General features: G+C 41.0%; 2 protein-coding genes across 8 annotated transcripts; one reads left to right on the top strand and one right to left on the bottom strand.

Moving 5' to 3' along the window:
• Nucleotides 1-31,725: 31,725 nt before the first annotated feature.
• On the top strand, nucleotides 31,726-45,381 carry rnf146 (ring finger protein 146). Of its 5 annotated transcripts, none has more exons than XM_078542139.1 (4): nucleotides 31,726-31,910; nucleotides 38,382-38,479; nucleotides 40,543-40,646; nucleotides 43,603-45,381. In XM_078542139.1, the coding sequence occupies exon 4, from the start codon at nucleotides 43,604-43,606 to the stop codon at nucleotides 44,690-44,692; it is 1,089 nt and encodes a 362-aa protein (XP_078398265.1). In that variant the 5' UTR covers nucleotides 31,726-31,910; nucleotides 38,382-38,479; nucleotides 40,543-40,646; nucleotide 43,603; the 3' UTR covers nucleotides 44,693-45,381. The 5 variants fall into 5 exon arrangements, with proteins under 5 accessions (XP_078398265.1, XP_078398266.1, XP_078398270.1 ...); XM_078542141.1 differs by lacking the exon at nucleotides 31,726-31,910 and adding an exon at nucleotides 32,142-32,401; XM_078542140.1 differs by lacking the exon at nucleotides 40,543-40,646 and having other exon boundaries at nucleotides 31,773-31,910.
• A 3,738-nt stretch (nucleotides 45,382-49,119) lies between these two features.
• On the bottom strand, nucleotides 49,120-70,886 carry echdc1 (enoyl CoA hydratase domain containing 1). Of its 3 annotated transcripts, none has more exons than XM_078542137.1 (6): nucleotides 70,754-70,886; nucleotides 64,264-64,503; nucleotides 62,062-62,204; nucleotides 59,970-60,022; nucleotides 58,414-58,494; nucleotides 49,120-49,967 (listed from the first exon to the last, which is right to left on the bottom strand). In XM_078542137.1, exons 2-6 carry the CDS (start codon nucleotides 64,484-64,486, stop codon nucleotides 49,562-49,564), a joined length of 906 nt encoding a protein of 301 aa, XP_078398263.1. In that variant the 5' UTR covers nucleotides 64,487-64,503; nucleotides 70,754-70,886; the 3' UTR covers nucleotides 49,120-49,561. The 3 variants fall into 3 exon arrangements, with proteins under 3 accessions (XP_078398263.1, XP_078398264.1, XP_078398262.1); XM_078542138.1 differs by lacking the exon at nucleotides 70,754-70,886 and adding an exon at nucleotides 70,585-70,683; XM_078542136.1 differs by lacking the exons at nucleotides 58,414-58,494; nucleotides 70,754-70,886 and adding an exon at nucleotides 70,585-70,665.
• Nucleotides 70,887-72,089: the final 1,203 nt, after the last annotated feature.

The raw sequence follows: 72,089 nt of genomic DNA, 5'->3' as shown, positions 1-72,089 counted from the left end.
GGAAACTCTCCACTGGTTGGAGTCATACCTAGCACAAAGGAAGATGGTTGTGGTTGTCAGAAGTCAGTCATCTCAGCTCCAGGACATCACTGCCTGGGTGAGTGCAGCTCCAACAACACTCAAGAAGCTTGACACCATCCAGGACAAAGCAGCCCACTTGATTGGCACCCCATCCACAAATATTCACTGCCTCCGCCACCGACACACAGTGGCAGCACTGTGTGCTATCTAGAAGATACACTGCAGCAACTCACGAAGACTCCTTAGACAGCATCTTCCAAACCCATGACCACTACCATCTAGAAGGACAAGGGCAGCAGATACATGGGAACATGACAACCTGGAAGTTCCCTCCAAGCCACTCACAATCCTGACTTGGAATGATATTGGCTTCACTGTCGCTGAGTCAAAAGCCTGGAACACCATCCCTAACAGCACTGTGGGTGTACTTACACCACATGGACTGCAGTGGTTCAAGAAGGCAGCTCACCACCACCTTCTCAAGGGCAATTAGGGATGGGCAATAAATGCTGGCCCAGCCAGCGAAGCCACGTCCCATGAACAAAAAGAAAGTTATGACTGTGTTAGTCATGTTATATTAATATCTATTTCAATGAATCAAACATTTTATTTGAACTAAACATCTCCCGGTCTTTACTTTGTTGCATTCTTAATTCCACTTGGACAGTAGCCTTCAGCTGACTGGTAATGACCAGATTTTCTAAGGAGGAAAAGATGTGAATGTAATGGTTGAATTGTTGACCGTTGGAATGAATTGTGCTTGTGGGGGAGAACAGGATTTCTGATGGCAATGTCAGATATCCTCACACACTCAAACTAGCTGAAACATGTTTGTATGAGATCGTTGCGGGCTTCTCTGGAAGCCAGGTGTGTGACTGCAGGCACCATGGCCACATCGGTCTCCTCCTTGATCTTGGAGGATGCTGATCAGCCTGAACATTTCTCCTCCTGCAGTTCCACTCCTCTCTGCAGTGAGATGTTGTGCAGGGCACAGCAGATCATAACCATGCTGGAGGCCCTTGATGGGGCATAATGGAGGGCACCTGAATCACATCTTCAGCAACCTAATGGTTTGCCCTGTTACCATCCCTGTGGTCATATGGTTCCTGTTGTATCTCTCCTCTGCATCAGTTCTAATGTTCCTTATAGGAGCCATCAGTCAGGTCCTCAGGGGTTAACCTTCGTCTCCAAGGAGCCACCTGTTCCCTTTGTGTAGAGGGGCATAAACCTGCAGAAGGTATTACTGCCGCAAAATGAATGAATCTTTCCAGCTTCCAGGATATCTTGCAAAGACATGCATGGTAACTTTCCAGTAGCCATAAACCAGCTGAACGTTGATGGAGTGGATTCCCTAGTGATTGGTATAAACTCCAGGCTGATCTTACAGAGACTTGATTACAATGCTTATGCCGTCAATGACTCCCTGTGTCTGTAGGAATCCAGCCATTGCAGCGAAACCGACTGCTCTCTGTGTCTGGTCTCATCAGCGTCAAAGTGAACATAAGTAGTGACCTTGGCAAACATGGCATTGGTCAACTGGGAGATGCACCTGTGCATAGCAGATTATGCGATCCTAGAGATGTCACCAGCAAGCCCGGGAAGAAAATGGAGGTGAAGAAATTCAGGGCTGTGGTAACCTTGACGGTCACTGGTAATACCTGTCCACCTGGCTGTCTTGGAAGGACATCTTGTTCCAGGAGGCTGCAGATGCTAGCAATGACCTGCCAAGAAAACCTGAGCCTCCTTTGGTACTTTTGCTCTTATCATGTTGGGAAAGCTGGTATTGCCTCCTTCGAGCTGAAGCTTTGTGTCCATTCCTTTTGTCCTCTGGAGCATTTGGCTGCAGATACAGCAGCTACTGCTGCTGTTGCTGCTGCAGGTGTTAGTGTGACTGCTCCTCTTACTCCTTATCTAAGGTCCATGTTTTAGCTGTCACTTGATATAGTGACAGCAGGGAAGTTCAGATCAAGCTGAGTAAAGTCCAAGGTTGATGAAATGAATTCCAAAAAGTTGGAAATCACCTTTAATGCAGTGAAATCAGGCTTTCAGAACAAGTGCTGGGAGCACAAGCCTTTCAGATTGGCTGGCCACCAACTTGTAGTTTCACTGTTTAAATGTTTTCCAGTCTGTTTCATTAAATAATGAGTTCTCGGTGTTTCTCACTCTTCACTTTGGTGACCCTGGTGAATTCCACACAGCTCAGGGAATCCGTCTGCTGGTATAATAAAGACAGAATGCTGGGTTACATTATCAATTAATTGCTTATTTCCATATTGAAATTACTTACCTGGCAGCTCTGCGGAGAGTTCCTCGCTGCAAATCTGTCCTGGTTAAACCCAGAAGCGGACAGGATTTGGTTGGATTTCTAACCTGGTTCCACCTTTCAGGGCTTTAAACCCCTTCCACACCTGTACACCCACCCCCTCCTCCCCACCTCCCGCACCCCCCAAATCCCATAGCAGGTAAAATTCTCCAAGCTGTGTCCATTATTATTTTCACTGAGAAAAGAAGTTGCAAAATTCCAGGGAGGAAGTTACAATGCAAACCAATTTTGCAAAGAAGATTCACCAGACTGATTCCTGGATGAGGGGATTGTCCTATGAAGAGAGGTTAAGTAGGCCAAGTCAAGTATCCAAAAATCTATCGGCCTCTGTTTTGAATATGCTCAATGACTGAGCATCCAAACTCTGGGGTAGAGAATTTTACAATCCTTTGAGTGAAGAATTTTTTTCCTCATCTCAGTTCTAAATGGTCAATCCCTTATTCTGAGACTGTGACCCAGTGTTCTAGATTCCTCAGCCAGGGAAACATTCTCTCAGGTATAGAGTTTAGAAGAATGAGCGGTCACCTCACTGAAACAGAAAATTCTTAAGAGGTTCCACAGGGTAGATGCAGCAAAAATTTCATGATTGGACCAAGGTTCTAATGAAGTCTGGAGCCAAGTGGTCCTTGAAGAACCCAAGCTGAGCAGCAGTGAGCAGATTATTGGTGAGTAATTGCCACTTGATAGCACTGTCAGTGACACCTACCATCACTTTATTGATGATTGAGAGTAAACTGATGGGGCGGCAACTGGCTGAACTGAATTTGTCCTACTGCTTGAGGACAGTCCATACTTGGGCAATTTTTCACATTGTTATCTAGATGCCACTGTGGTAGCTGCACTGGAACAGTTTGGCTAGTGGCAGCACTAATTTTGGAGCACAAATCTTCAGCAATACAGCTGGGCTATTGTAGGGGGGTCTAAGGCCTTTGCTGTGTCCAATGCACTCAGCAGTTTCACGTGATATCAAGTTTTCTGAAGACTGGCTTCTATGATGCTGGAGACCTCAGGAGGAGGCTGAGATGGATCACCCACTCGACACTTCAGACTGAGGATGTTTGCAAAGCTTCAGCCTTGTCTTTGCTGCTCATGTGCTGCACTTCACCATCACTGAAGATGGGGATGTTTGTGGAACCTCGTTCTCACATCAGTTATTGTCCACTGCCATTCACTACTTGTTAATGCAGGACTGCACAGCTTTGGTTAGATCCGTTGTTTGTGGATTTACTTGGATCTGTTAAAGCATTTTGCTTCCAATGCTTAGCATGCAAATGGACCTGTTTGTAGCTTCACCAGGTTGGTATGTCATTAGATATGCCTGGTGCTGCTCCTGGAATACTCTCCTACGCTTTTCATTGAAACAGATTTGGTCCCTGACTTGATGTTAATGGTCGTTTGAGGGATATGCCAGGTCACAAGGTTACAGATTGTGATAAAATACAATTCTGCTTCTGATGTTGACCAACAGCACCTCATAGATGTTGAGTTTGAGTTGCTAGATCTGTTCTGAATCTATCCTATTTAATGCAGTGTAGTGTCACACAAAACAATGGAGAATATCCTCAGTGGAAAGACAGGATTTAATCTCCACAAGAATTGTGCAGTGCTCACGCCTACCAATACTGTCAAAGACAGATAATTCTGCGACAGGTAGATTGGTGAGGTTGAATAGGTGAGTAGCTTTTGCTCTTGTGTTGGTTTTCTCACCAGGCCAAGTCTGGCAGCAATGTCCTTCAGGTCAGTAGTGCTCGTACCGAGCTACTCTTCGTGATGGACATTGAAGATCCCCCACCTAGAGTACATCCTCTGCCAGTACTGATTCACCAGCTGAGGAAGGGTGGTAAGGTGGTAATCAGCAGGAGGTTTCTTTGCCCATGTTTGACTTGATACCGTGAGACTGCTTGGGTTCAGGCTCAATGTCGAGGACTTACAGGACCATTCCCTCCTGATTGTATACTACTGTGCTGCCACATCTAGGGGATCTGTCCTTTAGGTGGGACAGGACTTGCCCAGGGATGGTGATGGAGGAGTCTGGGACGTTGGTTGAAACCGACAATTATGTAAGCATGACTATGTTAGGCTGCTGATGACTAGCCTATGGGACAACACTTCCAATTTTGGCATAAATCCCTAGATGTTAGTGAGGAAGACTCTGTACCTAAATGACTGTGTGTACCTTTGTCGATGCCTAGGTTGGTGCTTGGTGGCCTGATTTTATTCTTATTAGACACTTTCATAGTGATTTTTATATAACTGAGTGGCTTGCTAGGCCATTTCATAGGGCAATTTAGAGTCAGCCACATTGCGCTCAGTCTGGAGTCACATGTAGTGGTCAGACCAGGTAAGCATGGCAGATTTCTTTCCCTAAAGTACATTAGTGAACCAGAAGGGTTTTTTTAACAGTTCAGTAGTTTCATGGTAACCATTACTGATAGTAGCGTTTTTATTCCAGATTTAATCAATTAAATTTAAATGTCCCAGTTGCCTTACGGAATTTAAGACCACAAGACATAGGAGCAGACATAGGCCATTTGGTCTATGGAGTCTGCTCCGCCATTCAATGAGATCATGGCTGATCTGATAATCCTCAATTCCACTTTCCTGCCTTTTCCCCATAACCCTTGATTCCCTTACTGATTGAAAATCTATCTATCTCCACCATTAATATACTTAACGACCCTGCTTCTACAGCCCTGTGCGGTAAAGAATTCCACAGACTCACCACCCTCTGAGACAAGAAATTCCTCCTCATCTCTGTTTTAAATCGGCGCCCCCTTACTCTGAGATTATGCCCTCTGGTCCTAGACTCTCCCACAAGGGGAATCAACCTCTCAGCATCTACCCTGTAAAGCCCCTTAAGAATCTTCTATGCTTCAATAAGGTTGCTTCTCATTCTTCTAAATTCCAATGAGTACATGCCCAACCTACTCAACCTCTCCCCATAAGAAAATCCCTCCATACCGGGATCAACCTAGTGAACCTTCTCTGGACTGCCTGCAATGCCAGTATATCTTTCCTTAGATAAGGGGACCAAAACTGTTCACAGTATTCTAGGCGTGGTCTAACGAGTGTCTTTTATAGTTTTAGCAAGACTTCCCTATTTTTATACTCCATGCCCTTTGAAATAAAGGCTAACATTCCATTTGCCTTCCCTATTACCTGTTGAATGCGTATGTTAGCTTTTTGGGATTCATGCACAAGGACTTCCAAATCCCTCTGTGCTGCAGCCTTTCTCCATTTAAATAATATTCAGCTCCTCTACTCTTCCTGCCAAAGTGCATAACCTCACATTTTCCCACATTATATTCCATCTGCCAAGTTTTTGCCCACTCGCTTATCCTGTCCAAATCCCTCTGTAGACTCCTTGTGTCATCCTCACCACTTGCCTTCCCACCTACTTTTGTGTCAACCGCAAACTTGGTGAAAGTACATTCACTTCCCTTGTCCAAGTCATTACCATACATTGTAAATAATTAAGGCCCCAGAACTGATCCCTGTGGCACTCCACTAGTTACAGGTTGCCATCCCGAAAATGCCCCCCTTATCCCAACTCTCTGTCTTCTATTAGTTAGCCAATCTTCTCTCCATGCTAATATACAACCCCCAACACCATGGGCCTGGGCTCTTATCTTGTTAAGTGGCCTTTTGTGTGGTACCTTACTGAAGGCCTTTTGGAAATCCAAATATATTACTTCTACTGGTTCCCCTTTATCTGTCCTGCTTGCTACCTCTTCAAGTAATTCTAATAAATTTGTTAGACATGATTTCCCCTTCATGAAGCCATGCTGACTCTGCTTTATTAGATTATGTATTTCTAAATGCTCTGCTATTACATCCTTTACAATAGACTCTAACATTTTCCCGATGACAGGTGTTAAGCTAACTGGCCTATAGTTACCTGTTTTTTGTTTCCCTCCCTTTTTGAATAAGGGTGATACATTGGCCATTCTCCAATCCTCTGGGACTTTTCCAGAATCTAAGGGTTCTTGGAAGATTCCTACCAGTGCATCCACTATCTCTGTAGCTACTTCCTTTAATATCCTAGGATGTAACCCATCAGGTCCAGGACACTTAATGGCCTTTAGCCCCACTAGTTTCTCCAGTACTTTTTCTCTAATGATAACCTTTGTATTTATTTCCTCCCCACCCCCTTTTTTCCCCTTGATTATTTAGTATTTTTGGAATGCTATTAGTATCTTCTACTGTGAAGAATGAAGCAAAGTATTTATTCAACTCCTTTGCCATTTCCTGGTTCCTCATTATTATTTCCCTAGCCTCATTCTCTAAAGGGCCTATGTTCACTTTGGCCTCTCTCTTCCTTTTTATATATTTAAAGAAGCTCTAACTGTCCGTTTTTATATTACTAGTTTACCCTCAAAGTTTATTTTCTCCCTCTTTATTTTTTTGGTCATCCTTTGTTGGTTTTTAAAACTTTCCCAATCCTCTGGTTTACCAGTAATCTTTGCCACATTGTATATTTTTTCTTTCAATTTGATACTGCCCTTAACTTCCTTGGTTAACCATGGTAGGTTTATCCCCCTTCCTTGAATCCTTCTTCCTCACTGGGATATATCTTTGTTGTGAGCCATGAACTATTTTCTTAAATGTCTGTCATTGTTCATCAACTGTCTTCTCTGATAAACTGCTTTCCCAGTCCACTCCAGCCAACTCTGCCCTCATTCCATTGTAGTTACCCTTATTTAAGTTTAACACAGTTGTTTCCGACCCAAGTTTCTCACTCTGAAACTGAATGCTAAATTCTGCCATATTATGGTCACTGTTTCCTAGAGGATCCTTTACTCTGAGATCATTTATTAAACCTGCCTCATTACACATTACCAGACCCAAAACAGCCTGATCTCTGGTTGGGTTCACAACATATTGTTCTAAGAAACTGTCCCAAGTATACTCTATTAACTATTGCTCATGTCTACCTCTGCCAATTTGATTTTCCCAATCTACATGAAGATTAAAGTCATTCGTGATTAATGTACTGCCGTTTTTACATGCCCTAATTATCTCCTGATTTATTCTCTGTCCTACAGTATAGCTTCTGTCAGGGGGTCTATGGGCTACTCCCATCAGTGTCTCCTTCCCCTTGTTATTTCTTACCTCCACCCATATGGATTCTACATCTTCTGATCCAAGGTCGAACACATATCTATGGATCATTAGTCCAGGTCTCTAGAGTACAACTCCAGTAAAATAATGACCTGCAGTCAGCATTGTAATCTTCTAAATAAACAATAAAAATCTAGTACAAAAGTTAAAAAAATGAAAATGCTGCAAATATTCAACTGATCAAGCAGCATCTGTGGACAGAAAAACAGAGTTAATGTTTCAGTAAATCACCTTTCGTTAATACTAGGAAAAGTTAGAGAGTTAACAGTTTATGAGTAAATACCGAGCCAGGGAAAAGGGTGACAGGTTTGGGAAGTGGGAGCTGAGGTACGGCAGAAGTAATTAAATGACAGCAAGGAATGATGATGGTAATGTTGATGGTAATGGGACAATAAAACAAATACTGGATCCTGAGGAAGTGTAAATGGTAACAGCAGAATCATTACCAGGACTCGCTGTCTTTCCTGTTGTCTGTTTGCCAACCGTCCCACTTGCAGTCCTTCTCACTCCCTCACTCACTTCCTCCCATTCCCTGTCCCTTTCCCGAGCTCTCGCTCACAGCAAGGGTTTGGGAATGGGAAGCTGCAAGAGCATGAAGATCGGGGCAGGAAGCAGTGAGCGGGAGGGTCAGCGAGCGAGAGAGGTAGTAAGTGGGACAGAGGCAGTGACTGAGAAGTTCAGGGAGGGAACTGGTAAGTGGAGAGAGCAGGAGTATTGAGGAAGGAAGCAGTGAGCGGGAGGGTCAGCGAGCGAGAGAGGTAGCAAGTGGGACAGAGGCAGTGACTGAGAAGTTCAGGGAGGGAACTGGTAAGTGGAGAGAGCAGGAGTATTGAGGAAGGAAGCAATGAACGGGAGGGTCGGGAGGGAAACAGCGAACTGGAGAGGCAGTGAGTGGAAAGGTTGGTGAGCAATAGGTAAGTACATAGAGTTAGTCAGACATAAGAATGCCAAATTTCAACGGGAGCAGCAATTTATAATGCATGAGAAAAAGGGTCTGATTGGCTGGCAAGTTGACTCTTTCCATGGCAATGCCTCAACCAGAGTCAACTTGCCAACCAATCAGCACCCTTTTATCATGCAGTATAAATTGTTGCTCCCTTTGAAATATGGCATTTTACATCTGTCCTGAGGAGTGCAGTACAAAAAGTTTTGATAGCATATCTTTTTTGCAGCAATAATTAGTAAGCTATGAAGAGATAATGTTATTAAACACATACACAGTATGCCATGTGTAGTTACTATGTATCTTTCTTTCATAATTGTTATGGACAGAGTTTGTGTTTTATTGCTGTCCGTGATCAAGATGTTTAAATGTGCGAGGTTAGTGTTTCCTTACCCTGAGTGGTTTGTACCAATTTAAAAAATCCCAGCAGCAAGCTCTTTGTGAATTTAAAAATAAAGATTATTTATTATCACACACTTGCCCCGGAGGTTCAACGCAACATCTCACATGCACTATCAATCACATAAAAATCAGATACAGATGAAGAAAAAAATACAATTACAAGTATTAGTTATTTTAGTCTCTTTCATTGCAGGTCTGTAGTTTCTTAGATGAATTAATACTTTGGCTGGAGCAAAGGTCTTGCGAAGCAGAGAATTTTCAGTAAACTGCAAAGCTTCATGTAGTTGAATTGCCAGGAGGTTGGCTCTCAGGTGATCTTGAAGTTGGGACAAGTTGGGGGAGAATCCTTCTCCCACGTTCAAGGTGAAGGAGGAGATGAAGGGGTTAAAAGACTAGAACAATGAACAGAGAAGTAGCTTTGATAAACCACAAGTAGTCCTGAGTTACTAAGTTGGACAAGTGTCAAGGCCCATGTGTATGTGCCTTGGTCATGATTGGACAGTATAATCATGAATACGTGTTTTGAATATGATTGGATGATATAATCATGTGTACATGCCTTGAATGTAATAGGATAACCTAATCATGTGTAAATGAATACAGTTGGATAACGATGTTAGAGTAAGAAATGTATCAACTAATGATTGGTGTAGTCAACTGAATTATAATCTGTAAAAGGTACAAAAATAATGAAATGCAACCAATCGGAGAGTTTGTGCGCCATTCGGAAAATGGATGCAGCTCCCCTGCATATGCTTGAATAAACCAGTATAAAGAAGTTTGAGTCTCGTTTGGCCTCTGTGGGGTCAGAGGGTGTTTGAACTCCTTTTCAGTGGCGTAGTCAGCAGGATCCGCCTGGACCTCTGCGAAGGCGGAACAGTGATCTGGTGAGTATATTTCATTTGAAAATATTCTCCGATTGTTTGCGTCAGGCTAGAATGGAGGTCTAATAGGGCAGACCCGAACTCTAGACCAGAGACTCAGGCAGGCTGGGATGATTGAGTACTGGGGGACGATTGGATCCCGAGTGCACGAATAAGGCTGGGACGCCTGAGTCCCGGGGTATGACTGGATCCCGGTTAGGACATTAGGGCCCGCAATGGCAACGGCCAAGAAAACGGAACTCGAGTTCGTTGCGGAATGGGAAGATGAGGGAACTATGTCTCTTCATATCACCTGGAAATATAGAAAGTTGATTAGTAAAATGAAAAAACAAGGTTGGCAGCTGAGCAATTCGCCACAACACTGTATGGAGTGGTGGAAAGCTCAGACAAGTGATAGAACTGATAAGGCTATAGTACTTATCCTGAGTTTGTACTTACAACAAACCGAGCTAATACAGAAACATCTTGGCTGAGTAGCGCCAGTCGCAGCGACAGATCGGTTCCTCCCAGGGGCCAATAACGACGATTGTGATCTAGATGACAAGGCGATTAATTATCAGAAGCAATGAGAGGGCTGGAACAGGGGGGTAAGCCACCCCCGTACAATGAGCGCACGGTGCCCCCTGCCCCAACACAGATGGCCCCATATCAAACGGTAGACAAACCGAACAACAGGGGGGCAGGCACCACCAGGGACACGATAGTGGTGCCATTTACGACCACTGAGAGACAGATATTATTAAAAAGAATTGCCCACTCCTAAGAAAAATAGTGGAAATACGGATTTCTGGCAGAAGCTAGAAGAATTAAGAGAGGCTTATGCACTTACCCCGGTAGATTGCCACGCTCTGGTAAAAGCAAAGGTAGATAGGGGAACACGGGACAAAGTTACACCACTGGTGAGGGATGGGCCCTACCTAACGGAGTTAAGGCATGATGGTACCCCGCAGCCCGATGAGGATAAGGCCCAAATATTGAAAAAAGGGGTCATCGAGGCACTGGGAGAAGTGAGACCAAATTGGGGAATCATTATGGGAATACGCCAGAAGAAGGGAGAGTCTACCTCCGAATTTGGAGAGCAAAAGTGAGCAGCTTACAAAGACCATAGCGGGGCACAGAATCCCACTAAAGATGATCTTGTGCTCTTAAATATGGTAAAAGAAGGATTAGGCGAAGATCGTCAGAGTTCTTGCCACAGGATTAGTTATGGCTCGTACTAACAACGAACTAATGATAAGGGCGGAGGAATTGGAGAGTCAGGAGGTTGCGGGAAGAGGGAAGTAGAAGTGATGTCAGTGGCGGCTGTAAGCCCTACCTCCGGTTGTTATAAATGTAAGCAGACAGGACACTTTGCCCGAGACTGCCCCCAGGGGAATAACAAAGGGAAAAGGCAGTGCGAGAATTGTAAGAAGGCGGGACACTACAAAAAGGATTGCTGGCAGAAAGGAGGCAGCAGAGAGGCATGTGGGCCCAAACAACCAGGGAACACTAATAATGAATCAGGGTGAGCCAAGTTTGTTACAAAGCAAGATCTGTTGGACGTGCTGAAACTCTTACAACCAAAATAGGTAGCATCGGCCCCCGGCAATGGGAGAGGCGGAGACCCGAGAATGTTTATTGACGCAGTGTTAGGGGGCCAGCATTGCAGAATGTTAATAGACACAGGGGCTTCTATATTTCTCAAAAAATTAGGAAATTCCTACAACCGATCAGAGTATTTTAATACAGGGGTTAGGTGGAGGAAGAATGGAGTCAAGGTGAAGTGAGTGTGTACAGTTAGAAATGGAAGGTATGGAACTACCAGTCACATTTTTGGTATGCCCAAACAGTGAGGGGACAATCCTGGGGATAGAAACATTGTGACTGTTGGGCGCAATCATAAACCCACAAGAAAATACCCTAATCTGGGGAAAGGGGAAGTACCCGAATTTAGAGCACCATGGGACTAGTCCCCACTGGATAGGGTCCATAGAAGTTATCAGCGTGGATTGGGCTACGAAGGGAGAATACAGAGCAATTTGTGGCCTATTCCCAGATATACAGGCAAAGCACAAGGGGGAATGCAGCTATATGCCGATAGGGCCAGTTAAAACAATAGGGCCGATATACCCGCCCAAAAGGCAATACCCAATCACAAGGGCAGTGATTGACATAATTAAGGATTTGAAGGAGCAAGGGATAGTAATAGAAATAGTCTCGACCACGAACTCCCCAATTTGGCCAGTCAGGAAACCGGATGGATCGTACCGGCTTACAATAGATCACATCACCCTTAATTCAGTGACGCCCCAGATACACCCTATCGTAGCTAGTCCAGCCACAATCCATAATGGGTTAAGCCATTAAGACCACGAGCTGTTCACGGTGTTGGACATCTCAAATGGGTTTTGGGCAATACTCCTACCATAAGAGTCCCAACCAAAGTTTGCCTTTACGGTAGGGGGGGACACAATATACTTGGACACGGATCCCACAGGGATTCCATAATAGTCCGGGTATATTCCACCATTACATGGCCAAAGCCATTGAGGGAATTGACGCGTACGGGAGGGGTACTATTGCAGTATGTGGATGATCTCCTTCTGGCGTCTACGGACATTCGGAGCCACACTCTCGAACTGTTGCAGTTGTTTGAGGCTATAAAGACTAAAGGTGAACCAGCTAAAGCCCAGGTTGGACAGTAAACCATAACATACCTAGGGTATATGATAGCCTGGGGTGCAAAAGCGCTCCCGCCGGAGCAGAAGCAGGCGATCCTCACTCTACCTCACCCAGGGACAATACGAGAAGTGAGGCAGATATTGGGGCTGTTCAACTATTGTAGGAATTTTGTGAACAATTATACGGCTATAGTGAGGCCCATACAAGACCTAACTAAAGGAGGGCGACCATCCACGGTGTGTTTAAACACCAAAGACAGGACCCCAGAGTGCAAAAGAGCGTTCACCAAAATTAAACAGTTGCTCGCCACGGCACCAGCATTGGGGATCCCAGATCTGACACGCCCTTTCCACCTTTACTATAATAACAACTCAGGTTATTACACTGCAGTGGTGATACAGCAACATGGAGACCACAAATGCCCCGTGGTTTACTACTCCAATAAACTGTCTCCAGTAGCAGGAGGACTGGCTAGATGTATTCTAGCACTAGATTGTGCCGCTTGAGCAGTAAAGGTCAGTGAACCCATAACGATGTTAGGGGAAATAGTACTGCACACAGCACATACTTTGGTCCAAATATTAAACAGGGAGACTTAAAGCCATGTCAGACGCCCAGAGGGCCCAATGGGAAAGCTTGTTGCTCCCCAACAATGGTTGGATAACCGTAGTAAGAAATGATGGAAATAACCCAGCAGGATTTATGAATATTGAGGGAAAGGAACATGTATGTGACGTTCCAGGAGGTGATGAGCAAGTAGACAGAGTGAGGGGGGAACTGCTAAGGGAAGCAGACATGATTATGTGGACGGATCCCAAAGTGTAGTGAATGGGAGCCCACGAACAGGGCGGGCTGTGGTGGAAGATGGAGGAAGGGTGAGAGCACAAGGATGCCTGCCGGGAGCCAAGTCAGCACAGGTAGCAGAGCTCAGGGCTCTAATAGAAGCTTTGAGACTGGCAAAGGGAAAGAGAGTGAACATATATACTGACAACCAATATGCGTTCGGCGTGGTCCATGACTATGCCGGACCATGGATAGAAGAGGATTTGTTACCTCCAGCAGGCAGGCAATCCAACATGAGGAACTAGTTAGAGAACTAATAGATGTGGTACAAGGACCTCAGGAAATAGCAGTGATAAAATTAAAGGCCCACCGGAAGATAGACACTCCGGAGCAAAAAGGGAATAGCCAGGCGGACAAAGCAGCAAGGGACATGACAAATAACACAGAGGAAGAAATGGTAGCTGCCATCAAGGGCTCAGCTGAGGGGGTGCTCAAGATAAATATTAGAGACCTCCACGACACAGCAGAAGGAGAATGGGAAGAATGCAGGAAAGGACCAAGACAGAATCTGGCGAAATGAAGGAAGGGTCAGAGCCCCCCAGAATATCAGACGGACGTTGTTAGAAATTTATCATGGAAACCAACATACCAGACGAAATAACATGATAGGTTTAGTAGGCCAATGTTGGTGGTGGAAGGGAATGGGTAGAGAAGTTGCGAAATATTGTTAACAGTGTATAGTGTGCACACAACACAACCTAGGCAAGGCTGTGCAGATCAGACTTCAACACCAGCGTGCCCCAAGGGGCCCCGAGAACAGATTCAGATTGACTTTACAGGACCACTCCCAACATCAAGGGGAAGAGATACTGTTAAGTAGTTATCAACCAGTTTACCAGATGGGTGGAGGCATTCCCCACCAGGGACTGCTCGGCAACAGCTGTGGCAAGAATACTAGCAGAGGACATAATACCCAGATGGGGAGTGCCTACCCAGATGGATTCAGATCAGGGAACTCATTTCACAGGAAGAGTCATTAAAGAAATGTGTAAACTCATGGGGATTAAACAGAAATTCCACATTCCTTACCACCCGTAGAGTTCGGGGTTGGTGGAGAGAATGAACCCAACTTTAAAAACGTCAATAGCGAATGCAATCCAAGAAATGGGGAACAGTCGGGCAACAGTATTGCCCAATATCCAGATGCGCCTCAGGGCTACCCCAAGTAGAACCACCGGGTTCACCCCATTTGAGTTAATGACAGGGAGAGCAATGTAGCTACCCAAGGGAAGCATAGTATGAGGAGACATAGGACCGCTAAAGGGAAAGGTGCGAAACTATGTGAGGGAAATGAGTAAACAGTTGCATGAGTTAAGAAAGGAAGACAGAGACCGCCAGATGATTAAGGACATGGAAACAGACAAATCTGAAGAACGACAACAGGCCCCCCCAAGTGGGGACTAAGGTGGTGGTCAAGGTGAGACCGGAGTGAATGGGGTGTTCCAGGTGGCATGGACCATACGAGGTAATTATGACAGGTGATCCGTGCGCACTTGTAGATATGAAAACGGGGAGCAAGTGGAAACACTATACACAGTTAGAGGTGTATGAGGGAAATAATAGTAGCCAGGCAACAGGAGCCGATGTTAATGTCTCCACAGGTCTACGATCCTGGTCGTGTCAGTACTGGCATGGGAGGCACCGACAGTCAACATTGACAACAACATCCGCCTCCACCCCGGACAATATGTGCAGCTGCCAAAAGTGGGTACAGGAGAATGGATAAAGAAACTGAACATTTGAATGTCGGATAGGATGGCCTCCACTCGTCACCAAACACAGACTATAACTGCACAAGGTATAAATACCACCACAAATGTGACACTCGATAAGCCAGGGACCCGAGTCAGGTTTATGAATCCCGGATGTAGTTGGACGAAGGTCTTCTACGTCAATGGGACAACTCAAAGGGTTAAAGGAATCGGCTGGAGATACTATGGTAATTTAAAACCTGAAGAACATTGGCAGACAGCAGGAGGATTAAACCTCACGACTCTGGAAGACTCAGAGGGTAACTTAGACACTAGGGGTATATATGATAGAGCTACTGGATTGGGTATCTGGTACTATCTATGCAACGTTAACACCACAGATAGTTCTGGTGTGTCCACACACACCGACATACTGGGACCGAGTGTCAACTTGATCGCCAGCTGGACAGACTTGCCCCCATTTGTATGGGAGCCAGCCTGGATGGCCGGTATTGCAAGGAATCATGTAAATATGTTATTGAAAGACATGGATGTAGGGGCGTTCGATGTTATAATTTGAGTACTTGTGGATATCAAAGACCAACCCAATGTCCCGACACAGTAAGTCCCCCTCCAGATGGGATAGTTAGCATAGGGAAGTCGAAGCCACTATTACATGATGTGACCATGGTCTCTCTAGAAGTGACACATAATGTCTCGGGACTACTGCCCATATTACAAATTCCCAGTCACGATCATCAGAATTCTATAAGGTGGGCTAGGAGCCAATTAAAGAGAGTAACCAAGGATTACAAATTTTGCATCGTCCCGGGAATCAGGGCGGGCACAGACGAGATTGAAAAGAAGCTTACCGGGGGGGGCATAGGGGGGCTATTCTGCTATACAACCTGGCTTCCTTCTCCTCCCTCTTCCCCTTTTGCCGGTATGTGGGCTGGGAGACCAGAGCACATCTTTGTATTGTTACTGCAGGTGCCTGGATGTGCCAATTCTGCTCTTAATCCGGGCCAAATTTATGAGCTAAATAATTATGCCTCCTGGGTGGCCACTGAGATTGCCAGAGGGTTACGTTTTAATGGTCGCGGTACAGAGTATGCCCTGATGGCTATAGATATACAAGGCAAACGCCTGTTGCGCACTCTCAATGAGACCGCCGACGGAATCATTGGCACAGCCAAATCACAAGCAATCAGGAGGGCATGTGATATATTGGCACGAGATCTGACTGATGGTGTAAAAGCAGACATCGGGGACATCAAGTTCGGAACAATCCCAGAACACATGTTCGAATCGGTACACTGATTGAACCTCATAAATTTACATAGGGAGCAACAGGGATTAGTGATCACGCAACCCCAAGGTGGGGGAGCCAAAGGGGTCATAAAATTCCTTATGGCCATTCCCCAAGAACACCACCCAAGTGAGACCTTCCTGAACAGTCACAGATTTGAGTCCTTGGGGGTGGATAAAAGGGGATGGGTATACAGAGCAGGGTCCCACGGGTACCTCTCTTAAGTGGATGACTCAATTTTGATGAGCACTAGAGATTGTTGCACGGAGTCAAGAAACTATATTGTGTGCTCCTGTAGAACCTTGGAACCATTCATAAATTGTACCAAGGTCGCATTCACCATGTTGCTAATACAGTACGCCTTTAAAGTCATTCAGGTATCCTCAACCCAATGGTGCTTTATGACAAGCGAAACTGAGTTCCTTTATTGGGACCTAATATGTACTATTAACACAAGCTTCTGTCTGCAGATGACTGATTCTTTCACCATAGGAGGCTTCCACCTGCCAGGCAGAACCACAGGATACCTATTTAGCACATGGACAGATGACATGGTATTCACGGATAAGACCCCTGGTAAAGTAGCACATCTAGCTATGCAAGAGGCTGCGCGGATAGCACAGCGATATGTAGAGAACTCCTGGGAACAAACCGATCAGGAATGTGTCCAAGTGAACTTAGCTACGCAATCGACTAAAAGATTAACTCAATCGGTTATGTCCCACGCTGCAGGAGGAGGGCTAACAGATTGGTGGGGAACAACCAGAGTGGGAATGATAGTAGCCACAGGAATCATGCTCTTGTGGACTGCCGGACTTTGCTGTTACCAACGGAGAATATGGAATAAATCTTTCCAGGCACCTGCAGTAACAATGCAAGGATATGCTCCAGTCTCCCAACCCACATACCATCAAAAAGGGAAGAGGGAGAAGAAGGAAGTCAGGTTGTATAGCCGAGTAGTTTAGGATTCCTCCGGCAGTCCAGACGACTGGCCATCCGAAGGACAGGAAGAGGAATCCTCAACTTGGGCTTTGCCAAGGGCCAAAAGGGGAGTCTGAAGGGGGAGAGGAACGGGTTAAAAGACTAGAACAATGGACAGAGAAGTAGCTTTGATAAACCACAAGTAGTCCTGAGTTACTGAGTCGGACAAAGATCAAGGCCCATGTGTACGTGCCTTGGTCATGATTGGACGGTATAATCATGAATACGTGTTTTGAATATGATCGGATGATATAATCATGTGTATGTGCCTTGAATGTAATAGGATAACCTAATCACGTGTAAATGAATACAATTGGATAACGATGTTAGATTAAGAAATGTACCAACTAATGATTGGTATAGTCAAATGAATTATGATCTGTAAAAGGTACAAAAGTAATGAAATGTAATCGAGTTTGTATGCCATTCTGAGAATGGATGCAGCTCCCCTGCATATTCTTGAATAAACCGGTATAAAGAAACTTGAGTCTCGTTTGGTCTCTGCGGAATCAGAGGGTATTTGAGCTCCCTTTCAAAGGTTTAGTTGTTTTATCTTGGCTGAATGGATGTCTTGTAGCTGGTTCAATGGCTTTTCAGATGGTGCTTTAGATGGTATCTGTCATGGTGTTTCTGATCAGAAAAGCTTCTGCTGTTATTTTTAAAAATAAGTAACAAACATGGATGTGTTAACCATGTGACCTATGACAAGTCCAAAGTCCTCCTTCTAAAAAAAGGTGGTGGATTAGGTTGATACACATCCTGTGTTGTAGCCTTTCATACTTTGAGAGTTTTGAGACAGCCAGGGCTTTTGTAATTGAATGACCCATTCCATTTAAATTACCCTCTTGAAAGCCTTTCAGGAGACATTGAGTTTGTGTATCTCTATGGCCCAAGGTGAAGTAGATAAGTGATAGTCTTGTCCTGTTGACAGTTCATTCTCAACAAAAAGGCTTGTTAATTTCACAAGTGGCTGTGATTGTCCATAATTTAATTAGGTATTTTCTTTTTTCAGGTCTGTCTAGAGCTGATATTACCATACTCAGTAGATGTAATATATTTGGATTTCCAAAAGGCGCTCGATAAGGTACCACATGTAAGGCTACCCCTTGTATTGGGGGTAGTTTATTAGCATGGATAGAGGATTGGCTAACTAATAGAAGACAGAGAGTTGGGATAAGGGGGGCATTTTCAGGTTGGTAACCTGTAACAAGTGGAGTGCCACAGGGATCAGTGCTGGGGCCTCAATTATTTACAATATATATTAATGATTTGGATGAGGGAAGTGAATGTACTATCGCCAAATTTGCAGATGATACAAAAATAGGTGGGAAGGCAAGTGGGAAAGATGACACAAGAGTCTACAGGGGGATATAGACAGGTTAAGTGAGTGGGCAAAAAAGTGGCAGATGGAATATAATGGGGGAAAATGTGAGGTTATGTACAGGAAGACTAGAGGAGCTGAATATTTTTTTTTATTCATTCATGGGATGTGGGTGGCACTGGCTAGGCCAGCATTTATTACCCATCCCTCTGATCGAGAAGCTGGGTCGTTAAGTATATTAATGGCGGAGACAGACAGATTTTTAATCAGTAAGGAAATCAAGGGTTATGGGGAAAGGGCAGGAAAGTGGAGTTGAGGATTATCAGATCAGCCATGACCTCATTGAATGGCAGAGCAGACTCGATGAGCCGAAGAGCCTACTTCTGTTCCTATGTCTTATGATATGTTGCCAACCTTCTTGAAAGCTATTGTGTCCATTTTAAAATACAGCTTTAAAAATTGTAATTTCTTCATGACTGTACTGGGCATGGCATCATTTTTTTGTGTGTTTTACATATCAAGATATCTTTTTGAAGAAATAAATCATAATAAATCTTACAAGTATTTTCTAAATTCTATTTATGGCCCAATTAAGTTTTTTCAATGTCCCAACTGGCCCTCACTATTTTTCTAGTCAACACCACTGGTCTAATCAAAAAACAAGGTGCTGGGCCTCGAATTTACATTGAGCTTCATTAGAACAGTGTAGGAGATTTTGGACAGGGAGAATAAAAATCTATTTTTCTTTCTATATTTTTACCTTGTAATAATGCTTTCTAATAACAGAAGCTTATAAAGAATTTGTAATATATTATGCTCATATTTTTAGATTTTCTAAAAATTGTAGAGTTTACACTTATCTTAAAGCCTATTTGCACTAATATTTTAGTTTCCTGTTCAATTATTGTTCAAAATTGATGATGCCTTACAAAGGACTTTTAATATTTTAATTCTTCCCCATAGAGGGAAGATATAAACCTACCAACTAAGAGTTCTTTTAGTTGGACAATACTGTATTGTACAGGGTGAAATAGAACATGATCATGAAGACAGTTCTCCCAGGATGAGGCTAGCCCATTGCACTTCTGGTGTGCTGACGCGTGCGATGTCCCCAAATGCGGGATTCTCGACTGCAAAATTTGGACCAGGTTGGCTTGTTACAGGACTGGGCATGTGGGCGTATCCTGTTGGTACACACTGTTTACATTCACGTGTGAAAAATGACCACAAATGAGTAAAGTATCAGAGTCGCCATATCCCTGGATTCCTTCCCCTGCAGGAGACTCCAGTTCAAAAAGAAACCAAAACGGAAACAATTTTCTGTTTGCAGATACTGAGCACTGTGATTCACTAATAATATTGGAGATAACACAGCATCTTTATTGTAAACTCAGAATCACATGCATCACTCTGTGGTTTGAAAGTATTAATTCTATGTTGCTTCAATATTTTCCTGGATAATACTTACACTATCAACCATTATTGTTGATTGGACAGAAAATAGCAAAACCCCAAATGTTCTCCATAATTGTTTTTTCTAGTTAAAATTCAAAGTCTCAGCACAAAGCACATCAAATAGTTGCTGCTATGTAATCATGCGGGCTTTGCCAGTAGTTAAATATATTTCCATCAACTCTTGAAAATAATACATTGTCAACAGTTTTGTCCTTTGCAAGTTTCATTTTTATTGCCATTTTTACACATATTGCTTTAAGTGCCATTATGAACATATCTAGCATTTAGAAAAATGTAATTTAAACAATATAATACTAGAGCTGTTCAGTACTGCCATTATTTTGCAAACCTACGATTAAGTTATCACGTTAATAATAGGACACTGTCAACTATCTGACCCTAAGTGAACTAATTTCATGGAAACTGAAAATAATATATTCCCAGAAAACTAGTGATTATATAGTTACTGTATTCCTGGCTTATCAGATCTTTGCTGACAACTTTCATATGAACTGTGGGGCAATTTATTTTGAAGGATATATTAAGTTGTATTATAAAAAGTATGAATTCTGTGTTGCTTTTGTGTTTTTTGGTTGAAGCAGAAGGAATGTTACAAATTACTCTTAACTACCGAGTAATAAAATTTAATCACATACAAGAATATAGTACATATGAAACCTACAATCTTAGCCTAAGATGAAATAACAGGGACAATATAGTGCTTTCATTATATTGTGATAAAGGAGGAATGTTCTCGTTGTTTAAAAAATGCTGTTGATTCAAATAACAGGAAGATTAGTGTCATCTGTTCCAGTTTGATCATTTGCAGCTTGTATTTATTTTTAAAAGGTCCAGATGTTAAAATAATTTGAAACAATGGAACCAAAAACTAACATAAGATTGTTATTCAAAGAATATTAGAATTACATAGAATTTATTCTTGTTTATTTCTTTGTCTCTCACTCTTTTCCCCAACAATTGTCTTCATTCCCCTTTTCTGAAAGTGTTGACTCTTTGGTGAGATAGATTCCACAGGTACTTAGGGTGACCCTTGGCTGAGAGACTCAGCAAGCCATTTAACTATAGGGGATTGAAAGGATTCACTCGATCAAGTGTAAAAATCCTGGGCTGAAATGCAGTCTTTAAAAAGTACATGGGTCTTAAATTCCAATCAGATCCTTGACAGAACAGGAATAGGTCACCCAGGGGGCACCCAAAAACAAGTCAGAATTCAGCTCCTATGGTATTCTGCTCAGTGTTTTAAGTTAAGATTCGCGAATGGATCTTCTCCCCGCCTTCTGACATCAAGCTGGAATGTCTGGAGGAGTTCCTAGGCTTCATCAGGAATCCTGCCCCTTTGAGCTCTTCCTGTCCCTCACTGGAACTCGTGCCTGAGTTGGTATATGAATGCTGCTGTGGCCACTAAACAGATGCCAAGCTAAACTTTCCCCAGAGAAAGATAATCAAACCTGGATAGGACATATTTTTTCCCAATCTGATCAGGCCTCTTCTTCACCATCAGACCGGCATGGTGCCAGTCTGATATTCCACCAGCTATTCAAAATGGCCACCATTGATGTCTCCCTGCAAGCGTGAGGAGACCGCTCTGAGCAAGGTAGAGACCTTGTTGCTGAGATGTGGGATGCTATCTGTAGCCTAGGGCTAGGGTGAGTGGAAGGTTCTTACATCGCAGCATGAAAACAAACAGCTCCATAGTTTCTGCCTTCAGTCTCAGCTCAATGGTAGTATTCTCAGCTCTGGGTCTGGGTTCTGGTTTAATCCAGGCTGACACTACAGTGTAGCACTGAGGGAGGTGCTGCACTGTCAGAGGTGCCGTCTTCTCGATGTGACGTTCACTTATGCCCTCTCAAGTATATATAAAAGATCCTATGGGACTTTTTATCCTTTATTTATTTTTCAACCAACCTCAGAAAAATAGATACGGTTGTCATCTGTCTCACTGCTGTTTGTGACAGTTTACCTTGTGCAAATTGCTGTGTTTTCCAGCATTCCAACAGTGAGAACAATGCAAAAGCACTTGATTAAGCACTTTGGAATATCCTGAGGTTGTGAGAGGTATAAATGCAAGTCCTTGCCTTTGCTTTCACTACTTTTCAGCCACTGCAGATGTTGATCATGCTGTGTGTGAAAAAACGTTGTTGATATCTATCCTACATGGTTCAGAATATCGGCTGATTTGTCTCTGTAACCATCACTGTAGGTCAAAAAATAAACTTGGAGAACAGGCATATAATTGACAAATGCATTTCAACACAGATACTTGAGGGATTACATTTTGATAAGAAAAATAAGGAGATCACATTATTTGAAAAATGGGATAAAAAAAAGTGAAGAAATCTAGAGATACAAATATACAAATCACTAAAAGTAGCTACGCAAATTAATAAGACCATGAAAAATATAAACCAAACACTAGGGTTTATTCCCAGAAGGATCAAATTGAAAAGTAGAGAGGATATGCTGAAATTATATCAAACCATGGATAAATCGCTCTTGCAGCACTGTGTGCAATTCTTTTTCTTTATTCATCCATGGTATGCAGGCTATGCTGGCAAGGCAAACATACATTGTCCATTCCTAGTTGCCCTCAAGAAGATGCTGGTGAGCCTCTTGCATCTCTACAGTCTAGGTGGTGCTGGTATTCCCAAAGTGCTATAATGTAGGGAGTTCCAGAATTCTAATTCAGCAACCTGTCAGTCAAGCGACATATAGTGGGAGTGCAAGATTAAGTTTGAGAGATCAAACATCACAGCTGGACACATGGGGAAAGAAACAAAACTAGCATTGACTTTCATTAAAATTATGTTTACATGAAAGTCGTCATACTTGCAGACACTGGTTCAAGTATTCTGCTTCTCTGCTCCCTACGCTGATTTTCCATCCTTTCATTTTGATAGGCTGAACAACGCAAGCAGGGGTGCGGAAGTGAAAAAGCTTCCAAAATTCAGAAGCGACTTTGGTGAGACATCATTGGGAGCTGTGGGTTATGTGCATAGACAAATGCCTGCAGATGAGATTTATATGACAAAGAAAAATTGTACACAAAACTATTAATGTAGTTGCCAGACGTGGTGGCAAAAAAAGGTCGCTCAACAGACTGGCATGTTTCTTGCAGCTAGCAACATGTATCTTCCATACCCTCTTCAATCTACTGTTGTGAATGAAGCTGAACACAGTGGATTTGTCAACCAACAGCTCCATTTGATCTTTAATAGAACAAAGGTCATCAATGAAGCAGATGAAGATGGTAATGCTGAAGATGCTTCAGGGGAATTCCTAAAGCAATGTCCTGGGATTGCATTAATAAACTTCTGACGACAACATTGATTTTCATGTCTTCAGCTACCGGGGGATTTTCCATTTGGCTGCTATTGGATGTCCAAGAAACTTTGCTACAATCCTGCAATTGTGTCATGATTACACGACTGCAACTGTCGAGTGGGAGATCTGAAACAGGCACCTTCAAAATCCGATTGAGGTAAAGCAAGGCTGTATGATAGTCCCCATATTATTTGTAATTTACCTGACAGTGGCTATTCACCTCATCAATGATCAACTGCTCTCTGGTGTCAGTATTAAATACCACCTAGATAGAAAACTCCAACCTCAGTGCCAAAACTAAACTGACCATGATAGGGTGCGGATGACTGCAGTACCGCTGCTCACTCTGCACCAAATTTGCAAGCCACACACAATCTCTTCAATTCTGCATACAAAAGCCATAAGCCATAAGACATAGGAACAGAAATTAGGCCATTCAGCCCATCGAGTCTGCTCCGCCATTCAATCATAGCTGATAAGTTTCTCAACCCCATTCTCCCGCCTTCAAAGATTTGGCCTGTCCTTGAATGTTACCAAAACAAACTCATATCAATACAGACCTGGTCAGCCAAATTTTCCATGTCCCATATATGTTTAAGGAGAAACTCTGGAATATGTTGAGCACTTCCCGTACCTTGGCAGTCACCTCTCTCAAAACTCCACCATTGACGAGGAGATGCAACACCAAATCAGCTGCACCAATTCAGCCTTTTACAAACTATGGCAGCAAGTGTTTGACAACAAAGACTTCCGCAAGTCAACAGACGTTTTAACGTTCAGAGCTGTTGTTGCCACCACATGCCTATACTGCCATACAGTCGACACATAAGAGCGCTAAAGAAATTCCATCAGCAATGCCTCCGCTGCATCCTCCAGATTCAGAATGGGAGGATCATCGAACAAATGCTAGTGTCCTTCCTGAAGCCAGCTCCACAGGCATTCAGGCAAAACTCCTGCAAAATCAACTTTGATAGACTAGCTACTGTGACCACATGGCTGAAAATTGTCTTCCCCCGCTAAGTCCTGTTCTCTCAATTTTCAAATGGCTAACGTTCAGGGGAGGACAAAGAAAATGCTGAAAATACATTCTGAAGCTCTCGTTGAAGCATGGCAGCATTGACATTAATGACAGAGAGGAGCTTGCTACCAATCACTCAGAATGGTGACAACTTTTCCATCAAGCTGTATCACATTTCAAGTCCTAATGACTTAGTGATAAGAACACAAGGAATAGGAGGTGTAGGCCATTCAGCCCTTTGAGCCTGCTCTGCCCTTCAATGAGATCATGGCTGATCTTCTCCTTAGGGTGGATATGGAGAGGATGGTTCCTCTTGTGGGAGAATGTAGATTAAAAATAAGGGGTCGCCCATTTAAAACAGATGAGGCGAATTTTTTTCACTCAGAGGGTCGTGAATCTTTGGAACTCTCTTCCTGAAAAGGTGGTGGAAGCAGAGTCTTTGAATATTTTTAAGGCAGAGGTGGATAGATTCTTGGGAAGCAAGGGGGTGTTGGTTATCAGGGGTAGGTGGGATGCACATTTCAAGTTACTATCAAATCAGCCATGGTTTTATTAAGTGGCAGAGCAGGCTGGAGGGGCTGAATGGCCTACTCCTACTCCTTCCTCGTAACACCATTTTCCTGCACTATCCTCATATCCTTGATATTTTTAATATGTAGAAATCTATCAATCTCAGTCTTCAACACACTCAATGATTGAAGAAATTCCTCCTCATCTCAGTCCCAAATGGCTTGCCCCTTATTCGAAACTGTGTCCCCCTGGTTCTAAACCCCTAGCCAGGGAAAACATCCTTCCTGCATCTACCCTGTTGAGCTCTGTAAGAATTTTGTATGTTTGAATGAGATCACTTTCATTCTTCTAAACTGCAAAGAATAAAGGCCCAGTCTATCTTTCCTCATAGGACAATCCCTCCATCCCAGGAATTAGTCTGGTGAACCTTCGTTGCACTCCCTCTATGACAAGTATATCTTTCCTTAGGTAAGGAGATCAAAACTGCGCACAATACTTCAGATGCGGTCTCGCCAAGGGTCTATATAATGGCAGTAAGACATACTTACTTCTATACTCAATTCCTCTTGTAATAAAGGCCAATATACCATTTGCCTTCTTAGCTGCTTGCTATAACTGCCTGTTAGCTTTCAGTGACTCATCAACAAGGGCACCTAAGTCCCTTTGAAGTTCAACACTTCCCAGCCTCTCACCATTTGAGAAATACTCTGCATTTCTGTTTTTCCTACCAAAGTGGATAACATCATTTTCCACATTCCATCTGTCAAATTTTTGCCCACTAACTTAGCCTCTCCAAAACCTCTTGGGGTGTCTTTGCATCCTCTTTACAACTCACACTTCCACCTAGTTTTATGTTATCTTCAAACTTGGAAATATTACATTTAATCCCCACATCCAAATCATTGATATAGATTGTGAATAACTGGAGCCCAAGCACTGATTATTGCAGTATCCCACCAGTCACAGCCTGCCAACCTGAAAATGACCCACTTACTCCTACTCTCTGTTTTCTGTCCATTAACCACTTCTCAACACATGGAAATATATTGCCCCCAAACCCAGGTGCTGTAATTTTCTTTACTAAACTCGTGTGGGACCTTATCAAAAGCTTTCTGAAAATCTAAATATACCACATCCGTCAGTTCCCCCTTATCTATTCTGCTAGTTACACACAAAAAACTCCAACAGGTTTTCCTTTCATAAATTCATGCGGACTCTGTCCAATCCTATCATTATTTTCCAAATCCCTGTTATCACATTCCTTGGTTATAGATTCAAGCATTTTCCCTACTACTGATGTCAGGCTAACAAGTCTAACAGGCTAACACTACCTCATGGGACGTCAGTTTTCTCTTTCTCCTTTCTTAAATAGTGGGGTTACATTTGCCACCTTCCAATCTGCGGGAACCATTCCAGGGACTATAGAATTTTGAAAGATGACCACCAATCCATCTAATATCTCTACAGCCACCTCTTTCAACACTCTGGGATGTAGATCCTCAGGTCGAGAGGATTTATCTACTTTAAGTACCATTAATTTCTCTAGTATTATATATTTATTAATATTAATATCTTGCAATTCCTTATTTAAACTAGTCGCTTGATTCTGCATTATTTCTGGGAGGTTTTTAGTATTTTTTTCTATGAAGACAAGACAGGAAGTACTTGTTTAGTTTCTCTGCTATTTCCTTATTCCTCATTATAATATCTCCTGACTCCACTTGTAATGGACCCACATTTGTTTTTGCTAATCTTTCCTTTTTTTACATATCTATAGAAGCTTTTACAGTCCATTTTTTAGTGATGAGGCAGAGCAACAGCGTAGAATGAAAAGGGAAGCAAATCCTGCACACTGGATCCCACTAACTTGTCCTGCTCCATGTGCTCAAAGAATAAAAGGTCAAGAATCTGACTGTTCAGTCACATGAAAACCCACGGCAGAAATTCACAACCCTGAGAAGACGTCACCCTTGAGTTGAGGGACAACTAACAACCGTCCTTTGTTTCACCAGGGCTCTTTGGTGCCATATTTGGTTGAATGCTGCCTGGATGTCAAGGGCATCAAGGACCAGGAAAGGTTCCATCAGACTGGAAAGTAGCAAATATAACCCCTCTATTCAAGGGAGGGAGGAAGAAAACAGGGAACTATAGGCCAGTTAGCTTGACGTCTGTCATGGGGAAGTTGTCAGAATTGAGGTTATAGCTGGGCTCAAGGCAATCGGGAAGAGATAGCATGGTTTTGTGAAAGGAAATCATGTTTAACCAATTTATTGGAGCTTTTTGAAGGAGTAACATGCGCCGTGGATTAAGGGGAGCCTGTAGACATATTGTACTTGGATTTCCAGAAGGCATTTGATAAGGTGCCACATCAAAGGGTATTACGGAAAATAAAAGCACATAGTGTAGGGAGTAACATATTAGCATGGATAGAAGATTGGCTGGCTGGCAGAAAGCAGAGAGTATGTATAAATGGGTCTTTTTCTGATTAGCAGGATGTGACGAGTAGAGTCCCACAGGGGTCTGTGGTGGGGCCTCAACTTTTTACAATCTATATCAATGACTTAGATGAGGGGAGTGAAGGCATGGTAGCTAAATTTTAAGATGACACAAAGATAGGTAGGAAAGTATGTTGTGAAGATGACATGCGGAGATTGCAGATGGACAGAGATAGATTGAGTGAGTGGGCAAAGATCTGGAAATTGGAGTTTAATGTGTAAAAGTATGAAGTTGTTCACTTTGGCAGGAAGAATAAAAAAGCAGAATATTACTTAAATGGAGAGCGGCTGCATAATTCCAAGGTACAGAGGGACCTAGTGTTCTAGTACATGAGTTACAAAAAGTTAGTATGCGGGTACAGAAAGAATTAAGACTAATGGAATGCTATCCTTTATTACGAAAGGAATTGAACATAAAAGTAAAGGTATTATGCTTCAGTTATACAAGGCATTGGTGAGACTGCACCTGAAATACTGTGTGCAGTTTTGGTCTCCTTATTTAAGGAAGGATGTAAATGCGTTGGAGGCAGTACGGAGGAGGTTTACTAGATTGATACCTGGAATGAGTGGGTTTTCTTATGAGGAAAGGTTGGACAGACTGGGCTTGTTTCCACTGGAGTTTTGAAGAGTGAGGGGTGATTTGATGGAAGTAACCAAGATCCTGAACGGCCTTGATAAGGTGGACGTGGAAAGGATGTTTCCTCTTGTGGATGAGTCTAAAACTATGGGAGACTTTTTTTAAATTTGGGGTTGCCCTTTTAGGACAGGGATGAGGAGAAATGTTTTCTCTCAGAGTTGTGTGACTTTGGAACATCTCTGTCTCAAAAGTCAGTGGAGGCGGGGTCATTGAATATTTTTAAAACATAGATTCTTGTTAGGTAAGGGAATCAAAGGTTATCAGGGGTAGATGGGAATGTGGAATTCAAAACACAAGAAGATCAGCCATGATCTTATTGAATGGCAGAGCGGCCGAATGGTCTACCCCTATTCCTATTTCTTATTTTCTTATGACAGCTAATTTCAATTCTCATCTGGCTTTCACCTCTTGCATTTCTTTCTGAATCAAGGCAATGAGGGGGTTTGGAACTGAATGGTTCTGGCAGAAACTGAACTGAGCATCAGTGGTCAGGTTATATGCTCTTTTAGTTAAACCAATAGAGAAAGGGGACAAATCAACAAATAAAAAGGGCAGCCCCTTAAAGGAAAACTGCAACAAAAGACAAAACACTCCGTGCTCAGTGGGTATCGCAGGGGCTGGGGTGTTTTACTGGCCCTCTTAATCACATTTTGGTTTAATGTTTGTTAAAAAAGACAAAACACAAAGGAAGCTTACAAAGATCAAACAAAAACGTGATTTTCGGGGTCGATAATGCACCCCAGCAGTGGTCAGGTTGTAGGTGAGTAAGCGTCACTTAATGGCATAATTGATGACTCCTTCCATTACCTTCTTAAACTCCACCCATCTCCATGATGACACAGCCTTTCAGGGTTCACTAAATGCTTTTAAACTAATTCACCTCCAACTCCCAAAGCAAAACATCTCTCTGGACTACACTTCTTTGCAAGCAGTGTAGACATCACGTCTCTACTTATCCGGCTAAGTAAGCCCACTTGCTGTTTTATGGCTCCCTCTCTTCTATTCTGACTCTATTAAACAAACATGGGTAAGCGTCTGAACTGACATTTTCTTTTAGGTTGTTATGGCGCAGCAGGTGATAAATGCTAAACTGTTCAAACCCCAAAGGGAAACTTGAAACAACTGCCACAACTGTTTTGCAATTTGTATATTTAATTTGAGATGCATGCCTTGAATTCAGTAGTAATAAGTCCACTGAGTCTGAGGGTTTTTACAAAACTAAATTAAACTTGTATTAATAAAATAAATCATTTTAAGCACAAATTACTACAATGGATCTACAAATTACTACTACGATAACTCCTAGCTCCCCTAATTAATCTAACTCCTAGTTATACCTTCATTAAGGCAACAGTACGAACAAAATAGATTTCAACTGACCCAGGCAAAGTACCACACAATACCCTGGACAGGGATGTTCAAAATGAGTTTTCTTAACTTTCAGTTCTTGCAGACAGCAATTTGGTATATAGAGGCTGGAGGCTTTTCACACTTGTTAGATCTTAGAATGCCTTTTTTTTTACACATAACCTCATCTCCTTTATACAGGTTTCTCCCTTTTAAAAAAGCTCAACACCACCCAGGACAAAGCAGCCCGTTTGAATAGTACCCAATCTACCACCTTAAACATTCACTTCCTCCACTACTAATGCACAACGGCAGCAGTTTGTACCATCTACAAGATGCACCGCAGTAACTCACCAAGTATCCTTCCAAGCGTATGACCTCTACCACCTACAAAGTCAAGGGCAGTAGATGTATGGGAACACTACCGCCTGCAAGTTCCCCTCCAAGCCACATTCCACGTTGAAATTGGAACTATATCACCATTCCTTCACTGTAGCTGGATCAAAATCTTAGAACTTCCTCCCGAACAGCGCTCTTTGTGTATCTACACTTCATGGACTGCAGCAGTTCAAGAAGGCAATTCACCAGCACCTTCTCAAAAGGAAATTAGGGATGGGCAATAAATGCTGACCTTGCCAGCAATGCCCACATCCTATGATGGAATAAAAAGAAAGAATGTCTCAATTGAACCTGCCTCCACCACACTCTCAGACAGTGCATTCCAAATCCTAATCACTTGCTGTGTGAGAAAGATTTTCCTCATGTTACCATTACTTCTTTTGCCAATTACCTTAAATTGGTGCCCTCTGGTTCATGATCTTCCCACCAGTACTAACAGTTTATCCCTATCTAATCTTGTCAAGATCCCTCATGATTTTGAATATCTCTATCAAATCTCCTCTCAAATCTCTCATCTCCAAGGGCAGAATTTTATATTGTGTGCGGGGGTGGGCCCAACATAACGGAACGTAAAATGACGTGCGACCTTTACGTTTTTTAGGAAACCTCATCCACGAACGGGATGAGATTTCCTAAAACTATTACAACTTGAATAAAAGCTTTCTTTGAAAAATGAAAACATGTCCCATCTCATGTGACACAGTCATGAGGGGACCTGTTTCATTAAATTTTTACTATATTTATTTTTTTTTTAAACAATCGCTTCAATCTCCCTGAGGCAGCTCCGTGCCTCAGGGAGATTGAAGCGCTCTTTTGTGCACATGCGCGAAAGAGCGCTGGACCCTACTCTCCCTCCTCCCCCCGCCAGCACAGGTAGCGCTCAGTGCTACCACTCATTTTCCACACTGGGTGGGCCTTAATTGGCCTACTTGAATGAAATCGCGGTACAGAGCTAATCGCGGGCGGCAGTCGACTCCTCGACCGCCCCCGCCTGCTCCTGCCGAGCCTGCCCGATCAATGAAAAATCCTGGCCCAAGGGAAATAGTCCCAACTTCTCCAATCTTTCCATATAACTGAAGTTCCTCATCCCTTGAACCATTCTCGTGAATCTCTGCTGCACCCTCTCTAATGCCTTAACACTCTTCCTAAAGTGTGGTGTCCAGGACGTCACTTAATAGGCCAGTTGAGGCTGAACTAGTGTTTTATACAAGTTTAACCTAATTTACCTGCTTTTGTATTCTATGTCCCTATTAATAAAGCCTAGGATACTGCATGCTTTATTAACCACTCCCGCAACCTGTCTTGTCACTTTTAATGATTTATGCACATTACACTCAGGTCTCTCTGCTCCTGCACCCACTTTAGAACATTGCCCTTTATTTTATATTGTCTCTTCACGTTCTTTCTACCAAAATGAATCACTTCACACTTCTTTGTATTAAGTTCCAACTACCATTTGTCTGCTCATTCCATCAATTTGTCTGTGACTCTTTGAAGTTCTACATTATTGTTCCCACAGTTCACAATACTTCCAAGTTCTGTATTGTTCACAATTATTCAAATTATATCCTGTACACCAATGTCTAGGTCATTAATATATTACAGGAAGAGTAAAGGCCCCAACACCAACCTGTGGGGAATTCCACTACAGACATTTCTCCATTCTGAAAAACTCTTCACCACATTCCCTGTTTCCTGTCACTCAACCATTTGTATCCTTGTTGCTACTGTCCCTTTTATTCCATGAGCTCTAACTTTGCTCACAAGTCTGCTGTGGGGAACTTCATCAAATGACTTTTGGAAACCCATGTACACCACATCAACAGCATCACCCCCATCAAGCCTCTTCATTACATCAAAAAACTCAAGATAGTAAAACATGATTTGCCCTTAAAAAAAAGACAAAGCTCTGACCAGAACACAGCACTGCAAACCATTCCACAAAAAAGGCGCCATCCTTCCTCAAACCCTGGAGCAGTAGCTGGCTGCCTGGACGAGGGATTTCGAAAAGAGCCAGTGGGCGGACTGGCGTCAGGACGCTCCGTCGGACTGACGTGTAGAAGTTGCGCCTGTTTTGCTGCGAGGCCGCGGCGGGTGTTGAAGCTCTGAGCAGGGGGGACGGGGGGGGGGGAAGCTGTGTTTGTCTGTGTTCCTCGGTGGGTGTTTTTGGTCACGGTGGCGAGAGAGAGAGAGGCGCCTGCGTGTGGGTAAGTGGCGAACCTTCAGACGCTGACCCCGATCCCATTGTTTAGCTCATAAAGGAACAATCGGCCTCCCTCGGGCGCTATGGTGACAGCTGCGTTCGATACTGATTGTATCGGTGAAGGCCGCGTTCCGGTCGAACACCCGGAGAATGTTCCCATTGGAAGAGGCTCTGGTGTCAATGTGGAGTCGGCGCTGTGCGGCCGGCCGCCGGCGGCAGCAGCAGCGGCAGCGGCAGAGCCCTGGTTGCAGAGAGACAGCTCCCTGCCTTCATCCCTCTCAATTGTGTGACCCCCCCCCTTAACCTTTTCCACTCTCCTGTTATTGTCACATTCCAGCTGGACTGACCAGTTCATTTGGGCTTCGTCGCCGGAACCATTCTCTTGACGGATCATCTTCAATCAAAAATAATAAGCATGCGGAATTCCGGCTTTGTAAACTGCAAGGCCCCTTTAATGTGTTGTCAGTGTTTTGCGAATGTATTTTGTTGTACTCAGTAGGTTGATTTATGAAACATTAGATTTTTTTTTCGGGGCTTTGGTGGCGATGCGTAAACCTTCCTTGTTTTGGATTTGTACTTTTGTGTTTTTATTGTGGACAACTTCATAGGAATCCAATAACCGCCCCCCCCCCCCCCCCCCCCACCCCAGGCCTGTTTAAGGCCTGAGGGTTCAGTGAATTTGCTGGCTTTTAAAGCTCTTGCTCGGTAACTGTCTACCCACCACTATATTTAGTTCCCCATCGCTCGCACTTTGGGCCTTTCTCGAGTTTCGGTTTTATTGTTATTCACAGGCCTTGCCACAAAAACGTTCTCTTTTATGCCGTATTTTTTACATGCATTCAACAAATTCAATCCAGCAATAAACTTTGAATGAAGGATTTGGGGTGAATTTGAAATCTAGATCCTGTTTGCTTTCCCCTATCCATTGTAAATCTAGATTAGAAGCTGGAAAACAGTGGACAGCGATTAGAAATGGATTATGTTGAAAATGTAATCCTTTAAAACCAGAGTTATTAAGTAGAAACATGAAATGCTTTGAGATTAATTCAAACTCAAAATATTTGATTGAAATTGGCCACTCTTAATCCTTTTGTGGAACTAAATATAGCTTCTTTTCAAGTAAAACACTGAAACATAAACTCCTGCAATTTACGCCTGTTCCCACCTGCTCCTATCACTCCTAGTTAAGGAACTTCAGAGCCTGACATTAGAAGCCTAAGCTTTATGATTGGGTGTCTGTCATTCAGGTGAAACAAAAGCCCCTTTCTTTCCCATTGCAAGGTGTCCCCAGTGCAGCTGTACTTCTGGCCACAATGACGTTATGTGCAGGGAGTCCTACCAGGATCAAGATGGAAATTGGTAGTGGTAGGCCACGAAAGCCTGTCACTGTATATGAATATTGGGAACTGTTTTTTAAAAACTTTTAAAAAATATTTTTCCCTTGTACATGTTTGGAGAACCATAGTACAAGACCTCATTGGAGGAAGCACTTGCTTTGTCCCCCTGTGGGCCTTTGGATGCTGAATGTTATGGCCTAACAAGACAGTTTTTTTCCCCCCAGCATTGAACCAGGTGAAATGGTGGGAAACAGTGGTGAAAGCCATGTTTCCTTTGTGTTTTAATTTGCATATACCTGCCCATGCATGAGCTGTTGCACTTGAGGCCACCTGGCCAGCCCCCTGGAATATGGGAAAGGACTAAGCAGAAAGATAGCACGCACATCTCCAAGCATATATCTGTCCCATATCAGCTAGAGACCAGAGGACAGGATTGGAAAGTCTAAATTTGAGATTTTTTCATTTAAGTTATTTAGGACGGTGTTCTGTTTGCTTCCTTTGGGGGGATGAAAGGTACATATATATATATATCTTCATATTCCTCATACTGTTCTAACTGAGGACAGTTTCTTCCTTTTGAATTCATTTTCATAACCTCAGTTGGAACACTGATATGTTTGTTTTTAATTTTTGATATTGGAACTAAATTCTAAAATTTGCAAATTTTGAGTGGCAACCTATGGGATTACACATGGTAAATGGAGGACACAGTGTCTTTCTTATCATTCTTGGTCATCTTCCTCTTGTGTGTGTCTTGATCTTGCTTTCGTTCTGCTTTTACCCCTCTTTGGTCTTTTATGCTGGATACAAGGTATTGTTGGGAACAAGCTACTCAGGTATGTATTTCCCAGTGACGGATACAGGGATCAATGGGTGAAGGTAGCAATAGACTTGAATGGAGCAGCGGAGTGTCCAGAGGGAGAATGAGCAAGCTAGCTCTGAAGTTGTTCGGGGCTCCAAAATAAGAAAGGAAAAACTGTGAAGTTTTCCAAAGATTAAAATTCTTTAGTCTTTCAAAATTAATTTTTAAAAAATTATTGCTGGTAGCATATCTGGGAATGGACAGACTGCTATTGTGCTGGTTAGTATTGGGAGGTTTACAATGTAGTTCAGCACCTTGAGATGTTTCAGTATGTTAAAAATGCCATATATGTGCAAGTTTTGGTTGTTGCTGAGGCTAAGTTTAGAAAGCAATTCTCTAGCTAAAAGTATTTGTATGCATTACCCAGACATAACACAATTGGAGCACAGGAAACTGTACACTAGATGCAGGATTGTTAATTCAAGATGTAAATATATAGATTGTTAATTATTTCCTCCCTAATGGGAACTGCTTGATTCACTCATCTTGATGCAGGGTTGCCAGAATCAGGAATGCTCCTCACAGGGAGTTTTGTGTACTGGAGTGCCAATATTTTCTCTCCCTATATCTTTCCATTCTTCTTGCTGTTAGAAGTCATACTCGAAATGATCAAAGCAAAATAATTGATCTTTTTCCTTACTTTAATCCCTTGTGGAAGTTCTTTCAGAGGAGAATCATATTCGCTTGAGAATGGCACTTGAGAATATAGGAGCAGAAGGAAACTTTGTAACTAGGCCTACAAAAAAAATTTGGTTGACTATAATGTTGTATCTAATGGATTTGCATTTATTAATGAAAGTTCTCTTTGGTAATACAGTTTTATGAATTAGCAGTGAGATTTGTTTGCTAGCGTTGAAATGTTAGGGCTATTGTTTCTGAGGTACATATGGACTGTGTACGCTAATTTTTTTGTAAGATGTTAACACTAAATCCGCTCCCACATATTATACAAACTGTATGGTTCTTTCCTTTTAATTCTTGTACACTGCATTCAATGCCCTATGAACCACAGATCACTTCCATTATGATGAATCAAATCTGTCAGTATGTTACATGTCATTTATATGGTCCTGTTACATGAATTTGTAGCTTTGCTTAGGATTATTCAGTTTAGACATGATTTCTTTACCTGCCTTCTGAAAGAGGTGTCTGTTGATTCTGTGTTGGAGGCAATATACTAAATGCCTAAGTTTGACTTTGAAGCACAGGGGGTTTCGTTTCCATTTCTTTACAAATTTATAAGCCATTTCTCAGTCTTCATCAGGTTTAGAGTGGTTGTTCAAGCACTTTGGGCTTGTGATATGTCAATACATTAAACATTAAGTTGTTACTGTGAAAAGGGCCCTTAATTTCTCATCAAAATATCCTCCTCCCTGCCTCAGCCTCCACCACCAAGTGACTTATAACTTCCAGCTTAAGTCATTTTGCTCTCACTCCTGAGGCCACTGCCCTCCAAAACCCCTCTCTCCATAGATACTTTCCTACCAATATTCATAGCCACCCAGTCTCCCAACCTTGCCATCTCCTTTCACATCTTTTCAGTCACAGACAAGGTCATCTCTGATAGCTTCCTTGTATATTCCTCAACAGTCACATCCCCCTCCACAATCCCACTTGGTCTCTGTTTGCCTCTTATTGGGGGTGGGGGGAGTTGGTGGTGGTTGGGGAAGCCTCCTATCACTTTCAAAGATCCAACTGTTTAGCTAGCCTTTGACTTTCCATTTGCCATGATAGTGCTTCAGATAAGGATCTGCTGAATCACACCCCAGACCTCCACCTTTGCCCCATCACCAGCAAAACCCTTGATGTCTCTTTCCCTGGTACAGCTTCCATCTCCAGAGGAAAACTCCAGCCCCAGGAACCATCATGGAAGCTGACAACAGACTGTTCAGTCCATCATGTCTGGGACGGGTCTCCAGCAGACCGATCCAAAACCAATTCCAGAGCTCTGATATCTCCTTGCAGCTCCCTTTGTTTCTATTGTTTATCCATTGTTCCCCTAAAAGATGCAATGGTCTCTGCTACAACGGCTCTGTCTCAAATTATTTCACGCTCTAGCAATCACACTCTTGGTTACAGTTTTAAACTGATGAGCTATTATCATCAATTCCCCAACCAGAGGAAATAGTCACTCTGTCAAAACTTCTTTTATTTTTTTTCTTTGCAGGATTTAATGCTCCTCCTATCATGAGATATCTAAAACTGCACACCTTACTATAACTGCAACCTAACAAAGTGCTTTGTATAAACTTATAATTCTATACTCTGTAGGAATAAATTAGTCTTTTTCGGAGTGGTAGCTGTGACTAGTGGGCTGCCACAGGGATCAGTGCTTGGGCCCCAGCTGTTCATAATATATATCAATGATTTGGATGAGGGAACCAAATGTAATATTTCCGAGTTTGCTGATGACATGAAGCTTGGTGAGAACGTGAGTGATGAGGGTGTTAAGAAGCTTCAAGGCAATTTAGACAGGTTGAGTGAGTGGGCAAATACATGGCAGATGCAGTATAATGTGGATAAGTGTGAAGTTATCCACTTTGGTAGAAAAAACAGAATGGTTGAGTATTATTTAAATGATGATAGATTGGGAAATGTTGATGTCCAAAGGGACCAGGGTGTCCTTGTACACTAATCACTGAAAGCAAGCACGCAGGTGCAGCAAGCAGTTAAGAGGGCAAATGGTATGTTGGCCTTCAGTGCGAGAGGACTTGAGTACAGGAGCAAGGATGTCTTACTGCAGCTGTACAAGGCCTTGGTGAGACCACACCTGGAGCATTGTGTACAGTTTTGAGATATACTTGCCATAGAGGGAGTGCAGCAAAAGTTCACCAGACTGATTCCTGGGATGGCAGGATTGTCCTATGAGGAGAAATTGGGCCCACTAGGCCTATTTTCATTGGAGTTTAGAAGAATGAGAGGAGATCTCATTGAAACATAAAATTCTGACACGGATGGACAGACTGGGTACAGGGATGATATTTCCTCTGGCTGGGGAGTCTAGAACAAGGGGTCACAGTCTCAGGATACGTGGTAGACCATTTAGGACTGAGATGAGGAGAAACTTCTTCACTCAGAGTGGTGAACCTATGGAATTCTTTACCATAGAAGGCTGTAGAGGCCAAGTCACTAAATATATTTAAGAAGGAAATCTAGATTTCTGGACTCTAAAAGCATCAAGGGGTTTAGGAAGAGCACAGGAGCATGGCATTGAGATAGAGGATCAGCCATGAAGGAACCAAATGTAGTATTTCCAAGTTTGCTGACAACACAAAACTTGGTGGGAATGTGAGTGGTGAGAAGGGTGTTAAGAGGCTTCAAGGCAATTTAGACAGGTTGAGTAGGTGGACAAATACATGACAGATGCAGTACAATGTGGATAAGTGTGAAGTTATCCACTTTGGTAGAAAGTGGATGGTCATATTGAATGGTGGAGCAGGCTCGAAGGGCCAAATGACCTACTCCTATTTTTTATGTTGATAAATTCCAACATGCATTTGGCCTTCTTTATGACTTTCTGTATTTGTAGTTTCTGGGATTTTGTTTTATATATATATTCATTTAAAGGATGTCAGCGTCACTGGCAAGTCAGCATTTATTATCCATTCCTAGTTGCCGTTGAGAAAGTAATAGCCTCCTTAGTCATGCACATTGTTCAGCCTTTTCATTCATTCCTTGTTTCTTTCCCTAAAACATACTGCGTCACATTTATCCACATTAAATTAGTTATTGCCTGTCTTCCCACTTCACTGACTGTTTATTTTCCTAAAGTCTTTTTCATTGCTCCTCAATATTTGTCAAATTATCTTTTTTTTTCTGTCCTCAGCAAATTTTGGGAATGTAGCACCCGTGCTTTAGTCTAAGTACTCTATAAATACGGAGGACAAAACTAGACCCAGCATTCACTCCTGGAGCACACCAACTCTCAAATCATTTTTCAGTCTGAGCAACATCCGTTTACCCTTATTTTGTTTTTTATCTATCAGTCAACTTTCTATCCGTATAAACATTTCTACCTTTTACCCTATGCCTAAATTTTTACCCAACCTCTTGTGAGAAACTTCATCTGAAAATCCAGTTGCACTAATCTACCGCATTTCCCCCATATCCAAATATTAAGTCTTTGAAAAACTCAAACATGGCATGACTTTAAAAACTGCCTGCTAATCTTCAGTTATTACTGTTACTAATTTTATTGTACACTGATCTGTAATAATATTGCTGATACTTCAGTTATAAAAAGATTAATTGTTTACCCTATGGTCTGCCATCTTAGATATTTTGTGCAGGCGGTCAATTTCTGGCTTATAAGAAGCCTGGGGAAGCTGACGTATGGAGAACATGAATAAAGATTATTGAAAAGTGGCACCAACAGTGAGTATAGCTGTTCTTTACCCAGCAAATGCAAATAGAATGCTGAACTATATTGCTAAAACAGTACCTTACAAGGCAGAGAAAGTCTGCTCAAACTATATAGTGCTCTGAACAAACCACACCTTGAATACTGTGTTCAGTTCTGGTCACTGAGACACAAAGATTTTCAGATGCCTGAGCGAGTTTAGAGAGGAGCCACAAGGCTGATTCCTAGTATCAGGTGAATGTTATGAGTAAAGGCTAGAGAAACATTGGCTCTTCAGCTTTGAGAACAGTCAATTGGAAAATGATCTTTATAGATGTGTATAAGATACTGTAAAATTGCTTTAAACTAAATTGCAAGAGTAGAATGAGGAGATCCACACCCAGGCTAGTAAAAGGTAAATTTAGGGCTGATTTTGAAAGTTCTTCAGATTGATCAACACATTAGTTGGGTTTCCAGGTGTTTCTTTTTAAATAAGACCTTGACATTACTTATGGAACAATTGGAAGCTACAATGTTGGGGTAGGTTGATGGGGTTGGTGGGTGAGCAGGGAAGGGCGAGCAGGTCTGTGTGAAAGAGGAGAAATGTAGGATCTTCCTGGATGAATTAGATAAATTTAGGCAAGTCACCGTCCTCTTTTGTGTTTATCTTGTGATCTGCTATTCCCTTTTACAGGAAAATTTATAGCAAAGGAATTTGCTTTACTCCCAAGCTTACAGTTAATTTTACATTTTCACGTTAAATTGGTCACCAAAATTGCTTTAGTTACTATGCCAAAGATTTTGCACCTAAGATCTTTTCAAGGGCAATTAGAAATGGGCAACAAATGCTGGCCTCACCAGCGACACTTGTATCCCATGAAGGAATAATTTAAAAAATCAGTTGAGTGTCAACTATTGATCAGCATTCAATTTAACAGAGCTGATTTTATATAAAGTGGAAGCACTAGTGATTTTTTTTTTATTATGGGCTTCACATACAAGACTTGTTTTCACATTGTCCCTAAAAGAAGCACTATATCGAGGGAGAATTGTATCTTACAACTCAGGCCTTATAAAAAGTATTGAGATATCGGTATGTCTCTCATAGAGATACATTGGACTAGAATTCGGACCCAACACTAGCTTAAGAGTTATTTGTTGAATTAAGTCTTATTTGATGGTTACAGTGACCTGAAAGCATTCAGTTGCCTCCAGATGACAATGCCATATTACATTGTTCTACTGTTTATTTACCGACTTCAAACATCACCTTGCATTTATATACTGTATGTTAAATAACATCGAAAATTATACTAAGGTGCTTCACAGGTTGAAGAAAGGCCAGATGCTAAACCAAATAAGCCAAAAGCTCAGTCAAAGAGATGGATTTTAAATAGATTATGAAAGGTGGAGAAGGAAGTAGAGAAGTAGGAGGGTTTGGAGAGGAAATTCCAGAGAGTGGGACCTGAGCAGCAGAAGGCACAGATGGATGGCAAAGGTCAATGCATAAGAGGGAGTAAGTGAATGCATAAGAAAGTGGGAAGAAGGGATTGATAGTGGAGAGAGAGGGTTGGGGAGGGTGGGGCGGGGGGGCGGGGGGTAGTGTGGTTGTAGGGCTGGAGGTAGTTAGAGATTGGGAGAGGTTAGATTATGAAATGATTTAAACACATAGATGATGATTTGAAGGGGTCTTATTTATTTCAGTCTCTGATCTCTCTCAGCGATCTTGCTTGCTTATGGTCATCTGATGCAACTGTCAGGTTGTTGGGTTCAGCAAGATTTTCGGATGTTGGAAACCACTGATGATTAGTGAGGGCAGGGTGATAAGTGATTGAGGATGCAGTTAAAACTAGAACTATTATCCATACATAAGAGACAACACCCCAGCCAAATTGTAATTTTTCATGTAGGTACTTTATCCTTTGCCATTATGTTCTTGAGTTGACAATGCAGTCAATCCTCATGCAGCTAGCTGTTCCAGACATATAACAAAATAGTACTAAAACAAATATTTTTTGACAGTATATGTAGAAAAAAAGTCCTAAATGATGGAATATCTCATTTTCTTATTTAACTTGCCTCCTTTTTTCAAATTTAGAGGGTCCGTGGAAAAAGGAATTTGGGGAAGCTTGGCAACATTTTTGGCACCACTGATAACTGCAGGCACTTGCAGCAAGAATCAGTAACTGGATCCACAGTTCTGTTAGTATACTTTAATATTTTTGGATGAGGATTTCTATTGATATTAGTAATACAAATTCACATTTGCTTCAAGGTAATAAACATTCTATCCCTGGTTCCAGGGATGAGGAACTTAGTTACATAGAAAGATTGGAGAAGTTGGGACTGTTCTTGGAGAAAAGAAGGTTGAAAGGAGATTTGATTGAGGTATTTAAAATCATGACCAGTCTGGACAGTGTAGATGAGGAGAAACCCTTCTCATTGGTGGAAGGATTGAAAACCAGAGAGGATAGGTTTAAGATAATTGGTAAAAGAAGCAATGGTGACATGAGGAAAATCTTGTTCATGCATTGAGTGGTTAGGGTCTGGAATGCACTGCAGAGAGTATGGCAGACCTGTGTATATAAAATGTATTAATTTGTCCATAATTTGCCCAATCAATTTGTTGGGGTCTTCATTTAAAGTCATCACAAAATTTGCCTTGAATGCAGAAGTTATGGGAAAGACATTGAAATTGTTGTATTTCCCAAGAAACATTAGAATAAATATTTTTAGATGTTATTTTATAAACCTCTTATTCAATAAAATAAATTCTAGCCCCAGAATTTGTCATGGATGTCATTATAAGAATGCTTAATGCATTCATTTAAAATTCCACTTCTATTATTTTAGTGGTGGTATTAACTTACTTACTTTTAATCTGGTCAAAGTTCTGACTGAAACAGCAGAGAATAGTTTCTGCTGAACTGGCTCAAAATTTGCATCCTGGTATCCCAAGGCATAATTTTGGGATTACGATGTATGTTGCAAATGCAATGTAAAATAGGGTCTTTTGCATTTATTTTGGATATTTTCTTTTTAGAAGTAATTTTTTTATATATTTAATCAAAGCTACAGCAAGGCTATTAAATATCCTCTGAGCATTGCCTCACTCCTGGAAGTAAATCTCATGCACCTAGAACACACATAAGAAATTCTGCCGTGCAATGTGCATAGATCTCTGACCATTTAAGAAGATGGTTGGAAAATCATGTGCAGCATGTTGGAATTTTTAGTGTGCACTCTCACAGAGAACACTGTTAAGAAACTACTTTTCTGTCTGGTGAATTGACAGCTTGCCCGTTTCAATTTAGTATAACATTCTGTGAAGAAGCAAGATACTGCAAATATTTAGAAGTGTGCTCACTGACGGCTGCTGCATCATTTTTAAAGCAATCTTATGAAAAATATTTTTGTAAATCAATAATTGGGTCCAGACTTTGTGCTTTAATGTTGAGAAAAAGGTGCAGTATTGTATTTGAAACTCTGCCTCATCCCAAACAACTGAAACTCGAAACAAGTTGTGGCCTATGCCACTTCTTTGCTACCAAGAGAAATCGTGAGTTTCATAGTCCTCAATTAGAGACTCCTCTTAAAAGGCATGGAGTGGAATCCTCACGTTCACTAACATGCCCAAGAAGGAGACTGTTAAGTAGCTTTTTGGGTACACTTTCTATTTGTGTTCTGTTGATGCATAATTTACAGACCAATTTGTGCTTGCATTGGAAGTGAAATGCACAATAGGATCATCATCATGAAGTCAGGAACCATTTGAAAATGATCTGAAGTTTGAAAGATATGTGGGACTAGTATACCACAAAAGCAAATGTATTATAGCTCATTTTACAGCTAAGAGATGGAAACAAGGTACAATGTCGTCTTCATTAGGCTTTGGTACGAAGTGTTCCAAATACGATGGGCTTGAGATTGCTATTGGCATTATTAGCGAGCAGATGCTTAACAAAGTGTTCATGTGACATTTCTTTGCCTAGAATTGTAACTGACATTACACTGTTTAAAATAACACTTCCACTAAAATCCCAAACTGCTATCACAATGAGTTATGCATTCACCATTGATGTTATCTGCAGTCATTTCTACTTTGTATGTTACATATTGCATTGAGCATTAACATGTAATATATGGTGGGGACTTTGCCGATGCTTCATTGAGCAAAATAAACCGCTAGTTCTGAATGAATTTCTGACATTGAACATTATACCTTAAGGCATGATGTGATACCATTGTCTCGACTTAAGCCTTCATGTTCAGTGTGCATCCTGGCAAACCATGACATTGTAAAGATAATTCATAATCCTCTATAATAGAGAAATATTGAATTAGAAGCAGCAATGCAAATTCAGGAATATAGAGGATTAACAATGTGTCATTTTCAAATCTATTGGTTTGAATTGTTTAATTGTAATTAACAGAGACCCTCCATCAGTTCTCTAAATGCACCCTATGAATGTTGATCTCAACCTGTAGTAAAGTCAGCTGTGTACATACAAGAACCTACATGTTTTGCCTATAATGTTGAAGGTATAGGGTATTCTAAAGTAATTTGTGTTTTCTCATGGCTCAGATATCATCCAAATCACAGAACTATTTTTGGCAAGTAAGATTTGAGAAATTTTAGGAACTGAGAGAAGATCATTAGGCCCACAAGTTGTCCCTTTTTAACCAATCACTCCCATCTACCTGAATTTTCAGTATACCCTAAAATCACTTTTCTCTCTCCAGAACTCATTTATATTCTACATTTAATTGGCCTTCCATAAAATAGATATATTTTTCATAGTAACATCTCAACCTGCCTTTCCCTTTGTACTTCTACCGTCCTAATTTTGAACTTGTATCCTTCTATTTGAAGCCACCTTCATAGTGAGCATTTTCTCTTTCAGCTGCACGTTCCCTTTGAACCTTTTACGTTTCAAATCACCTCAAATGTGTTTTTTTTACCCCAAAGAATATCATTGTACCTTCACAGCCACCATTCATTATAACCATTTTAGAAGGAAAAAACAGGCAAAATGTCTGGAGTTCTATATACTTTTTATGATTTTGTTACACATAACTGACGAAGTAAGTTTTTTCCCTTTGTTTATTTCATACTGACATTGAGTTGCTGATACAAAATATGTGTTCTGCTTCTTAGAATGGCTGGCTGTGGGGATGTCGATCATGCATCAAACATGATTCCAGGAGGAAGGAAGTTAAATGACTCCTGCTCAAACACAGCACCTACTCTGACTGTACCAGAATGTGCTATCTGTCTTCAAACTTGTGTTCATCCTGTTAAATTGCCATGCAAACATATCTTCTGTTTCCTGTGTGTGAAAGGAGCATCTTGGCAAAGCAGGCGTTGTGCACTTTGTCGTCAGGAAATTCCTGAAGAGTTTCTGGACAAGCCAGCTTTGCTGTCCCCTGAAGAGCTCAAAGCAGCAAGCCGTGGAAATGGGGAGTATGCTTGGTACTATGAAGGCACAAATGGCTGGTGGCAATACGATGAACGCACAAGTACAGAACTAGAAGATGCTCATTTGAAGGGCAAAAAAACAATTGAAATGCTCATAGCTGGGTACTTGTATGTTGCGGACCTGGAGAACATGATTCAGTTCAGACGTAATGAGCATGGCCGCCGCAGAAAGATGAAACGAGATATTGCTGATATTCCCAAGAAGGGAGTGGCGGGTCTTCGGTTAGACTGCGATTCCAGTGGATTGACTACAGAAAGAGAGAATTCTGCAGATGGAGCAGATAGTGTCGCTGGTGCTGGATCTGCATCTGTATCAATACAGTCTTCTGTTTCCATAATGAGACCCACAGTTAGACCAGCAACTTCCTTGGTTGACCAGCCAGTTAGTCCACTAACTCCTTCACCAGATGCAAATATATTGCTTGTGAACTCCCTTGCTCAGTTGCAGCTAAGTGGCCAAAACTTGACCAGGAGTCATAGAGGAGAAGGAGAAGAGCAATATGTAGCCTCTATAAGTAGAGTTTCAGCTGCGCAGAGTGCAGCCAGAATGTCTTATGATAACACTGAGTCTGCCACAAGCTCCGATACTGAGGATGAGAACACCAGTCAGCTTCATGAGTCTGGAACCACCACTAACAGCAGGCAAATACTTGTTTCTCTGAACAATGAGATACCAGGAGATGAACCATCTCCAGAAGAAGGGCCTAGCAGCATGATCAGAGCCAGGGAGCAGCAACCTGATGGACAATGCACTGTAACAGAGGTCTAGACCTTACAGTCATCACTTCTAAAAAGAACAAATTTTAACACTTACGAGATTAAGGGCAACTGAGGAACATAGAAGTTCTCAGCCAGAATTGCACTCAATTAAAACTAGAACTAACTTTTAATTGCTTTACTTCATTTTGGCACCACTGCCTTTTTTTTGTCTATTTGGCAATCTGTAAGTTTCTTTAATGTAGGAATTGCACGATATTTATTGTGGTAACATTAAATTTATTTTCAGTGCTTTAAAATGTTTTAGTGTTGAATTTCAAAACGACTCACCCTTTGTGCATGTGTTATAAAATGTGAATTCTGAACTCATTACAAGCACCAATCGTGCTTCTCATTCTTCTTGGTAATGTATAGATGCCTCTTGTAAATTTTTTTTAAAAATTACTTTCATGTAGAGTTAACTGGTTCTATCAGGCAAGTGTTTGAATAGACCTTTCTCTTTGTATAGTCAAACTAAGAATCATTGTTTTCCTTTTTTCCTAATTTTTAAAATTAATTTAGTGAGAAAGTGCTGCAATACCCTGTCGTATCATTGTAATTGAGGCTGGTAATAGCTGTACCACATTACCTACATGGTTGACATTCAGTGAAGTGTTAGACTGGTAGAAACAATTAGTTGCGTTCTAATTTACATTATCCTGACTATAGTAATGGTCAAAATAAAGCTTAAAATTTTGTTAACCACTGTCTTCACACTAATTTTCTGCATTACAAACCAATTTAATACAAAAAGCAGCTCTTGACAGTGAGATTAGCAACTGTAAATAACATATGTTTAACAGACTGATGTAATTTGGCAAGGTGCCAGCTTTTCTATCGCTAAAATTGATCTTTGCTCTAAATTTGTTTGTAAATTGTGACCACTTGTAGACTCTCAACATGTTTTTGTCATGAACTTTTTAACTGATTAAATAGTCACTGCTTTTGTTAAAAGTATACTAAACTTAAATCCTTGTTCAGCCCAAATATTTTTTTTAAATGGTGTTTTCTCCATTCTGGAGTCCAACATAAATAGGCAACTTCATACATCTGAGGACTGGATTTGGCTCTTAATTTAATATCTATCAAAGTTGCATGATCCTGTATTTATTTTTGTCAAATCATCAGTACTCATCAATAAATAACAGGCTTTTTAAAAGCAGCAACGTTCCTGACTTGCCAGCATTGCAGTTCCTACCTGCATATTGGAATTGCAGTTGGCACATTCTAACCCATTCTGAGCAAACCAGAAGTGGTGTAAACTCTAACTTTGTACTTCTCAATTTTGGACTGTATTAGAAATTGGCACAAAACCCCTTCTAAACACTTGTATAAAATAACTGAGCATACCAACTTTGAAAATTGTCTTTGCACCAATTTCAATGCCAAATCAATACACGCACGCTTTAAATCAGATAACGTGTTGACAGTTTGACAGAAAAACGTAGAAAGCAGGAATCGGCATAGATTGGAATGATTTTTTTAAAGAAGCAATTGTTAATGCTGGCAATACCAATTTATTTTCCGCTGACCAATGGTCCTTCACATTTCTCTTGTGAGTTATGAGTCAAGGTGCTGATGACTACTTGATGTAGCTGATCATTTTTTAATTGCACTGAGTGACGCTAGAATAATTTCCAAACTAATGTTATTTTAAATATTCATTATACTGCAGTAGTATTTGTCGAACTAATCCTTAGACTCTTAGAATTCTGGTTCTGTTCGATGTATTTAAAAAAAAACAATTTACCCAATATTGGCATAACTGACTCAAATCATGGGAATTCAATTTGCACTGAAAATTCCATGAACTTTTCTTAAAACATCACACTAGAAGTCAGTCCAGCCACAAAACTGGCCAAACCATCAAGGTGAATGAAGTACCATTGGGAGTTTTCTACTAACTATGCTTGTTGGCAGAGGAGGCTCTAAATTAAGCTGGATCTTTTGAGTACAAGGACACTTGTAGGTATTTTCTGAAGAGTTATGAAATTTATTTGATTCATTAAGGAACTGACTCCAATATCCCACTCTAACTGGAGATCAGTTTACTTTGTCATTTTTAGTCATTTAAAATTAGGTTTCTCAGATGGTGAATTAACACTGATTTAAAATACTTTCCCATTTTCAGATATAAACTTTACCAAGTTGATGTGCTTAAATGATCAATATTTTTTTAAATAATTTTTAAATACTTTTTTAATTGCCCAATTGTGCTAGTTTATGGTGAATTTTATGTTCAGTAATATGCAATTAAGTTTGGGCAGAAACTTTGGGCAATGTGGGAGTAAGAGAAAATCTTGAGGGAAATATTTAAACTCACAATGCCAGATTTGCTGATTCTACAAAAGTGGAGATGTTTTTCAAAACTTAAAGTCTTTGTCACAACTTTATTTTAAACTTGATAGTGATGAAAATTTTCTCCTCCCTCTCCCCACCATTTCAGAATGATGGCCACTAAAATGCTGTGTTTCAGAATTGAAAGTCAGTTTCCTCATTATGAAAAAGCAAAATACAGGAAATCTGAAATGTAAAAAAAAAATGCTCAATACTCCACAGGTCAGACAGCATCTGTGCAGTGAGAGAGAGTTAATATTTACATCTAAAAAATTAACTTGCTGTCTCTCCACAGATGCTGCCAGACCTAAGTATTTCCAGTGTTTTCTATTTTTCTTCAGATGTAAATTTGATGTTTTAATGCAGTACTTCATTCTCAATGTGGGTATTGCCAGCAGTTTATTTCTCATCCTTAATTTCTCATGATAGTGGTCACCTTGAGCCACTGCGGTCTGTGATGGTGCTCTGCTGCCCTGTCCTTCAAGGTAATGGTGCCATCATTTGCTGCTCTGCATCTGATCGTGAGAACACAGAGCAGTCACAGTACGTCAATGGTAAAGGCAATACCCCAAATTTGGATTTTTTTTTTATTTTGTTCATGACTCCGATAGGTTTTATGGCCTCTCCCTATAGTTTTTCTACGGTGGTCAGTGAGTAGACAAGTGTGAAAAGGGACTGGGGGGTCAAAAAAACCCAGCAATGCCCACATTCTTTTGACATTCCAATTCATGCACAGCCCTCACCAATTGCCAATAACTAACTGCACAGCAAGGTTAAAAACAAATGGGAGAGGCTATAAAAGGTCACTTTAATTAAACTGAGGACGACTTAAAGCAATCAAATAAGCTTCATATAACTATGGCTGCTCATAGCACTGGAGGTAGTTAATTCCGCCCCCCCCGCAACTTTATTACTGAACCTAGGACTATATAAAAAGGTTACCCATCACCAGATTGTTGTATGATAATCTCTGCATTTGCAACAACCTCTATGCCTAGCTGATTTAGGGTGGTTGCAGTTCCAAAATTATATACTTACAGCACAAGCTTCGTACCAGTGTTTATGCTCCATATAAGCCTCCTTCCACCCATTTTCATCCAACCATATCAGCATAACCTATTCCTTTCTCTCATGTTTCTCTAGCTTAAATACATTGATGCTATTCACTGCAAATGTAGTAAGGAGTTCCAAATTCTAACTATGCTGGGAAAGACTTTTCTCCTGAAATCCCAATTGGATTTATCTTATTTATGGCCCCAAGTTGTAGTTTCCCCCACAAGTAGAAACATTGCTACATCTACCCTATCGAGCCCTTTCATAATTATAAAAAACCTCTCTCGGAGTCACCCCTTACTTTTCTACAGAAAAGAGCCTCAGCCCGTTCAGTCTTTCCTGATAGATTTACAAGAATGATAGTTATCCTTTTTCCTTAATATGGACTCTACAAAGCAGCAAACAGATAAAAGAACAATTTTTTTAGCAATTAAAATTAAATGGCTTTAAATTTTATTCAAAGAGAAACATGGCTATGCACAGCCCCTTGAGCCTGCTCTTGCATTCAATAAAATCATGACAGCAACTACACTTTTCCTATCTCTACATTCCTTGATTCCATTAATGCCCAAAAATCTATTGAATAAACTCAACATCTGAGCAGCCATAGCCCTCTGGGGTAGAGAATTACAGATTCATAATCCTCGAAGTAAAGAAATTTCTCATTTTAGGTCCTAATAGTTGACCCCCTTATCCTTAGATTCCTAGATTTCAAGCTAGGGCAAACAACCTTTCAACATCTACCCTGTCAAGCCTTAATTTTATATTTCAATGAGATCACCTCATTCTTCTTAAATTATAACTTTACTGTCAATCTACAACTTGGATGTTACTGGCCACTTATGGGAATCCAGCACTCTGTACTACAAGTATAAAACATGATCCCACTCAAATATACAAGCAAAATGTTTTGTATGTCAACTGCATATTCAAGTCTCTAAAATGTATATAGTTGAATTCAGTGTAGATTATGTATTTTTTTTCATTTCTGTAGGTAGGTTGTCTTCCAGCTCCAAGTGCATGTTATAATAAATTACAGCAGACTTCAAATGTTACCAGCACTGGTTTATTACTGTGGAAATGGAGTTATATTAGCAAAGGTAACATTAATAATTTAGGCCCACAAGGAATGCATTATACAATAGGTTTCACATTTACTGTCTACTGATTAAGTGATTAAACAAATAGCTTACATTTATAGTGTTTTATACATCCCGAGGACATCCCAGAGCACTTTACAGACAATAAATCATTGTTTAAGGCATCTGTCACATGTAACAAAAATTACAATGCCATTCATTGTGTGAGTGGGGGCGGGGGGGGAAGGAGTGGTGGGGGAAAGAAATGGTAACATTGTCATTCAGATCTTGATACTACAAAGTGTCACCAATATGCAGCTATCAAGCTCCCTTCACTCATTCAATTTCAAATATTGGTAGATTTGAAACTGCACCACTGCATATTGGGTTGGCAATAGTTTGACACATTTGCACTAGTTATGTTTGAACTTTTGAGCCAAAGCTTTCAGATTGGCAGGAGAGCCCCACAGGGTACCAAATATGCTCTTTTCATTCTTTAATGACTCTTCTTGTGACAGTTCTCTCCCTGAAACCACAACATTCTTAATGGCTCTAATAACTTGTGAAGACCCATTAGTGTATAGATTCAGCCAATTTTCTGCCTCTTCAAGACATCTATCTCCATCAGTGGATGTCAAAATTTCATCAACCAGACCAATCTTCAGTCCTGTTGCAGGGTCCACATGCTGAGCACTACTCAACAGTTTAAGAGCATTCCTATATCCAATCAATTTAATCAGCCTGGTTGCTCCACCCCAACCTGGTACCAATCCCATATGTTTATGAACAAAACGAATCTCACTTCCTGTAGTCATGATCCTGTTAAAATATAAGCAAACATGAGTGAGTTTATAGTACAGTATTAGTTACAGGAGAAAACAGGAAGAACAAAAACATGAATTCAATATTAAAGTTTAGAACCACATTCCTAGTGATACAGGTGGGAAAATCTTTTCCAACAGGAAATGGCCTTAATCCATATACTGTCATTAAGTTCAAGGAAAGTAGCAGGCTTCATGGGCAAACCATTTTTTTAAGTTCTCATTTCATACCATGATGCTAAAACCATCAATAAACAAAGCTATTCACATAGCAGTAACTTTATTCTGATGGCACATTAACACTCTAGGACTTAATTTTGCTATTGATTTTCAGCCACACACAAGGTACAACATCAGGACTGGCAGCACTGACTGCCTGGTATGTGCCTTTCCACTGAGTATCAAAGCTGATCCCAAGTTAAATATGGCACACCCTGGCCATTCTACTACATACCAGCTATTGATGGTCACTTTTACTTCATTTCATACAAGATATAGATAACAGCAAACATTCAAAACCATGCGCTATTGTTACAGGATAGTGCCAATTCTGATTTTGGATGTATTTTGGTGCCTTGCTTCTACAGAACCCAAGACTGTTCATGCTTAATTAAGATAGTTTTATTTTGAAGGGAGGGGGGACATCTCCTGATCAAAGCAGGCATGTCAAAATGGCAAATTCTCATCTATTTTATTTTTAACTCAGCACTACATCAAGTATAGCATAAGTTAGATGTAAAGGAAAACTGCCTCTAATCCAAAGGTTTTGAAACTGGGGTCGTGATCAAATGTCTCTCCATCTGGGGAGAGCCATACTACATGCCATCAGGCTAGTGTCTCAACAAATTCTGCACTCTATTTTTCTGTAGTTTTACTGATACATTTGTTACTGTAAACTACTAAAAAGCTGTTAATGATAAGGTTTTCATTTAAGTAGCTGGTATTGTGTTCAGAGATTAGGACACGGGGTCTTGAGCCTTTCCAAATATCAGCGAAATATATAGAAACCAGGAAAGGATTTAGGCTTTGTAGAGTTGAAAATTCAGAGTTTGGCAAAAAACAGGAATAAAAACTTCCTGAAAGCATCTTTTAAAGGCAGCACCCAAGTGAGTCAGAGGAGGTAATGTCAAGTATGTCAGTGGGCGAAGGGCTAAAGGTGGCAGCTGTTTTTTTTTTTACAAAAAGCTTCATTAAGTGAAACAAGTATTTGCAATAAGACTTACATTTATGTTGTGAAAGAGTTAAGATATTTCAAATTCTTCATAAAGTTCACAAGCAGCAACATTGACAGCATCAAGGTGAGAGGGATGGCATGGGTGCGGAAATCAGGCAGAAGGACTGTGATATAATTAAAGAAATTAGCATAGAAAGGGAGGAGGTTCTAAGTGGTCTGGCAGGCTATAGATAAATCTCCAGGCATAAAATATAAGAGCAGGGAGGTTATGCTGGAACTGTATAAAACACTGGTTAGGCCACAGCTAGAGTACTGTGTGCAGTTCTGGAATCCGCATTATAGGAAGGATGTGATTGCACTAAGAGTGCAGAGGAGATTTACCAGGATTTTGCCTGGGCGGGAGAGTTTTAGTTATGAGGAGAGATTGGATAGACTTGGGGTTATTTTCCCTGGAGCAGGGAAGATTGAGGGGGGACATGATTGAGGTGTATAAAATTATGAGGGGCATTAGATAGGGTAGAGAGGAAGGAACTTTTCCCCTTGGCAGAGGGACCAATAACCAAGGGGCATAGATTTAAGATAAGGGGCAGGAGGTTTAGAGGGAATGTGAGGAAGAATTTTTTAACCCAGAGAGTGGAGGGAATCTGGAATGCACTGCCTGAAAGGGTGGTAGAGACAGAAACCCTCATAACATTTAAGAAGTATTTGGATGTGCACTTGCAATGCCATGGCATACAAGGCTATGGGCCTAGTGCTGGAAAATGGGATTAGAATACTTAGGTACTTGTTTGACCGGTGTAGACTTGATGGGCTGAAGGGCCTTTTTCTGTGCTGTAGAGCTCTATGACTATGAGCATCATATAATAAAAACCTCCCAGAGAGGATAAGAGAAACAAACAGACAAACTGACTACTTATGAGATATTTGGAACAGTTTTCACTCATAAGGATCATTTAAACTAAAGAAATTACATGAATTTAGTTTATTCGTACTCTGGTCGAAAACTCTCATCCAACCTGTGACTTCATATTTCCAGCTTTCCGAATTGCTCTCAATTTAAATGAGGTCACTGGGTTGAGCTGCAACATATTTGCAAGTTACAAATGGAATTTGGACACAGTCATTAAGGTATCAGTAAAAGATATACAGTCACATGTTGTTTACCTATAAATCAGCTATTATTGGATAAATATATTAACTTAGTTAAATAGTTTAAGAAAGCAAAATCATCTGCAATTACCTTAACCAAAATTAATTGGAAATTTTTGTGCTTGAAGTCAGACTGCTGTGTACTTGGTTGGTAAAATGGCTACTGTACAAATGTGTTTAAGGTAGTTTAAAAAATACACCTTTGAATTACAACTGAAAACCACCCAATCTTCCTAAACTGTGCAAATTCTGGATGATCAGACTCCACCTTTAATCATATCCTGAATTTGGAAAGATGCCTTGTTTCTGTGACAGCATCATATTGCTAGACCATATAACAAGATTAACATTTATACAATTATTCCTGATTGTTTATTAAGTATTTTATTGAATCCCACGCATACGTTAAGCTCCGGTATCAAGATTCAATACTGAACTAAGTACTTTCCAGGTGCAGCTACATGAATGAAAAATTAATTTTGCTATGCATTTACTTAATCACTGGTACAAACCTGAACAAACTCATCATTACTATATTTAACTTGCTTCATATGAACAAGACTTCTATGCAATAAACTACTCACTGTTTTGCATGAACGGCATTGCATCCTTTTGGTAAGCCTTTTCACTGACCGTTGTTATACAGCTAAATTTACAAAACAACGGAACTTGTCACCAGGTCAGGTCTTAGGCATTTTCTCTCATCTCCATCAAAAAATACAAATCTAATTGCATAGCCTATATAAACTAGAAAAAAAATGTTTAAATAACTAATTAAACACATACTTTGAGCATCTTTTTTGTAATGCTGAGCTTGAACCATGCTGCCCTCATCTTCACCTCACTTGGTTTAAAACTATATATTAAAAAAAATCCTTGAAATTTAATAACTGAACAGTGAAGCATCCAAAAGGTAGAGTCACTAGTTCTCTGCTTATTAGTTGGAATATTCCTCAAATTAAGAAAACCATTGTGCTTTAGCTGTCACCTGGTACATGGCCTTATTGTGATACTGTTCTTAGCCAAGAGGGGGAATTTCACCTCATTCAACTTGTCTGGAATTTCTTCCAGCTTTCTGTCATGATAGCTCCATTTTCACGGTGGCAATCATTCCTTAACACTGAAAATCTGTCAACTTGTAAATAATGTGGTGTTCCATGTCCTTGTCCTTCAAGACTTTCATTTACAGTATTACTAATGCTTTTAATCTGAATAGTTGCCTACAGAAAAAGCAATCTATAATGGACGCAGCATTGCAAACAAGATTTGAAATGAGCAGGAAGCAATTTGTTCCACCAGTGCTCCACAGCAATGACATCTATGGAACCAATGGACAACAGAAACTTTGAACAACCTATTACCATCTATTATGTTTAAATTGATGCTCACTTGTATATAACAGTAATGTTTGCAGAAGACAGACTTTTTTAAAATATTGAGTTTAGAAGGTTAAGGGATGATCTAATTGTAGCGATTAAACTTATAAAAGAATTCAATATGATAAAAGGCAGAGAAGCCATTTCCTCTGGCGAGGAATCCAGGACAAGAGGGCACAACCTTAAAATTAGACCAATGCCATTTAGGAGTCAAATTAGGAAGCGTTTTTTCACACAAAGTGTGGTGGCAATCTGGAATTCTCTCCCACAAAAAGTTACGTGCTGCTGGGACAGCTGACATTTTAATGTCAGATAACATTTTTATTAGGTAAGGGTATAGAGGGATGGGGATCAAGAACAGGTAAATAGGAGTTGAGGTACAGATTAACCATGCTCTAACTGAATGATCGAAGCAGCTCAAAAGGGATGAATGACCTACTCCTATTCCTTTCTTCCCCATGTTATATTTTAAGCTTGTTCAAAATATGGTGAATCTGTATTCTGTTAATTTCTCCCTCATATTTCCCTTCCCCCTTCATTGGATGCCACTAAGATGATGTTCAGCTTTGTGAACATCCCTTTCTATTCTACTAAGCCTGATTGATCCACTAAGACAAGTGATGTGGGAAAACGATTCAAGTGTTTCCTCCCCTCGCTTATAAAGGCCCAGTGGAGATGATCAAGACCCGTACACTGGCTTACCATCTGCACTAATTAACTTGACCATCACACTCCTCCTCAAAATCCCATACTCAACCCACCTCTGCAAACTATCGCCCCATTTCAAGCTCCCTTTTCTCAAGTGCTTGAAAATCTCATAACAACCTCCCGATTTTTCCAGAAACTTAATACTTGAATCTTTCCAATCTGTTACTACCCCTGCTCCACACTAAAATGGCCTTATTCAAAAGCCACAAGTTAAATTCTCTGTGACCGTGACATTGGTTAGGAGGGTTAGAGTACCATTCTGTAGCCTTTGACACGGGTGGCCACACCATTCTTCTCCAACAGCTCTCCTCCGTTATCCAGCTGAGTGCAACTGCTCTCGATGGATCAAGAGTGTAACCAAATTGTAGTTAAAGCATCTGCAGCAATAGCTTAACTTCCTGTCCCATTGCCTCTGGAGTTTCCCCCCCACCACCAAAGATCTACACCTAATAACCCCACTCCAATCCTCATCCTTATGTCACCCAAAGACACAATCCAAAAAGTCAGGGGAGAGGTTCAACTTTTTTGCTGATAACAACCACACCTTTCTCGACCTCTCCATTACCTGTTGCGGTCGACCCGCTTTACTGACATCTAGACAAGGGGAGAAGTTGCAATTTTCTTTCCTTGGACACTGGGAAGACCAAAGTACCTCTTTGGACATCGTTACAAACTCTGTGCCCTCACTTACCCATCTCAGGTTACAGCAATCTCAGCATCCAATTCGATCCTGAGCTGAACATCTGATACCGCATTAGCTCCAGAACAAAGGTAACTTTGTCGATGAGCACCACTGGCAAAGCCAGCATTAATTGCATAAACCTAACTGCCCAAGGTGGTGGTGAGCTGCCTTCTTGAGCTGCTGTAGTCCATGTGATGTAGGTGTATGCACAATGTTGTTAGGAAGGGAGTTCCAGGATTTTGACAAAGCGACATTAAAGGAACACCAATATATTTACAAGTAGAATGGAATACAGCTTGGAGGAGAACTTGCCGGCAGTGCCTGCTCAGTACCTCCCATGTGCCTACTGTCCTTATTCTTCTAGGTGGTAGAGGTCATGGGTTTGGAAGGTGCTGTGAAAGAATTCTTGGCGAGTTGCTGATAGCTATAACTACAGCCAGTGGAGAATTTTCCCAATCCGTTTCCATTGACTTCAATTTTATGAGGGCTCCTTGATATCAAGGGCAGTCGCTCTGGAATACAACTCTTCTATCCATGTTGGACCAAGGCTGCAATGAGGTCCAGAGCCACGTGGATCTGGTGGAACTCAAACTGAGCAGGTAATTGATGAGCAAGTGTTACTCGGCAGCACCGTCAATGACATCTTCCATCACTTTGATTGAGAAGAGACTGATGGGGGAGTAATTGGCTGGATTGGATTTTCCTGCTTTTTGCGGTCAGGACATATCTAGGCTTTTCCACTCTCTCAGGTAAATGCCGGTTTGCAGCTGTACTGAAATAGCTTGACTAGAGGCACAGCTAGGTCTGGAGCACAAGCTTTTAGCCCTAGGGCTAGGATATTGTCCAGGCCCATAGCCTTTGTTGTGTCCAATGCTCTCAGTTGTTTCTTGATATCACAGAGTAAATCAAATTGGCTGAAAGCTGGCATCTGTGATATTGGGGCCCTTGGGAAGAGGCAGAGATGGATCATCCACTTGGCACCTGTTTGAAGATAGCTGTAGAAGCATAAGCCTTATCCTTTGCATTCATGGGCTGATCTCTGCCATCTTTGAGGATGGAGATGTTTGTGGCACCTCCTCCTCCCACTTGTTGTTTAATTGTCCACCACCATTTACAACTGGATGTGGCAGGACTGCAGGGTTTTGATCTAATCCACTGATTGTGGGATTGCATACCTCTATCCATTGCATGTGACATTTGCTGTTAGCATGCACGCAAGTGAGATTTTGTAGCTTCACCAGGTTGGCAGCTCACTGTTAGGTACACCTGGTGCTAATCCTGGCCTGCTCTCCTACACTCCTTTGAAGCAGGGTTGGTCCCCGGCTTGATGATAATGGTAGACTTGAGGGATATGCCAGGCCATGAGGTTAGATTGTGCTGGAATGCAATTCTACTAATGATGGCTTACATCATGTCATGGGTGCTTGGTTTTGAGCTGCTGAGTCTTTTCTGATTCTAACCCATTTAGCATGGTAGTTTTACCACACAACATGATGGAGGCTGTCCTTAGCGTAGTGTAAAGTTTCCACAAGGACTGTGCTCTGGTCACTCCTGCCAATATTGTCATGGCTAAACACAGCTGGGAAATATAGGTTGGTGAGAAAAATGTAAGTTTTTCCCTTGTGATGATGTTCAGTCTGGCAGCTATGTCCTTCAGGGCTCAACAGCTTGGTCAGCAGTGGTGCTACCATGCCTCTCTTGACAGTGGACATTGAAGTCCCCCACTCAGATTACATTCCATGCCCTCGCTAACCTCAGTGCCCTGTAACATTGAAAGTCTCCATACCTGCTTCGGACTCTTGTTGAAACCCATCACCTCCCAATTCGATTATTCTAATGATCCGCTGGACAGCTGGGCATCTTCCACCCTACTTCACCTCATCCAAAGCTTTCACATCTGTAACCTATCTCGCACCAACATCTGCTCACAATCAGTCCTGTGCTCAATGACCTAAATTGTGTCCTGATCCATCAATGCCTCCAATTTAAAACTTTCTTCCACATTTCAAATCCCTTCATGTCACTCCTCCCAATTCCTGTAACTTCCTGCAGCCCTACAACCAATACTTCATCTAAGCTGCATAACAATCTGTAAGTTCCCCTCGCAGCCATGCACAAGTTGACCTCTGAGTTACGGCGCATGTGGCTGTGCAAGAAAGTTTAAAGGGCTCACACACAAAAAAAGTGGAGGGTTTATTGCAGAATTCACCAGGGTTGTAGGCAATTCTGGCCTCATGCACCATCCATCTGACCCTTGGTCGTTGTGCCTTGAGCCATCTTGATCCCAGCCTATAGAATTTCCCTCCACCTTTAAGACACTCCTTAAAACCTAACTTTTTGATCAAGCCTTTAATCACCTCTTCTACTATCTCCTGCTTTGGCTGTCAATTTTTGTTTAATCAACCTTCTATGAAGCAAACATCTTTCTACATTAAAGATGCAATATAACTTACCATTGTCATTTACTTGTGTTAAAGATATAAACAATAGTGTAGTTCAAAGGACACAAAAGTACTCAAACAAACATCACCCCTATGTATATTTGCATCTAAACCTCTCAACCACATTGCTACATTTCAACTCCTTCCCACCTATCCATTATCCCACATTTACAATGTATGAATGAAAGGAGAATTATTGAGATGTCAGCAACCACCATGATCACAAAATTAACTACCTGATTTTTCAGCAGTTATATAAATTATATAGCATGTATCAAAAAAAAAATCTCAATAGAAGATTGGTGACTGATGTAAAAAAGGGACAGCAGTACTCTTTAGAGATTTTCTTTGGTATTTAGGCTTCAAATACTAGAAGGTGAAACCAGTGTCTTCTATAAAGTCCCAGTAACAAGCACTAATAAAATCACTCCTAAATGTCTAGTTTCCACACCATTGAAACAAGTCTCAAAATGACAATTTCTCACTTTTCCAACAATTGCTAGGCTGGACAGACATCAGCAAACGGCAATGTAACACTGTTCACTGCTGGTTGAAATACAAAAACAGCAAGGCTATTATAATTAAAGAAAATTCATAGAATATATTTTTCACATCATTGAATAGAATGGCAATACTGTTCATTCTATGCTCTGGTTCAAGGGAATAAAAGCTAAAAGGATTTCAGCAAGTAGAGAAAAAAAACAAATCGAACTTTGAAGTTTACTGCACAAATTGGAAAAAAAGAAGTTCTAGAAACCAGGCTGAGGTGTTCTTATATTTATGAATTAAAGAAATGAGTGTAGCATCTAAATCAATTGGTGCTTCATGTTGTCCAAGCAAAAACAAAATTAAACAGTTGCTTTTTTTCTTTCCTTTATCTATGGCATTAATTAGTACCAAACTTTGTTGCTTACCTGAAATCACAGGCTGTAGTAATCTCTGCTCCTCCTCCCAGTGCCTTTCCCTGGACTAATGCTACGCTGATCTGGGGTAGTCTGTACTAGGAATTTCAGGAAGGTTAATAGACTTCTGGTGCATTTAGTGTCCAACACTAACTGTCGAACACAGATCAGCATTATATAATCACTTTTCATAGAATTAAAAGCAAAATTAGTTCAGTGTTTTTAAACAGTACAGGATAGATTAATAATGAAATACAGTACAGCACACAAAGATCAACTTAAAGTTAAGTCCCAATTATTTGTTAAAGATTGAAATTACACAAATACTACAGTTTAAGGTTATAGCCCTTGTACAATAATTCATTAAATAACTCTTCAAAAAAAAACATTCCAGATTGCAAACCAACTCTCCAAGTGTCCCAAATTTGTTTTAAAAGCACTTAATAAATTCTGGCATTTAAGTTTGGTGGACACCTGAAGGTGGCAGAGGAACTTAGAAAATAAAAGGTTTGGCAGATTTTGGCCGTAACCAGAGGCAGAAAGTGAACAACAAAACTACTGAAATATTAGGCACCAGAAAACCAAAAACAAAGAAAATAAAACTTCAAAATTCTTGTACAATAGCCTCTAATTGTCACTAGATGGCAGAAGTTGATTTAGCAGTATCTTGCCACAGAACATATTTCGAATGATAAGGAACATCTGGTGATACAATTTATTTCATGATATACACGATAGCTAATCTGAAGGAGGGCTATGAAGATTGATTTGTTCTTTTAAAAAGCTTAGAGAGCTCCAATGTATATTAAAATAGATATATCTGTGGAAAGGAAAACTCAAGATTCCAAATCAACCACAAAGAGAACAATTTAACTGCACCTACTTCCCTTATGTCACTTGAAAGTGGAGATAAGGGGGACAGAGCGAGGTTCTCCACACAAACACACCTTTCAAAATATATACTTCCAATGTCAGGTGAGGGGGAGCAGGTGGGTAGCCAGGGAGGTAGTCTGGGTGCAGGAGGAAGTCAGAGTGTGTCAGTAGTATAGTTACCCAGGAGTTAGAACTGGTTTTAATCCTTCTAACTTTTCCTGGAAAACTATTCTGCTAAGCCAGTCAGAACCATCCAAAGTCTCCGACTTCAAAATCAGAGTTTCGGAGGATTCCAGCCACAGGGTAAATACCCAACAGAAGTTAAACCTTATGGGCAATTCTTGTGTAGCTCTTGAGTGGGGACTTCAAAGGGGGTCCCCCAGCACATCTTACAGGGTGCCTCAGGGTACAAACCTCCAGAAAACAGAAGACCTGGGTCCATATGTTAATAACGAAAACAGAAAATGCTGAAAACACAGCAGTCTGAAGAAAACTGATAGTTTAATGTTTTGTGAATACAGCCCTTAGTCAGAACTGATCACTCCTGATGAAGGAGTGTGCACCTGAAATATTAAATTTACTTCTTTACTCTTAGAAATGCTGATTGATCTGCTGCTTGTTTCCAGCACTTTCTCATTTGTTCCGATTTTTAATTAATGGCAGTGTTGTTTTACTTTTTAATCATATATTAGTACCTCAGAAGCCTTGTCAGGGTATTCTGCATAAACATGCAAATCCTCAATCCATCCTAGAAGGAAAACGCAGAAGCTTTCATTTATAATTGTTATTATCCTGCCCATTGAACAGTAAGGTTCTTGCTCATTCTACTGATATCTATTTAATTACATTGCTAAAAATTCCATTGTGCTCTGCTTCATATTCATTTCACAAATGTCCTCGAGTTAAAAGAAAGTAAGGCAGTATATGCTCACACAATTATTGTTTTAATCTAAATATAGATTTGAACTATGTAAAACCCATTGTGACGAAAATGGATTTGAATCGAATGGGGGTCTTTTTGCCCGAATCGTTTGCAGTCTCCTACACTATCATATCAAAGATTATGAGACTGATAGGGCACTAAAAAACAGGTTCGGTTGTTGCTAAATTGAAAGAAAAAAAGCTCAACATGCTAGCCCATTAAAATAAAGTCTATTGAAAAAAAAGGCATTTTAAGAATGATTATCCTAACAGAATCCAGCTGCCAGTAGTAACTGCACTAAATTTCAAGTCTATTGGCAATATAAGAACATAAGAAATAGGAGGAGTAGGCTATTCAGACCTTCGAGCCTGCTCCACCATTCAATGAGATCATGGCTGATCTTCTACTTCAACATCATTTTCCTGCACTATCCCCATATCTTTGATGTTTTACTGTCGATCTCAGTCTTGAACACACTCAACGACTGAGCCTCCACAGCCCTCTGGAGCAGTGAATTCCAAAGATTCAACACCCTCCGAGTGAAGAAATTCCTCCACATCTCAGTCCCTTATTCTGAAACCATGTCCCCTGGTTCTAGACCCCTCCCAGTCAGGGGAAACATCCTTCCTGCACCTAACCTATCGAGCCCTGTAAGAATTTTGTATGTTTGAATGAGATCACCTCTCACTCTTCTAAACTCCAGAGAATAAAGGCCCAGTCTATTTAATTTTTCCTCATAGGACATTCCCTCCATCCCAGGAATTAGTCTGGTGAACTCCCTTTGTGACAAGTATATCTTTCCTTAGGTAAGGAGAACCAAAACTGCACACAATACTCCAGGTGCGGTCTCACCAATGCTCTGTTATTGCAGTAAGACAGCTTTACTCCTATACACAAATCCTCTTCTAATAACATAGCATTTGTCGTCTTAATTGCTTGCTGTACCTGTGCTAGCTTTCAGTGAGTCATGAACAAGGACACCCAAGTCCCTTTAAAGTTCAATACTTTCCAGCCTCACACCATTCAAGAAATACACTCAGTTTTTCCTACCAAAGTCAATAACCTCACATTTCTCCACATTGTATTCCATCTGCCAAATTTTTGCCCACTCGCTTAGCCTCCCCAAATCCCCTTAAAGCATCTTTGCATCCTCCTCACAACTCACACTTCCACCTAATTTTGTATCAATATCTGCAAACTTGGAAATATTACATTTAATCCCCAAATCCAAATCATTGATATAGACTGTGAATATCTGAGGCCCAAGCACTGATCCTTGTGGTACTCCACTTGTCAAGCCCACCAACCTGAAAATGACCTGTTTATTTCTACTCTCCGTTTTCTGTCCATTAACCAGTTGTCAATCCATGCCAAGACATATGCTCTAAATTTTATTTATTAACCTCTTGCGTTGAGCCTTATCAAAGGCTTTCTGAAAATCTAAATATACCACACCCACCGGTTCCCCCTTATCTATTAAAAGAAAAACTTATATAAAATTTAGAACAAAATATATCCCAATCAGTATTTCATTATACTTTTGTATTAGCACACTGCTAGCAGCATAATGTTACTTGGTTCAGAGGCTAATTACATTACATGTCGTCATACTGAATTCTAAAGATTACAATAATCCCAGTAAAACAGGTTAAATGAGTAAGCAGTCCTGCATTTAGCAAATACTGTTTAAATGTAAGTAAATATGGAAGAACAGGAATTAAAATATACCCTAAAGTATAAAATTCTCAATAGAATGGAGCATGAAAGATTTATAGATGGATAGGTACCTTTAGCAATGGCTGCCCCAACCCCACATAAGTTACCAGAAGTGAAATAATAATGTCTTTGAGCATTTTCTTACTTACCTCAGCGTTTGACATTGCTTTAACTGCTCTTAGATCAGAACCAGAACAGAATGTGTTGTCTGCACCTCTTATAATAAGACCTTTGCCATTCGTCCAATTCTCCAGTTCCTCTACACTATCACGTAAATCTAGCATCATTGTTCCTTACGAAGAAAAAATAAAGTTTTTTTTAAAAAGGGGAAAATATAGCTGTGTACCACTAACGATTACCAGACAGTGTTAGAGTAATTAATACATTCAAATTTTTGTCGATTCTCCCTACTGCTTATTAATTACTCCTATATGAAAAGTGGTAAAATAGACCCGGGAGTGACAAGACAACATTTTACACAAGTACGTGCTGTAGGGGATTATAACTTATATTTAGAACTTTGCCTTGTATTTCAGTTTGCCAGTCAACACCAGTTAGTGCACATGTCTTTATAATTAATTAATTTCTCAAATCAAGAAGGTATCTTTTGGAATAAGTCATAACTGCAGTGCAGCATGGGATGAGCCACAGAAAATTAAATAAAAGCTCTTGTTTTCCAGGGAAAGGGAGGAAAAGACTATACAACTCTAATAAAATTTATATTATCTCATTTGACACAATTACCAATACAGAATAATGTATTAAAATATTTCTAGTCATTGCTGAAAACTTTAATTTTGCATTAATATAATTTCCTTTCTGTTCTATGCTACAATAAATGTTAGAGTGAACAAATTTTTAAACCCATATACAAACGCACACTTAGTTGCTAAAACTGACGTAAAGCAGAAAATATTGAAGTCTGAGGCTTCAAAAATATAATTCTACCTCCAGTCCAAGCTTATAGGAACTCACACTTTTGACTCATTTTACAAACTAAGGATCATTAGAAGACTAGGGATTGGAATTTGCCAAGAGCACTGTAGGGCTGGCAGACCAGTTATACTGCCAGCTTCACATCACTCTCCGACTAAGAAAATTAAACTCTCAACATGCATGATTGTAGAAATACTGAAAGCTCCATTTGCCTGAATCAAATTGTTAACATTAAAATCTAACCAGCAGAGAGTTGGCTATCCTTTTATGGCCATGGCCTTTAACCATGCATTTAAACTTTGATTACCTAATGTAGATCACATCCAGATTAAACTGGTCAAAAGTAAAAACAAAAAAAAAGTGTTGGGAAAAACTCAGCAGGCCAGGCAGCATCTGTGGAAAGAAAGAGTTAAGGTTTCAGGTCGAGTGATCTTTCATTAGAACATTGTACATTTTGTTTCAATGTAAAGCAGATTTGGCTTTTAATCTACACAAAACGTGCAGTTTAACTGTAAGCCAATGAAAGCAGAATTTAAAGGTCAGTTAAGAGTTTTGTAAGTCTTAGCAAAATGTGTCCTTGTTTGATAGTTTCCCTTGTCCGCATTGTCCAATATTAACAGCTCGCTAACACTGAATAGCTGTTAACGGTTATTTAATGGTATCAAATCTATCAGCTGATAAACCTCCAATTGGTTTGATTTTTCAGAAAGGTTAACAAGTTTACCTAGTCCAACATTTGCTCAACTGAAAAGGTGGCGTAAAAGGGTTCATGGGACGTGGCCATTGCTGGATAGGCCAGCATTTATTGCCCAGGCCAGCATTTACTGCTCATCTCTAATTGCTCAAGAAGCTGGTGATGAGCTGCCTTCTTGAATCACTGCAGTCCATGTAGGAAAAAACTCTTTTGTATGAAAAGATTAGATACATCAATGACTTGTTCAATTGTAAACTTGGCAATACTTTCATACTAATGAAATTCCATAACCTGTTCGATTATGCAAGCGTTGCCCAAAGCTCAAGCAATTTTTAAAATGAATGAAATAGGGAGGGAAAAGCTAATTATGGAATCATAGCATGAATTCTAGGCGTGTACAGGTCAGAGGTGATTTAGTTTGCATTGTGCATCTGTGTGGAGTCCAAAAGTAACATGGAAGCTGATACATATGCCTTTACTTCACCTAACCACCTATTGGCATCTACCTCATTGAACTACTGGATTTTGACTTTCATTTTCTATTTATTGTAGGTCACTCAATATAAGAATGCTCTTCATATAATAAAACAAAATTTTAATTTAAGAACTGCTTCCCCCATCCCACCCTAGAAAAATAAGCAACAAGAACTTTTTTTTTTTTAAAAAACAAAATGCTGAATTGGACAGCTTCTTTAGCCTGTGATCTTCAACCATGTCATACCAGAAAATGCATTCTTCCGCTCAGGGTGGTTTATAATCAGGGTTGCAATTCCATTTTGATCTTTCTGCAAATCAATGGATCCACCAGGGAACTGCTGAAGTTTTTTCTTTATGTCATCTTCATTCATTCTGTAAACAGACGTGTATACAGACAGACCTCTCTGTTGCAGTATTTGACTCCTTAGGCCACAAAGCAGACATTTATGGATGCAGAACATGGCCATTTCCACCCCCTCAAACACTGAAAATAAATTTAAGAAATGTAAGTCAACATTATGAAAAAAAGTGTTCTCTTTTTCTTCCTTTTCCTGCTTTCTGTATTATAATAATGCTCTAACAATCCAACTACTTAACCTAAATTTTCCTTTTGTATAAATCAGTTGAATCTAACAGGTCTATAATCCAACATTAATTCTGCATGAAGTACAGCAGTAGATGGGTTATACACATTTATATCCAAATTAGTTATACCAAATATTCCAAAACAATGGCTACTTAAGAAAGGTTTTTGGAGCCTAATTCTCCAAATGGTTTAATGCTTTTCAAACTCTAACACATACATTTTGGGACTGCCATGTCATGGTATTACAAAAGCAAGGTAGCTCCAACATGCAATGTGGATTGATATAACTCAACTTCACACTCAGGATTGACTATATGATGGGTTCATGCTGTTGATTTTGCTATCATGAGGGTTAAAAAACATTTTTTTATTGGTCATGGGATGTGGGGGTCACTAGCAAGGCCAGCATTTATTGCTCATCCCTAAATTCCCTTGAGGTGGCGGTGAGGTGCCTTCTTGAACCGCTGCTGTCCATGTGATGTAAATACATGCAGTGCTGTTAGGTAGTTTCAGGATTTTGACCCAGTGACAATGACAGAATGTCAATATATTTCCAGGTCGGGAAGGTGTAAGACTTGTTCAATGCACCTTCTGCCCTTGACCTTCTAAGAGGTAGAGATCATGGGTTTGAAAGATGCTGTCAAAGCAGCCTTGACAATTTGCTGCAGTCCATCTTGTAAATGGTACACATTGCTCCGACTGTGCATCGGTGGTGGAGGGAGCAAATGCGGTGTCAATCAAACAAATTGTTTTGTTTTGGATGTTGTCAAGCTTCTCGAGTATTGTTGGAGCTGCACTCATCCAGGCAAATGGAAGGTATTCCATTACACTCCTGACTTGTACCTTAAAGATAGTGGACAGGCTTTGGGGAGTCAGGAGATGACTTTCTCACCACAGAATTCTCTGCATCTAATCTGCTCTTGTAGCCAGAGTATGTATATGGCTGGTCCAGTTCAGTTTCTGATTAATAGTAACCCTCAGGATGTTGATGGTCATGGGATTCAGCAATGGTGATGTTGTTGAATGTCATGGGGAGGTGCTTAGACTCTTTCATTGGAGATGGTTGTTGTCTGGCACTTGTGTGACATAAATATTACTGGCCACTTAGCAGCCCAAGACTGAAAGTTGCCTATGTTTTCCTTCGTACAGACACAGACTGCTTCATTATCTGCAGACTTACAAATGGAACTGAACACTGCAATCATCAGCAAACATCACCACTTTAGCAAAAATAAATAAATGAATAAATAAATCTATTGGGCAACACTTGCCTCCAAAGAGATGTTGGCAAGTCAGATACAAAGTTTGCAACTGCTACTGACTCTATTAATCATTGAACAGAGCCTGGGTCTGATTCTGTCAAAAACAGGGTCAGAGACAAACTTCAAAATTTGGAGAAGCGTACAAGTAGGCCCACTTGAAGCAATTGGAAAATTTATGCATAAATATTTTATCAACTAGGATTCAAAGATTTGTTATAAAATGCAAAATAAAAATGTAACAACTTCAGTAACAACTGTGTCACTGAGCTTAGCAATGAAAGCACACTCCTCCCTCTACTGTTTCCTTTTGCGGAAAAATTAGTTTTTGTATTACACAAAAGAGGTATTTCAAGAATGCATACCGTGGCTTAATTTGCCCAGATCTTATGTTCTCCGGAGGGTCATACCCTGGAAGATGCACTGGGGGACCGCCCAGAAGCTGCAAGGACTGCACAGAAGTTGCCCGGGAAGTTTCAATTTCCATTGGGCAATTACCCTGCATCTGGAAACTTTCAAAACAACGATTTAAAGTCAGAGACTTTGGATGTTTCTGACTTTCTTAGCGGAATAGTTACCCAGGAAAAGTTAGAAGGATTAAAACAGTTCTAACTCCCAGGTAACTATACTAATTACTCCCCAATCCTCCACTGGAACTCTCAAAGACACCCCCACCCTTCAACTACCTCCCTGAAACCCCTCCTCCCCTCAACCTAACCATCTGACTACCTCGCCACCCCCATCCCACCCCCTTATCATCTCTCCTAGCTTGTCAAAGTGGCTGGTGCATTTAAATCTACCTGAATACAGCAGCTAGTGCCGTAAAAAGGTTGCGTGGCTTCACTTCCCCCAACAACTGTTCACTGCACAGAAAACCTCCCGGAGCAGCTACACTGCACACTTCTCAGCAGGCCCGGGCCGGAAGCCTGGACTGGAAATGTGGAGCTCCAGTCTAAGGTAGGTAAAAAGGATGGGAGTGGGCAATCCAATGACGATTGCCGCTCCATAGAAGTTTCAGCCCTTTTTTTTTTTGCAAAGAATAGACATTGGAATTTGCTTGGACCTCCCCAGGAAATGAAACACCTTCTGAAAAAATGTACAAGTTGGGCAAGGACATTGCAGCCAATTCCAACAATGTCTTCAATCCAATATAAAACACTAAAACATAGCACAAATATAGCTTCTTGAACGAAATAAAAGCAAAAGCTTTTGGTGTAATTTGACAAATTTCTACTTACATTTAAACAAGCATAGACCTAAATCTGTTTTATGGCGTATATATATTACATCTCTAAGCACTGAAGCAATGTAGTGTAACTCAACCAGACAACAGAGATATATTCTAGAAGAATGCCCCAAGGTCATTCAACAAACCAGTTCACAGAATCTCAGAATTTTTACAGTGCAGGAGGCCATTTGGCCCATTGAGTCTGCACTGGTGCTCTGAAAGAACATTCTACCTAGTTCCACTCCCCTGCCTTATCCCCATAACATTGCACATTCTCACTTTTCAGATAGCAATCCAATTCCCTTTTGAATACCTCGAATGAACCCATCTCCATCACCCTCTCAGGAAGTTTGTTTCAGACTCCAACCACCCTCTGGTTGAAAAGATTTTTCCTCACATCACTTTTACTCCTTTTGCCAATTATTCTGAATCTGTGCCCTCTAGTTCTTGATGTTCTTTTGAATGGGAACAGTTTCTCACTATTTACCCTGTCTATATCCCTCAAGATCTTGAGCATCTCGTATCAAGTCTCCTCTCAGCCTTCTTTTTATCCAAGGAAAACAGACCCAGCCTCTCCAATCTCTCCTCATAGCTACAGGTATTTATTCCTGGAATCATTCTTGTGAATCTCCTCTGTATGTCTTCACATCCTTCCTCAAGTATGGCACCCAGAAGTGGATGCAGTACTCCAGATGAGGCCTAATGGGTATCTTATACAAGTTCAACATGTCCTCCTTACTCTGGTGCTCAATGCCCCTATTAATAAAGCCTAAGATACTATATACCAGGATTGTGATGGAATACTCCCCACTTGCCTGGATGACTGCAGCTCCCGCAACACTCAAGAAGCTTAACACCATCCAGGACCCCATCCACAAACATTCACTCCTTCCACCCCCGACACATAGTAGCAGCAGTGTGTACAAGATGCACTGCAGGAATTCACCAAGGCTCCTTCAACAGCACCTTCCAAACCCATGACCATTGCCATCTAGAAGGACAAGGGCAGCAGATAGATGGGAACACCACCACCCAGAGGTTCCCCTCCAAGTCACTCACCACCCTGACTTGGAAATATATCACCCTTCCTTCACCGTCACTGGGTCAAAATCTTGGAACTCCCTTCCTAACAGCACTGTGGGTGTATCTACACCACATGGATTGCAGTGGTTCAAGAAGGCAGCTCACCACCACCTTCTCAAGAGCAACTGGGGATGGGCAATATATGCTGGCCTAGCCAGCAAAGCCCACATCTCATGAATAAATTTTTTTAAATGAATCACCTCACACTTCTCTACATTGAACCTCATCTTCCACTTGTCTGCCCGATCCACCAACATGTCTATGCCCTTTTGAAGTTCAAAACTATCCTCATCACAGTTGACAACGTTTCCAATCTTCGTATCATCTGCAAATTTTGAAATCATGCCCTGAACACCACAGTCTAAGTCATTAATACATATCAAGAAAAGCAAGGTTCCCAACACTGACCCCTGGAGAACTCCACTACAAACCTTCCTCCAATCTGAAAAACAACCATTTATCACTACACTGTTTCCTGTCACTCAGCCAATTTCTTATTCAAGTACCTACTTTCCCTTTTACTCCATGATCTAGAATTTTGTTCACTGGTCTGTTGTGTGACACTGTATCAAATATTTTTTGAAAATCTATTTACACTTCAACAGTGTTTCCCTTATTAACCTTGTTATCACCTCAAAAAACTCCAGCAAGTTAGTTAAACATAATTTTCCCTTAATGAATCTATGCTAGCTTTCCTTCATATGTTTAAGTAACTATTAATTTTGTCCCAAACTATTTACCACAAATTTGCCTACCACCAAAGTCAAACTGACTGGTCTGCAGTTGCTGCCATTATCTTTGCAACCCCTTTTGAACAAGGGTACAATATTCACAATTCTCCCATCCTCTGGCACCACCCTAGTTCAAGTTTTAGGAACATCTATTGTGTTTTAAAAGCTCACAGGAGGTATTTTTTTTAAATATTAACATAATTAAATATATCAACGTTTGGTTAGAATGCAAACACTTCCATTTGCATCCTATAAATATTCAAAAATATAACTGCTGAGAGAGGAGTTACAAATTCACATAATTGCAGAGCTCTTTCTTTTGGCACGTGGAGTTGGAAATCCAGCCAAACAATATATGTAGCACAAAACAAAAACAGAATTACCTGGAAAAACTCAGCAGGTCTGGCAGCATCGGTGGAGAAGAAAACAGTTGACGTTTTGAGTCCTCACGACCCTTCGGCAGAACTGAAGTATAGTTAGGAGAGAGGTGAAATATAAGCTGGTCTAAGGTGGGGGGAGAGAGAAGTTGAGGGTGGGGTCGTTGTAGGGATAAGCAAGCAGTGATAGGAGCAGATAATCAAAAGATGTCACAGACAAAAGGATCAAAGAGGTGTTGAAGGTGGTGATATTATCTAAGAAAAGTGCTAATTAAGAATGGATGGCAGGACACTCAAGGTACAGCTCTAGTGGGGGTGGGGTGGACAGACTAGCAAAGTATTAGTTGTAGATTTAAAAATAATGGAAAAAGGTGGGAAAAGAAGAATCTATATAAATTATGAAAAAAAAAAGGGGGAGGGGGAAGAAACAGGGTGGGGATGGAAGGAGGGGGAGTTTAAGATCTAAAGTTGTTGAATTCAATATTCAGCCCGGAAGGCTGTAAAATGCCTAGTCGGAAGATGAGGTGCTGTTCCTCCAGTTTGCGTTGGGCTTCACTGGAGGAACAGCACCTCATCTTCCGACTAGGCACTTTACAGCCTTCTGGGCTGAATATTGAATTCAACAACTTTAGATCTTAAACTCCCCCTCCCCACCCCGTTTCTTCCCCCTCCCCCCTTTTTTTCCATAATTTATATAGATTCTTCTTTTCCCACCTTTTTCCATTATTTTTAAATCTACAACTAATACTTTGCTAGTCTGTCCACCCCACCCCCACTAGAGCTGTACCTTGAGTATCCTGCCATCCATTCTTAATTAGCACTTTTCTTAGATAATATCACCACCTTCAACACCTCTTTGATCCTTTTGTCTGTGACATCTTTTGATTATCTGCTCCTATCACTGCTTGCTTATCCCTACAACGACCCCACCCTCAACTTCTCTCCCCCCCCCGCCCCCCACCTTAGACCAGCTTAAATTCCACCACTCTCCTAACTATACTTCAGTTCTGCCGAAGGGTCGTAAGGACTCGAAACGTCAACTGTTTTCTTCTCCACCGCTGCTGCCAGACCTGCTGAGTTTTTCCAGGTAATTCTGTTTTTGTTTTGGATTTCCAGCATCCGCAGTAGCTTTTAGCTTTTTGTTTTTATCTAATAAATGTAGCAGGCTGCTCCGAGATTGGTAGCTGCAGAATGAATACAACATTAAATACAAAAAGGTCATGAACCTGTAGTCAGTATGAGAAAGCTTCAACGCCCATAAAATAGAAACAATCCTTAAAAAGTGCAGTGCGAACCGTTACCGTATATTGTATTCTCATCTGTTCAGCAGACACAGAGAGAGATTCAAAGTAACACATGAGCGGCCCATTTCCCCCAGCCATTCCCAGCCATGGTGCTTCACTGTACCGGCCAGAGTGCAAGCAGAGAGTCAAAATGGTTTGTTCAAATGTAACTAAGTATAAAAATTACCTTCTTCCGATCGAACTGCCACACTCTAAACAAGTAAGATTTTACTGCAATCCCTCCGTCGTTTAACGCGGATACCTCGTTTGTTTGGCTGTCCTTCCTAACTTTTATATTTAAAGAGCAGCTCCAGCTTCCGCCTTCAATTAGAGTCCGGGAGGAGCACGTGCACTGGTCGAACGTTCCGTGCTCCGGAATCCCGGGGACAACGGATCATTGTGACGCCACAACAGAGCTGCCAATCACGGCGGGCAGGCAATATCATTGTTATAATGTTCCATTATCAAATCTATTCTTTAGGCACTTGACAGCCTTCCGGCCCCTGCATTGCGTTCAAATCATAACCACCACTCCCAGTTTGTGGGACAGCTGGCATTGGATGTGCTGCAACCATTTACACATCCTCTCCATTCATCTTTTGTTTCTTTATTACCATTAGCGCCATCCCGCCCGTCCCGTGTGGTTTGCACCATCATCGTTTAATTGTTCCTGCCCTTCCCCCGATCACAGCCTTCCCTTTTGTTCCGTACTTGCTTAAAAACGGTTAATCTCTAACTTCCAGTTCTGTTCAGGGCTCGTTGTATCCCAGGCTGTTGAGTGAGGCAAGGGAGGAGATAGGGGCGCTGGCAATAATTTTCAATACCTGTCTGGCCACAGGAGAGGTGCCAGAGGACTGGAGGATAGCCAGTGATACTGTTATTCAAGAAGGGAGTAAGGGATAAACCAGGGAGCTCTTGGCCAGTCATTCTAACCTCAGTGGTGGGGAAACTATTGGAAGCAATTCTGAGGGACAGAATTAATCTACACTTGGAGAGGCAGGGATTAATTGGGGACAGTCTGCATGGTTTTGTTAAGGGGAGGTCATGTCTGACCAATTTGATTGAATTTTTCAAAGAGGTCACCAGGTGTGTAGATGAGGGCAATGCATTTGACATGGTCTACTTGGACTTCAGCACGGCTTTTGATAAGGTCCCACATGGGAGACTGATAACGAAGGTAAGAGCCCATGGGATCCAAGGCAATTTGGCAAATTGGATCCAGAATTGGCTGAGTGGCAGGAAGGAGAGGGTGATGGTCGAGAGGTGTTTTTGTGACTGGATGCCTGTGTCCAATGGGGTTCCACAGGGATCGGTGTTGGGTCCCTTGCTGTTTGTGGTATATATAAACGGTTTAGACTTGAATGTAGGAGGGTTGATCAGTAAGTTCGTGGATGACACAAAAATTGTTGGGGTGGTAAATTGTGGGGAGGATAGCCTTAAATTACAGGAGGATATAGACAGGCTGGTCAGATGGGCTGATCAGTGGCAAATGGAATTTAATCCGGGTAAATGTAAAGTGATGC

The sequence above is a fragment of the Cetorhinus maximus genome, chromosome 5 (assembly GCF_964194155.1).
Source record: "Cetorhinus maximus chromosome 5, sCetMax3.hap1.1, whole genome shotgun sequence".
NCBI classification, from domain to species: domain Eukaryota; kingdom Metazoa; phylum Chordata; class Chondrichthyes; order Lamniformes; family Cetorhinidae; genus Cetorhinus; species Cetorhinus maximus.
The sequence above is the reverse complement of the archived record's forward strand: the minus strand, read 5'-3'. Positions and strand labels throughout refer to the sequence as shown.

Bases quoted from the DNA above. Each gene is read 5' to 3' on its own strand.
- rnf146 (XM_078542139.1), top strand. From the start codon at position 43,604: ATGGCTGGCTGTGGGGATGTCGATCATGCATCAAACATGATTCCAGGA.
- echdc1 (XM_078542137.1), bottom strand. From the start codon at position 64,486: ATGGCCATGTTCTGCATCCATAAATGTCTGCTTTGTGGCCTAAGGAGT. The intron at 58,495-59,969 runs GTACTAATATAT...TTCCTAGTACAG, and splicing joins ACCCTGACAAGGCTTCTGAG to ACTACCCCAGATCAGCGTAG. The intron at 49,968-58,413 runs GTAAGCAACAAA...ATATTTTAACAG, and splicing joins ACTACAGCCTGTGATTTCAG to GATCATGACTACAGGAAGTG.